General features: G+C 43.9%; 2 protein-coding genes across 5 annotated transcripts; both read left to right on the forward strand.

Moving 5' to 3' along the window:
• The first annotated feature begins 19,020 nt into the window (after positions 1 to 19,020).
• Positions 19,021 to 42,112, forward strand: LOC136153635 (glycine receptor subunit alpha-4). The gene is made up of 9 exons (XM_065915638.1): positions 19,021 to 19,091; positions 23,304 to 23,434; positions 23,699 to 23,766; positions 24,417 to 24,640; positions 24,767 to 24,849; positions 26,866 to 27,006; positions 29,888 to 30,102; positions 35,569 to 35,718; positions 41,822 to 42,112. The coding sequence occupies exons 1-9, from the start codon at positions 19,021 to 19,023 to the stop codon at positions 42,110 to 42,112; spliced, it is 1,374 nt and encodes a 457-aa protein (XP_065771710.1).
• A 17,294-nt stretch (positions 42,113 to 59,406) lies between these two features.
• MORF4L2 (mortality factor 4 like 2) lies at positions 59,407 to 71,601 on the forward strand. Of its 4 annotated transcripts, none has more exons than XM_065914963.1 (5): positions 59,407 to 59,513; positions 62,249 to 62,334; positions 62,988 to 63,056; positions 68,576 to 68,675; positions 70,058 to 71,601. In XM_065914963.1, the coding sequence occupies exon 5, from the start codon at positions 70,082 to 70,084 to the stop codon at positions 70,943 to 70,945; it is 864 nt and encodes a 287-aa protein (XP_065771035.1). In that variant the 5' UTR covers positions 59,407 to 59,513; positions 62,249 to 62,334; positions 62,988 to 63,056; positions 68,576 to 68,675; positions 70,058 to 70,081; the 3' UTR covers positions 70,946 to 71,601. The 4 variants fall into 4 exon arrangements, with proteins under 4 accessions (XP_065771035.1, XP_065771037.1, XP_065771034.1 ...); XM_065914962.1 differs by lacking the exon at positions 59,407 to 59,513 and adding an exon at positions 60,669 to 60,825; XM_065914965.1 differs by lacking the exon at positions 62,988 to 63,056.
• The last annotated feature ends 328 nt before the right edge of the window (positions 71,602 to 71,929 follow it).

The raw sequence follows: 71,929 nt of genomic DNA on the forward strand, positions 1-71,929 counted from the left end.
TTCTCCTACTGCAAATGAAACTGGGTACTCTTTCCTCCTTAAAAATACTACCTTCCTTCCTCTGTATGTGCTCATGGGTCTGGTACCATCTGCACACTCTTTCCATTCCCTTAGTGAGGCACTGAGTCCCAAAATCTGGAAAAAATTATCATCTTCACTTTAGCCTCAACCTCCAAGACCTCAATACCTTAGACTTATTAATTTCTGAGTCAAGGAGGAGTCTTGCTTTCACTCATTCACTCACTCATCTGCCATTTTTTTTTAATCGCTAGACTAACGTCCTTGAAGGCAGGGGCTATGTCTGATTTTGCTCACTAGACTGCTCCAGTGCCTGCTTGGCGTGCAGTCGGTACTCAGTAAAGATTTTTTTGACTGAAGCCTTTTATGTGCATAATCTCAGAGTCTGTTGATGATTGAAAACAACAGTAACACCTAAAGCTTCCATTTATTGAACAACTACTATGTGCCAAGGCCTGTGCTAAGTACTTCAGATACACATTCTAATTTAATGTTTGAGTGATAGAAACTGTTATTCAATTCCATTCCACAGAAGAGAATAATGAGACTCAAGGACTTTAATTTTTTCCAACTCATGTGGTTAATAAATAAGTGGCAAACCCAAGTCCTTTGGACTCCAAAGCCTGCCTCCCTATACCGGTGTTAAGGAAGTGCAGCTGAGATTAAGGTTACTATCTGGTCCCCAAAATGCCAGTTAACTTTTCACAGAGAGATCCTTGGCCACATACTTTATTCCCAACACTGGCAAACCAGTTTGTCTGAAGCAGCCCAAGAGAGACAGTGTGTGGTGTGTTATATATGCCTTTCTACTTGCCAATATCCCTTACTCAAGTACAAAAAGTTTTGTACAAAAGTTTATACAAAAGTTTTACCGAACACTTTTTCCCCCTCCCTCCAATCAGAAGAGGGAGTTCAATTACTGTCCCTTCATTTACAGATAAGGACCCTGAGGCTCAAAAGAAGTGATACAAATTGCCTAAGTTCACAGAGCCAAGAAGTAGTAGAGCTGCAGCTAAAATTCACTCTTTACTGTCTCTAAAAATTCCCCAAGTATATGTATGGCTGAGTCCCTTTGCCGTCCACCTGAGACTATCACAACATTGCCAATTGGCTATATGCTTAATGTGTTTAGTCGCTCAGTCATATCAGACTCTGCCGTCCCATGGACTGTATTCCGCCAGACTCCTCTGTCTATGGGATTTCCCAGGCAAGAATACTGGAGTGGGTTGCCATGCTCTCCTCCAGGAGATCTTCCCAACCCTGGGATGGAACCCACGTCTCCTGTAGTTTCCTGCACTGCAGGCGGATTCTTTATTTGCTGAGCATCAGGGAAGCCCATACTCCATACAAAATTAAAAGTTTAAAAAACATAAAAAAATTTTTTAAAAATCTGGGAGCATAAGCCACTGGGTCTCCTTCACATGCAAAGCATTGGCTATCTTGCTTTGTGGCATATGCCAATTCCCACTGAAAAAATGCTGACTTCTACTAAGACAAAGACAGTCTAGGGGGCCAGTGCTGCATCCTAAATTGCCAACTGGGGAGAAACTTGGCATCTCTCATGCGCAGTCAAAAGTAGAAACCCATTACCCTGCAGGAAAATCTTTTGATGTCTCCTCTTCAAAGGTGCTGTCTAAGAATTAGCCTCCTTCCCCCGCCCCGCCATCCCCCAAACAAGGCAGGGATATGTGCTCAGATGCAGTGCAAGCTGGCAAGGGCTTCTGCGAGGTTTTTGTTTGTTTGTTTTCCCCTGACACCTAAATGAGGACCAGGAATTCATGTCACTTCTTCCCTCCATCTGTCCTCTTTCCCCTCTGAGAACTCTTAATCATTTTTAAAGCCCAATGAATAAAGAAAACAGGCCACACACACACACCCTAGAGATTACAGCACTGCTCTCTAAAAGTAGGCCTTGGTCATAAAGAGAACACTGCTGGATGGGGCAAAAGCCAACAGATTAGTGGGGATTTGCACCAGCCTAAGTAGACTTAACTCCTAAGTGGCAAAGTGGCTTGAACATAGATCTGTCCGAATTCTGTTAGTGGCTTCCATACAGGATTCTTTCTCCTCCTCCTCCTCCTCCTCCTCCTCCTCCTCCTCTCCTGTATGACTGTCACCCCACCCCCATCCCTCCCATAAGATGCTGTCCTTCTCTGCCTCTCCCACTGTCAAGTGACTGAAAGAATAACATTTCCTGAGCTTCCTTCACTGAATTATTCATCTTTGCTGCCTGGGCATGACAAAACTTCTCATTAAAAGCCCTGGGTGGGGGTGAACCCCTCCCCCATCTCAGCCTGCACAGCTAACAGGAGAAAGAGCCAAAGGGAGGAAGAGACATGGTGAGTGGAGTGGGAGTTCCCCCCCACAAAGGGCCTGTAGACAGAGTCCATGAGACCCGGGAACTCAAGAAGGTGATGGACACAGGCAGGCTCCTGACTCCAGGGTGACCAGCATGCTAGTCTGGGCCATTATCCTTCTTGAAAGCTTTGGACAAACACAGAAAGCCTGAGCCCACCATGCCTCTCAGTCTAAGAATGTCCAAGTGTTGTAGGAAGGGAGACCCCCTTCCAGGGCCCGAAGTTGGGCTCTTGTCTTACACTCAGAAAAGAATTGTCCAAGGAGACACGTGCTGACAAAGCAAGAGATTTTATTGGGAAGGGCACCCAGGTGGAGAGCAGGAGGGTAAAGGAACCCAGGAGAACTGCTCTGCCGCGTGGCTCGCAGTCTTGGGTTTTATGGTGATGGGATTAGTTTCTGGGTGGTCTTTGGCCAATCATTCTAATTCAGAGTCTTTTCTGGTGGCACATGCATCGCTCAGCCAAGGTGGATGCTAGCAAGAGGGATTCTGGGAAGTGGACGGACAGGCAGAGTCTCCCCTCGACCTTTCCCGAACTCTTCCGGCTGGTGGTGGCTTATTAGTTCCGTATTCCTTATCAGGATCTCCTGCCATAAAACAACTCATGCAAATGGTTACTATGGTGGCTGGCCAGGGTGGACGGTTTCAATCAGTGTGCTTCCCCTAACACAAGTGCTGAGCAGTCAAAGAAATAGTCATGACACTGAGGAGAACTCACCCCTGTCTCTGCCATCAGGACTCAGTAAAGTAGGACAAGTTATCCATCCCGATTGTACCTAGAGGGACAGAGCCATGCAGGGAAGAGAGTGGAGTGGGGACAGGAGACCTAATTTCTGGTTCCAGCTCTGCCATTAGCCAGCTGTGTGACCCTGGGCACACCCCTTGGCTTTTCTGTGTCTGACTTTTCACTTGTACAAGGGAGGAAGCACATACAGTGCGGTGATTCAGGGCATGGGCTCTGGAGCCAGGCTGCCCTGGTTCACATCTCAGCTCTGTGTATGTGACAGTGACAAATCCGTTTAGCGTGACAAAGCCTCAGTCCTCTTATCTGTAAAATGGGGAAAACAAATAGTGCCTGCCTCAAAAGATTGCTGCAAACTGTACAGCAGCCAGCATACAGCCTTGAGAGACACTCAGAAATGGTTGCTACATGCATCTCATCGCAGATCCTTGTTCTCCAGAGTCTGGTCTGTTCAAGTCACTGGGACCTGGCTCTTCATTCCAGAGGGAACATATCATTCTGGTGGTGAGGAGACGTGGCTTGCAGGTGGCCTGGGCCAGCCCTTCAGAAAAAGATGGAGGCACATCAATGTGATGTTCTGCAAACCTTCGTGTGGCCCTCTTCATTTTGAGGCATCCTGGGGAACCCTGCAGTGGAGACCAGTGCTCCCAGGCTTCCAGGACATTTGCCCATGACTCTGCATAGGATAGAGTAAGGGCTGTGAAGGAGGAAAAATAATTTCCTCTCTATCCTTCTAAATCTTGACTGAAGCCCCCAGCCCTGTAATAAAAGACAGATTAACAGGAGAAAAACATACAGACTCTTAGTAACCTATGTACCTCTTGCATTCATGGGAGAGACCCAGGAAAATTAAGTGACTCCCCAAAATGGTCTAAGCCTCCAACAATATACTATCACCAGCTAAAAACAAAAGAAGATGATGAGGGAGTGAGGGAGAGCCAGTGATGGAAGGTTTTCAGGAAAAGCTCAGGGAACAAGAGTAAGATTGTCATGCATATTTAACAATTGCTGTCTTCTCCACTGATAAGAGTTCCTTGAGATTAAGTCATCCTTCTCTTCCTGGTCCAGCAAGGGAGACTCCCTTATAAATGGAGATTTCCGTTATAAGTGTAAATGTTTCTTACAACATAGTAACTTCTGCTAGGTTTCCAGAGCTTTTCTAGCTCTGCTGTTCCTTAAGAATAACCAGCCTAAGATAATCCTTATGCCAAAGAGATAAATTTTGAGGTAGTGAATTCTGCCCATGCTCTGTGCCTACTCCCGGGGAGCCACAGCCGGGGAGGCCAGGGCCAGGGCAAGAGGTCAGCAAATCCAGGCCTCTCCTCCCCTGGCCTCTGGGTACTCAGCCAACCAACCAAAAATGTGTGGCTTACCTTGGCCTCTTACCCCAGACCTGGCTGCCTTGGCTTTGGTTTGCTTTCCATGATTTGCTTTCTGATTCTGCCAAGATTTGGGAACCTACAGAGAAAGGGCCTGTGCTTTAAGCCATTAATGGTGTTATGAGCAATCTGGCCAATAGAGCAGCCAGGACTGGCCCCACAGAGGTTTACCACTCAGCACTGTTGTCCAAGCTGGGGCTGCCACCAGTGCCTCCCCATTCATCCACCCATCCATCCATCCTTCCACCCATCCATCCATGCATCTACCCATCCTTCCATCCACCCAACCACCCATCCATGTACCCATTCATCCTTCCATCCACCCACCCCTCATCCACCCAGCCACCCATTCACCCATCTATCCTTCTAGGTGCCCATCCATCCTTCCATCCACCCATCCATCCATCCATCCTTCCATCCACCCACCTGTCTACCCATTCACCCACCCATCTATCCATCTACCCACCTATCCATACACCCATCCACTCATCCATCTACTCATCCTTCCACCCACCCACCCATCCATCCATCCATCCATCCATCCATCCATCCTTCAGTCTCTCTACCCAACCTTCCATCCACCCACCCATCCATTCATCCATCCTTCCCTCTACTCACCTATCTACCCATCTACCCACTCATCTAACTTTGCCCATCTATTCATCCATCCATCCACCTATCCATCCATGTACCCATCCATCCTTCAATTCACCACTCACCCATCCACCCATTCATCCACCCATCTATCTAACCATCCACTTATCTATTCATCCATGCATCCATCCACCCATCCACCCATCCATCCACCCATCCACTCACCCATCCACACATCTATCCATCTATCCATGTATCCATCCATCCATGCATTTATCTCCAAATATTTAGCTGCCACTTATTCTGTGCCTGGCCCTGTACCAGATTCTGTCGGGACTCAGAAATGAGAACAACACAGGCTTGGACCTAAGGGAGGTCGCAGTCTATTCAGGGGAGGAGCTTTATGAACAGCTGCACACATGGATGTGAGATTACAAATTGTGAGAAACAGAAAGAAATAGAGAGAGGTGTTATGAATGCCTGTAAGAGTAGGAAGCCAGGAAAGAAGTCCAAAGAGGTGATGTTTAGGCCTGACTCCAAGGGAGAGAAGGCACCAGGCTGAGGGGAGAGGATGCAGGAGGGCCAAGTTGTGTTCCTGCCCTGGGCCAGGGTGTTTCCAAGCCCTTTGCCTTGGTGGGTCAGGCTCTGGGTCAGAAGGATGCCCATTGACTTTCACTTGACAAACAAACTCTCTGACTGCTACCACTAAGGCTTTTCAACACCGAGCCCTCAGACCATGGGCCTCAGAGTCTGAGAGAAAACTTGTATATAGGTATGTGCCTGGGCTGCACAGTCCACAGAGACCTGAATTTAGCAGGTTATGGTGGGCTCAGGTATTTGCATTTTTAATAAGGTCTCCAGGTGGTTCTAAGTATATTGGACTTGGAGAATCTCTTTACATTCTAGAGCATGGGGAAGATGGTTTGGTGCAAAAGCAAAATTATTGGATTATTGTCCATATTTATGAGCCTGAGTTAAAAGTGACTCTCTCAAAAGCCTTCTACGGTCCCTGCCAGGCTCTAAAGGCTGCCTTTATCTTGGACTTTCTGAATGGGCTTTTTCTTAGGGCTCCCACATCTCCCAGTTTACTGGGACTCACCTTGTTATATAATTGAAAGTTCCACGTGCCAGGAAATCCCTGTCAGCAAACCAGGGTAGTTGGTCACCTTATTTTCTTAAAGAAAAGCCCTCCTAGATTTACCTTGGAAAAGAAGGAGTCCCTAGAATAAGATATCCCCCCATATCTGGCCAAAGTGCTCCCTAACCTGCTAAACCTGCCTTCTTATCTCTCTGCAAAGAGCCGCACAGCATACTTCTCCCTCCATTCCCCAGCGTACACTCTCACTCCTTTTTTCTTCTAGACAAGTATCATTTCCAAAAGAAGGAATGACAAGCCAGCAGGTCTCACAGCATATCCAAAGTTTTGGAGATGGAAATACCAAAGCTGCACCGAAGGCTAAGCCCTGGACTTAGAATCTAGAGCAGAAAGAAGCTATCAGCTGCCAGATTCACAGAGTAATAGAAAAGAAGACGTATAGCATTACCATGGTAACTAGCCTCCAAAAGCCCCCAGCACCTGCTCCTTTCTATACAAGATTTCCCCAAACAGGAATATTTCTTACTTCCTTGTTTTTCTTTTCAATAAAGATGTTAATTTTATTTCCCCTCATTTGTGTTTAATGTTCCAGTAGCAAGTTAGCTTCTCCCTGGCTCTCCAGCACCTCCCTGTCTCTCCCGAACCTTTTCTTCTCCTCTCTCACCAGCTTCCCTTCCCCTCCTGTCTATATTTTCTGATTTATTCTGTCTGTCCTCACAACTTCCTGTGCCCCCACCTCCAAGGAATATTTCTAACCTAAGCCCTCATCCAGAATATTTTATCAGCTGCAGTTCTAACTCCCTAGCAAGCACTAGTCTTTGCTCTGGATGAGGGCTGGATTGTACTCCCTCCAAAGCCCACCTACTCTGTTCTGGTACCCCCAGCTGAAGGGGCACAGTGCAGCAAAACCATTTCAGCCCACAGAGCAAATGAAGGAACAAAAGGGCTCCAGGGCCAAGAATAATAATAGCTTACCTAGTGCTACCTATGTGTCTGGCTCTTGGCTAGAGTCTATTATAACATTTAATCTTCATGACAACCCTGATGGCACAGGTTTTGTTTATTATCTCACTTATCAGATGAGGAAACAGAGGTTTAGACTGGTTAAGTCACTTGTAGAGGGTCACACAGCTAGTAAGTGATAGAACTAGGACTTAAACCTAGTCAGTCAGGTGGCGCTACTGGTAAAGAACCCGGCTGCCAATGCAGGAGACATAAGAGACATGGGTTCCATCCCGGGTCAGGAAGATCCCTAGAGGAGGGCATGGCAACCCACTCCAGTATTCTTGCCTGGAGAATCCCCATGGGCAGAGGAGCCTGGCAGGCTACAGTCCATAGAGTCGCACAGAGTCGGACACAACTGAAGAGGCTTAGCATGCATGCAGTCTAATGCCAAATAGCTGCTCCTTTCACAATGACCTTCAGAAACTGTTTGGGGAAGAAGATTCTGTCCTGATTCACTGAATGGGGATAGGAATCCAGGTATGCCCTCTAATCAGCATTATTTGGAGGGAGTGGTCAATAAAAAGGTCCTGGGTAACAGTACCTGCTTCCTTGAATCTGCTTAGATCCAAGGGAGCAGTGTGGCAGAAAGTGAAATGGAGCAGGATCCTATGGTCTTTGACACCCATACCCCCACCATGACCTCTGCCTGCTTTTTGTCTGTGTAAAACTTCTGTCAAAGAATAAGTTTAATCACAGAGGTGAGAAGTGTGGAAACAAAGGAAAACAGTCAAAGGAAACTAAATAATAGTTATGTAATCATTAAGCATAGTCAAGGATATAGTTCTTTCTCAAGGGCTATAGATAATATTCTGAGCCACATCCTGTGAGCTGTTTTACAGATACTGAAACCCCACGTAGAGAAGTTAAATACATGATGACCAGACTGTACCCAGGACATGAGCTGCCACAATTCTGAGAACAGGTCTCAAAGAAATGGGAACAAATGGACCCTGGAACTAAAAATGAACTGTACCTAAAACAGTCAAGATGATGTTCATCAGACTACTGATGACCAATTTGAAGATGACCATCAGAGCTGTGCTGTTTCTGCATGCAGCACCCTGGGGAGGGGGGATCAGCCTTTGGACAAATGTCTGCCACCCTCCCCCCATCCAGTCGTGGAGTTGCCAGCATCTGAAATAAAGCAAACTTTCCTTTCCACCAGCCTGTCCTGTTTATTGGCCTTTGAGCGATGAGCAGCCAGACCCCACACACTTTTGGTAACAAAAGGACAAAAAGGGAGTTGAGTAACACTTTTTTCATTCATCCAACACATTTAGCTAATATTTCCCATGAACCAGGCTCTACTCAGTCTATCCATAGGCCTCTGTATTGTTGTGGAAAGACTGTCTGGTGCTAGGAGCTCTGTGGATGAAGCCTGGCTCTCCACTTGTCATCTCTGAGCCTGTTTCTGGGAATAATAATACTTGTGAGCTAACAAAAATTATGGCTTTGTAAGTGTCTGACACAAGAGCAGTCAACCTTGTATAGGCAAAATCACTTCTACATGGGAAAGTTCCACTGAAACAAAGGGAGATGGTACTGAATTCTACCACAGATGGGATGGGTCCAGGGATGCTGGATATGTGCTAAGTCACTTCAGTAGTGTTCAACTCTGTGTGACCCCATGGACTCTAACCCTCCAGGCTCCTCTGTCCATGGGATTCTCCAGGCAAGAATACTGGAGTGGGTTGCCATGCCCTCATCCAGGGGATCTTCTAATCCAGGGATCGAACCCACATCTTTTACATCTCCAGCATTTGCAGATAGGTTCTTTACCACCAGCACCACCTGGGAAGCCCAAAAGAAGATTCTGGGACCCCTACCAACTCTCTCAGGAGTGGACACTCTCAAAGCAAGGATCCCCAAGGCTGCCCATGGTATCACCTATTTGCATCTTGGAGTGCACAGCTTCCCCTTTCTAGATCCTGTGGTTGAAGAAGAGACCCAAGCCTTTGTAGAACACAGCGTTTTGATCCGACACCAATCTTCTACAGTTATGAGGTCTCTGTATAAAGATGCTGCTAAGGCAACATTATTTTTATCATTATCATTATTAGAGTGGGACCTTGTGTGCCCAGGCTTGCAAGGGAAGCTGACCCTATAGAACAGGGATTAAAGAAATGCTTTGGGTAAGGGGGGAGCAGGATACCAAGAAATTCTAAGGAAACCAAATCATTTTGTTTCACTCTCTTTCTCTCTCCTCTTTTCTTCTCTCATTTCTTACCTCATTCCTGTATTTTTGTTTGTTTGTTTGTTTGGAAGAGAATGAGTTACTGAGTAAACAGTGGAAGAAGCTCGGGTGTGCATAATTTAGCTGACTTGTGGCTTAATTAAAGGGACTTCCTTGACCCTGCTGCTGAGCCTTTACAGCAGAGTAGCAACTCAGGAAGACATCTTGCCTTGGCCTGTGCTTGGTCAGGACAACTCGTGGCTACGGGGTACAGGGAAGAGGGTAGGTGTACACACGTGTGCCTTGTGGAGAGGGCCAGGGGAAAACATCAGAAAGCACAGAGCACAGAGCAGAGAAATGGTCTGGGTTTCCATTAGAAGGCAAGAATGTGTTGGTGAGCAACTCTCTGGAGCCAGAGTTTCTGAAATAGACTCCAAGCTCTAAACCAAATAGCTGGTTGGGCCAACCTTCCACACAAAGATGATAGAGGCAACTTTAGAGTCAACTAGGGGATTCCAAGGTGGCACTAGTGGTAAAGAACCTGTCTGCCAATGCAGGAGACAAAAGTGGCATGAATTTAATCCCTGGGTCAGTAAGATCCCCTGGAGGAGGGCATGGCAACCCATTCCAATATTCTTGCCTGGAGAATGCCAAGGACAGAGGAGCCTGGTGGGCTACAGTCCATGGGGTCACAAAGAGTCTGACATAACTGAGCAACTGAATACACACACACACACACACACACACACACACACACACACACACACATGTTAATTGCACCATGATTCATCTGGTGGATAAAAATCTCCACTTACTAGGGTGGAGGCAACTTCACCACTAACCACAGCAAAGTTTGATTTGGACAGAAGTATTGATCGTGGACTGTACCTTAATGTTCTAAGGATCTAGTTTGTTCTCATTTGACTAGAGCAGTCAGTTGGGGGAAAGCATGCTTGACTTTGACTCTTGGCTTTGTGGCCAACTTGTTTGACCTTTGAGGGGGAAAAAAGGCCTATTCCACAGCCAAGCTCACCAGAATTTAGGCTGGAGAAAGTGCAATTTCTTCCTTCAAAAGCCTCCAGAGTGGCCATTGATTCACAGAAAGGCAGGATGTTGTCCTTTCTCCACTCTGCACTCACCCCCTGAAAACGGGGATCTGCATGGCAGAACCAAGAACCATGATGAATCAATGATTCTTTACTTCTTATTCCCCCTTTCTTAAAATGAAGAGGCCTACCCTAATCCTCACTTGGGATCAGTGGACTTCAGTTGATCTCTGCAAGACACTCTGAACTCACAGGTAGGTAGAGATCTGAGTAAGTACAGAGCAGTGGATAGGCCAGAGTCTGAATATAGAATTGGACATGAGACAGACATCTAAACATTTCCTGGACACTAACTGCAAAAGGAAGCCTAGTTTCATCTCTGTTTTAGTCTATCTTATTGGTTGGCTTGAGTTTTACCAACTTGTAAAGCTTATATCTTTATGTTTGAAAACTGGAAGTGGGATGAGAGTAGAAGTACAGTGAAGACATGAACTGTGTTGTGGGTCTTTATTTTCCCATCTGTAGCATGGATCTAGGAAGAAGTAATCATAGCATATCAAATTGAAACAAAGAGTTAAAGACAGGGAAATGTCTCTAATAATAGTTATGAATCTCACCAACTTGTAACAAAAAATTCTTCTCTGCCTCTGACAAGTTGCAAGCTCTTTGAATGCCAGAAATTTCTCTACAGAGTAACTAGAATTCCTTTACAGTCTCCATGGAGATCAGAGAATCGTCTCAGAGTAAAGGGATGAGGAGGGCCCTTTGGCATCATTAGAGTCTATGGTGGACTCAGTTTCGCCACAGGCACTGGCCTTCTTAGCACTGATTAACAGCTTCTCCAGGATTTGTTCTATGATGTGAGGAGTATCTTGTTAGTTTCACTTTATCTGGTAATATTCTTACTGCTTGCTTGAGTTTGGATGGAATCTAAGCCACCAAGAGAGCCACTTCAAATTCTCTCCCTCTGGTAGCTCAGAATGAGCTGAGCTCCCCTGCCTGTGCTTCCAGTTTCCTCCTAGATGCTTCTCTGAAGAGTGAAAATATTTGTCCTTACTCAGTGGGCCTTCTAAACAGTCCTCATGTACTCTATTCTACCATTTCATAGACCTGGTTCTGCACATGGAAAATAAGTTGGTCTCCCAAATGTTTTTGCTTAAGGTAATGCAACTGAGCAGACTTCCCTGGCTCCGTGCCACTGCTTGCCTGAAAATGTCAAGACTTCAGCATCCTATTTGTCTCTCCTGAAACCAGACCATAATTGAGGTTGGTTGTACTGGGTTTGCAGTTGTGAAACAGCACCTGCCTTTGACTCAGCAGCGGGCACACCACTGTGGAAAGTGAGGGGATTATAGAACACGTGGGATGGTAGAAAGGTAATGTGAAGGTTACAGAAAGAAACTGACAATGGGCAGGAAAAAGAAGTCAGAGTTCTCAAAGCCATGCTCTCTCGGTGTTGGAAGATGATGTTGCTGACCATGCAGGAGAGGGTGACAGCAAAAGCTGGTATGTGTGACCTGCTGAGGTTTGTTCTCTGATTAGCAGCTCGGGTGACTCTTTGCAAGCACCTGTCATTGATTAGGACCTGTCGCTTTGGGCCATATGCTGCCTAACTTTCACAAAAATGAATTAACCCACTCTATAAACAGAGAATTGGTTCAATTTGGCAACTTACCAAGGGATTCCAATTTTTCTGTGTAAGTGACTGTGGTGAAAAGGGCTTCATTAGTGCCGTATATGAGGAAACCAGAGTCACAAATCAAAGAACAAGATGCACTTGCACTCAGGAAGAAAAGGACTACTCACCACACCCCAACTTCATCACACTCCATGGACACTTTTGGATGATAATTGCTGGAAGCAAGGCATCGTCTTCAGACTATGAAGAAGTGCTCTGTGTGTGCATACATAGACGTGTGTCTATTCAGATGATGAAGACTACAAGAGTGTGCAATTCAACTAGTATATATTTTCTAATGTAAAATTATAGTTTTTGTCATATAAAATTGGCTAATCTAACTCTAACTATGTGCTTAGTGTCATTAATGCAAGTTCTGCATGTTTCTATGTACAGTCAGTAGTTAAATTCTTCCTTACTCCAGTGTCCAGTATCCTGTTGCAGCAGACATTGAATTTATTCATGGGAAAATCAAAAAACAAAAATTACTGGAGGACAGACAGAAAGACAAACTGAAAGAAAGAAAAAAGCAAAGACAGATGAGAGAGAGAGAGGAAGAGAGCAGAGAGAGAGAGACAGAATGAAGATTGAGTAATTGAAGACAACTTAGAGAAGCACAACAGCAACAGTGCTAAGAGTGCTGTTAATCCCCCTAAATATCCTAGTGAGGAAAGTGCTTATTAGCAGTCACAGACAAATATGTATGCACCACCAGAGTTATTCAAATTGACCCAGACATGTATATTTTGTTTAGGGTTGGATTATTGGGGGGAAAGCTTCTTAGGAGGGTGTCTAGCAGGTGATGATCTGTTGTGATGTGACTAGCAGACAGATTCTGGAATACATGGAAATGAAACTCATTCCTGTCTGCTGAAAAGTCATCTCTCTTTTGTTCATTTTACTTATTTTTAATTGAAGGATAATTGCTTTACAATATTGTGTTGGTTTCTGCCACACATCAACATGAGTCAGTCAGTCTCTCTTCTTTGTAAACTTGAAGTATAGTTGATTTATATCATGTTAGTTTCAGGTATACAGTACAGTGATTCATATGTATATATACATATGGAGGCTTCCCCGGTGACTCAGCAGTAAAGAATCCACCTGCAATGCAGAAAACACAGGAGACACAGGTTTGATCCCTGGGTCAGGAAGATCCCATGGAGGAGGGCACGGCAACCCACTCCAGTATTCTTGCCTGGAGAATTCCATGGACAGAGAAGCCTGGCAGGCTACAGTCCATGGGATCACACAGTGTCAGACACGACTGAAGTGACTTGGCACGCATGCACACACATATATATGAAGATGTATAGATACATTCCTTCTTAGATTCTTTCCCCTTATAGATTACTACAAAATATTGGGTATAGTTCCCTATGCTATACAGTATGTCCTTGTTGGTTTTCTATTTTCTTTGGTTATCTATTTTATACATAGTAGTGTATATATGTTAATCCCAAACTCCTAATTTACCTAATTTACTCCTCCCTCTACCCCATTTCCCTTGTAGTAATCATAAATTTGTTTTCTATGTCTGTTTTTATTTTGTAAATAAGTAAATAGACATCTCTTTTTTTTCTAGGTCATATAATAAATGCTCAGTTCAAATGCTTCAAGAGGTTCTCAAGCCCTAGGTAGGGCACTGCTGATAACCCATGCACAGAATCTTCTTCAGGAAGCAATTACATCATTACCCTACTGGAAGGTAAGCTACACAGGGGCATGGACCTCGTTGGCTTTGTTCACTGTTGTATCTACAACACCTAGTATCTGGCATTTGATGCATGCTCAATAAATATTGAAGTGCTTGCGTGATTGGTGGGAACACAATCCATACCACGCAGCAAGTGTTTATTCATCTTTCCAGGTTCTGTGGCTTTTATGTCATATAAGGGCTTCATCTTTTACACATCATGGATGATCACAATCCCCAAATGAGTGAAATAAGATTTTTATGAACATGATCACCAGCAAATAACCAATTTACTTTTGAAAAGAGGTGTGACATGGTCCTATTATCCTTGAAAAAGAACGTTCAAGAGCCAAGAGACAAAGAGAGTCAATGGCAAGCTCTGGGGAAACCTTAATGCAACTCTCCTGCACGCCTATGAATTGTTCTCAAGTGACCAGTGGGATGAATAATGATGCTGAGAGTCCAGCAGGGGAAAATGGTGCCTATCAGGATGCTAGTCAATACACTGTCCCTGCCTGGAGCCCCATTTCTCTGTTGTTCCTTAGATACTGAACAGAGAGCTACTGACAGAGGTAGGGCCATTGTTCACTATGCTATCCTGGGGCTGATTCCTCTTGTCGCTGAGGACTGAGAGGAGCTCAGTCATTCCCTCCACAGGTTCCCCCAAGTTCAGATACCCCAGGCTTTGTCTGCAAAGCCTGTGCCAGAAATATAAAATAAGGAAAGCTAATCTTGTAAATACTGGACTTAAACCAATCACTCTCCAAAGTCTTAGGAGAAGAGCACTGAACACATCTAATACATCTGTTCTTTTGTTCTTTCTTCTTCCTTCCTCCAGCTGAATTGAGGCCTGCGAAACTCCCATCACCATTACTCACACACACTATGCCTATCTCCTTGAGTCGGAAGGGTGTGAAGGTTTCCTGCCTCAGCTGGCAGCGCTCCCTCAGCACCCAAAGTTGAGGCCCTACTTTTGAGTAAAGACCACTTCAGTAAGTGGGATAGGTGGTGGGATGGGCAAGTTGGATCCAGCAAGGGGTGTCAAATGACTCTCCAACTCTGTTATATCCTTTGATGTAGAAAATGACCCTGAAAAGAAAAACTCATACACAGCAATAAGATGCAACCTTGCTTCTTGGAGAACCAACCGAAATGCCCCGGTCCTTGTCAGCAGATTTTTAAAAAGACGTCTGACTTTTATTTCACATATGCCCCCAACTTCTTACCCTAATACTTCTTAAAATTAGCTAATGCTTTGAGAGTTTCCTCAGACTGGGGGCACGGTCTAACTTTTGAAGTACCCCACAGGCCACTTTCTACTTCAGTAAGTGGGATAGGTGGTGGTATGGGCAAGTTGGGTCCAGGAAGGGATGCCAAATGACTCTCCAACTCTGCCCCCAAAATTAAGCCCTAGAAGTCATTGAATTCATCAAATGATACCCATCCACACACAGACATGCAGTTCCTCAGACTGAGATTTCAGAAGCATGCTTGTCAAAAGGGCACAATTGTAAATTTCCTTGCATCAGGCTTAAACGTGACAGACTCTTTCCCAGAATGAAACATTTATTAAAAGCATGTGCTTAATTCATTTTTAGCAGCTCAGTAGTTTTTCAGGATGAAATAAGTATCTTTCATTCTGGAAAACATTTGTCTATTGTAGCTTCTACCCCATCTCCAGGCTGCCATCCAGTCAGTTCTCATGGCCAGTGGGGCTGCCAGATGCAAAACAGGAAAAAGGGCAATACATTCTGGAACATGCAGATTCATGTACACCATAGTTTGATAATAACAAAAGAGGAAGTTTAGGGGGCAAGGCTGGACACATCTTTGTGCCCCTCCCACATTAGAAAATGCTGAGGCCATCTTCAGAAAGTGTGGCTTCCTATTAGTAGAGGGAACTCTTGGATGGGCAGGCTTTCCAGGGTGCACAGTGGTAAAGAATCCACGTGCCGATGCAAGAGACACAAGAGATGTGGGTTTGATCCCCGGGTTGGGACGATCCCCTAGATTCTTGCCTGGAGAATCCCATGGACAGAGGAGCCTGGCAGGCTATAGACCGTGAGGTTGCAAAGAGTCGGACACAACAGCACACATACACACACTCTTGGATGGGCATCTCCCCTGCTTCTTGTCACCTCTTAGGAGTAGCTTATCCAGTTCTTTGCCTCCCTGGCCTCCCTTCTTCTCCCAGAGAGTCAGCTTTCAGCACCCTTGGAAAGCCGTATCCCTTCAACATGCCAGCTAGACCCTTGGTCATGGCTGTAAGCTCTCATGAGAAAGAATCTTTCCTCCCCAGAAGCTGACCTCACTGTGTTCTTGGCACTCAGGGATCCCACGGGACACACAGGGGCCGAGACCCAAGACAATGGACCAGTGGACCAGTCCCCAGGGGCCTGTGCCTTCCATTAGCCAAGAATCCCAGATGACTGAGAGTGAGGCCACAGGACTAAGGGGCAAGAGAAGGAAAACTGCTTTATCATTTCCCTTTATTACTATTACCTCATGCCAGCCCTCTCTCTGTGTGTCAGGATTATCATTCTCATTTGACAGAGAAAGAGACAGAGGCATCAGCTTGGGGAAGTGTCTCTGGGTGCTTTGGGATGCCTCTTCACAAAGCTTCTCTAGTGACCTGGGATGCCCCTTGCTCTGGACTGGGCCCTGGGGACTGGATGGATCACGTGGCTCTGCCCTCAGGAAGCTCATGGGGTGTATAGTGGGGAAAGAGTCAAGTAAGCGGGTGGCTGTAACCAAGTGTGATGGATGCCATGAATGGGAAGGCAAGGGTCCTGTGGGAACACATTGGAGGGTCTCCTAACCCAGACCCATGGGGTGACAGGAGCAGTCCACGAAGTCTTCCTTGAGAGGGTGACAGCAAAACTTAGTCCAGAAGAATAAGAGTGGAGGGAAGAGGGCTCTGGCAGACGAACAATTTGTGAAACAACCTGAATGCTAGAGAGACAAGGGAACTCTTGGTGCAGCATTGGCAGAGAAGCAGAGGGACCAGGTCATGCCACTCCCTGAACTTCAGCTTGGGAACAGTTGAGGCAGGGGAAATGACATGATCAGGCTTGTCAGAGGGAGTGAGTTAAACAAAGAATCAAGTGCTTCTGCTTCCCATTCCCCCTTAGCATCCTAGCGTGGAGCTCGGCCCTGAGAGGTGCTGTAAGGCTTGGTTCCCAGCCAAGGACTGGGGGTTGTGATGCTTAGAGAAATCAAGGTGGGAGGGTAAGCAGGTGAAAGAGCCACTAAAGATGTTTTTAGGAAAATTAATACTTTGCATTTTGTATTTACTGGCCATATAGGCATGTTTGGAGGCTTATAATGTCTCCAGTCCCAATTCCAAAAGCCCAGCTCCCCCATCAACATTTCAGTGTGTAATTTACAATCCTCTTCTTTCCTTTTCATTGGTGGTTTAAAATTCCTCTTCTTTAATAATAACACAGCCACAAAGGAGATGCAGCACAAGTTCTACTCATTGTGGCCTTGTCTTTAATCTCTCTAAATAGCTGATGGATCCCTTAGAAGAGCTCGCAGTCTCCACACATCCCTCTCTGGTGGGGCTCAGGTATTGACTCTAAGAAAGTGGCACCCACCTCGCCCCCCCACCCAGCACACCCTCAAGAACTCAGAAGAGCTGTTGTGAGAGTTTCCACTGAAGAAAACATGAAAACATTTGGCTTCTCATGGCCACAGCTTAAAAGGAGAGAGTGAGAAAATGGAGATAATGGGAAGTTGAGATAGAAAACAAATGGGGATGGAGAGAAAGTGAGGGTGAAAGAAGGGGGGAGACAGACCTAGAAGGTGAGACACAGAAAAGAAACAGTGAGGTAGATGGAGAGAGTATAGATGAAGGAAAGCTTCAGAAAGAGAGGGAGGAAGAAAGTAGAGAAAAGCGAGAGAGAAAGGGATAGTGGGTGAGGCACTCAGAGATGTCCTAGACCAGAGCGGTTCAGGTGGTGCTGAGCAAGTTTGGGGAAGGGTTGACAGGAAAAGAGTTGTTCAAGCAGTTGTACTCTGTAAGCAAATGAGAAGCAAGGAGGGGTGGGTGGTCCACCCTCCCCAGCTCTCCCCTCCATCCTAAGCTTTGGGGTTGTCAGGTCATTGCTCTTGGTTCCTTTGACTCTTCCAAAGCTCACAAAGCCTGCTCTATGCCAGGCTTGCCCTGCCCCAGCTTCTGCCCTATTCCTTCTCACAGCCTAGCCAGTCTGGGGAAAGGGGGGTTCCAGAAAGCTACAGAGAGCCCCCAAGCTCAGCAGAGATGACCTGAGGGAGGTAAGTAGGCAGGAGAGAGGATGTGCAACTATAAGGATGAAGGAGATGGAGCAAGTAGGCAAATAGACAGACTGACTGATAGGCAGGCAGACATAGGAAGAAGACTCCCAAATTCCTGTGCATCATTCATCTCCCTGTCTTATATCCAGACAGTTGAGGAAAAGCTGCCCCTGCCCTCCCCCTCCTCCTTCTTTCCTCCTCTCAGCCCTGAAACTGTCACCTGGAGAATACCCAGTGGCTCTGCCTAAACCCTCTCAGGTCGGTCGTTTCTCCCCCTTACAAAAATCATTAAGACTTTAGAGTTTGTCCCCCGCTTGGCTCCAGGCTAAAAGGGAAACTGCTGGGGAGGTGGGGGAAGCCAGGCAGCTTGCAGGCACTCCTCCAGCCAGAGAGTTAGAAGCTGGACAGAGCACCTCCGGCCCCTCTCCAGGCTGCAGCGGCAGCCCAAGCTCCTCCCCAGCACACAACACACTCGGGCTCGCTCCAAACCCGACTCCAGCTGCCGGCGCCTGTGCCTTTAAATTGCTGCTTTCTGGAGGGTGCATCTCAGGGGGAGGTGGGAGGGAGGGAAACATCTTCATACAGTCTCCCTCCCCCCTCTCCTCCAAGACTCTCCGGGGTTTAGAGAGTGATTGCTTCCCAAAAAGAATCTCCTTCAGCAACCCGGCAGGCAGGCAGGCTGAGGCCCTCCGGAGCCCCAGGCGAGCTCGAGCAGGAGCCAGTGGGGTTATCTGTGTCAGGATCACTTCCAGGGGAATAGTTCTGGCCCCCTGACTGAGAGGGACGGGGCAAAGAAGAGAGAAGAGGGGAGGGAGCACGCCAGTCCTAGCCCGGACCCCTCAGGTTCCCTTCGAGAGCTGCCCGAGCAGGAAGAAGGATCTGTACTTTCGGCGTTCCTGCCCAGGGTATCCCCTCTCACCTTGGCAGCCAGGCTGAGAAAAGGACTCCAGGGTCCCCACAGGATGACAACTCTCAATCCAGCAACCCTCTCTTTCCTTCTCCTCTGGACCCTGCCAGGGCAGGTCCTCCTCAGGTGAGCTGAGTGGGGGTGAGAAGGAGATGCATGCAAACACGGGCTGGGGAGGGGGGCAACTGGGGCTCTGGCAGAGTTTCCTTGAAGTTTGCCAAAAGCCCACGGATAGGATGGCTCCAGAAGCGGACTCACCCATCTCCACTGAGATCCCAGGAGCCTTTCGTGAAGGATGTCAAAGCCCCAGAGGTGATGGGAAGGCTTCTGCATGGGTAAGAGCTTCCTGGGTCAGGGTAGGGGCTAGGGAGTGAGCCCCTGAACAGAAGCCATCTGTCCTGCCCTCCGACCCTATCTCCCTCCCAACTTGACCACATGCTCCTCAGATCCTTAAAAATAACACCAACCTCTGCCAGCTGCTCACCCAAAAGGTTACAACGAGCCAGGATTTTCCCCAAACCACATTAGGATAAAGCCGGGCTGATCAAAGCTGGGCCCTCTGCACTCTCCCTACCCTGCCCAAGGGACACCTGGCTGCTCCCTGGAGTGGTACTATGTGACCATGATTTCCTGGGCTTTGGGGGCTGGGGGGAAGTCTAGGTGGACAGGGGATGCTGGAGGAAAGATGGCTGTGCCCTGGGCTGCACTGGTCAGAAGAGTGCCTCCCAAGGTGGAGGTGGGTGAGTGCCACCGCAATATCATCCTCCTCTTCATTCAGGGAGCACCCCAGGATTGCTTGCCCCTGAGGAGCCTCCTTCTCATGTGCTGGCAGACACATGAGTGGGCAGGCAGGCAGGGATTCAGTGGCATTGGCAGGGAGCAAATAAACTTCTTCAGAGTGAAAAGGAGCCCAAAGTAGTATAGCAATGGCATCTCAACTGGAGCTGATATGAGGATGCAGGCAGAAGGGGACACCCAACTGGCATTTGCTGGCCCTGGTGCAGGGGAAATTATACCAAGGCCCAGGCTTTGATGGCAGCAAAGCCCTCTTGGTGATTAGAGCAAAGTGAGCCCTTAGGAAGCCTTGAGTTCAAGTCCTTCATTGAACTTATGGAAACTGAGGCCTAGAGAGGGCAGGTGACCTGACTAAGGTCACTCAGGCACCCAATAACAGAATTGGCGTTCTCCCCTCTACCCCATCCAAGGGCCTTCCATGAGAAAGATTTCCAGCTCTGGAACCTCCTGAGTCCTACCGGTGTTTAGAACTTTCCAGGAGTGAATGGGAGAAAGGAGAGTCTACACACTGTGACTCTGCTCTCTGGTCCACAAATGAGGTAGCCTTGGAAAAGATGGGCTGCCACGGGGGTTGGAGCCCAAGACAGCTGAGTTCACAGCCAGTCCCAGGGTCCTGGGGCTGGGGCCAGTGGGAGAGATGACATGAGAGTGGAGCTGAGGACGGTGGCAAGGGTCTGGCTGCTCCACACTCAGGTCCACATGGCCTCCCTGGGGGCGGGGGGCAGACAGCACGTGGCCAGCAGCAGCACCTGGCCAGTGTGGACGTCCCATGGTGAAGCCACGGACGACTTCTGCTTGCACCAGCGCCTCCTTGGATTTTCAGAGCATGCTTAAGCCACCTGCTCTGGCAACCCCTGCTCAGGGCCAAGGTGGCCTCTGTTCCCAGGGTAAGAGCTTCCTCTTGCTCTTGGGATCCGAAAATGTAGGACTCTAGGGGTCAGAGTGAGGCTGCCACTGACCTTCCCCAACTCTGGTTCCTCGGCAGCCTGCCTGGGGCTGCTCATATCTCAATACTGTAGTAGATAGACTTAGTTTTGTTTTAATTAATTAATTTATTTTAACTGGAGGATAATTACTTTACAATATTGTGATAGTTTTTGCCATACATCAACATGAATCAACCATAAGTATACATGTGTCCCCTCCCTCCTAAACACCCTCTCACCTCCCTCCCCACCCCACACCTTCAGGTTGTCACAGAACACCAGCTTTGGGTTCTGTGTCATGTATCAAACTCCCACTGGTTATTTTACATATGGTAATATATATGTTTCAATACTATTCCCTCAAATCATCCCACCCTCTCCTTCTCCCACTGAGTCCAAAAGTCTGTTCTTTACCTCTGTGGATAGGCTTAGTTTTGAAGTCAAGAGCTCTGGGTGGGAATCTTGGCTTTACCATTTAGAAACTGTATGATCATGAACAAATTGCTCCTTCTTGCACTCCTCACCTATAAAAGGAGGATAATAATGGTACTTATTGAGAGGACTGATATGAGAACTCTGATAAAGTGTTTAGCGTGGTGCCTCAGCTACTTTTATTACTGTATCAATCACTGGCAGGTACATAGATTTACTGGGAAAGAGGAGCACACTGGCTCAAAGGAGACTCAGACCCAGGAGAGCAGTCACCTCACATCCCAGCACAGGGGAGCTGGCTCTAGTGATGACGGCAGGATGGAGCAGGAGGCACAGGGCCCAGCCAGGAGTCTAGCTTCAGCTCCACCCCTGCCCTCAAGCCCTTGCTGAATTCCTGGTCCCTGGTCTAGCTATTGGCTGGTAAGCAGACAAGCAGGCATATGGGAGAAACTTTGCTCCCCTTAGAAGAAAACCTGTCGGGGGAGAAGAGGGCTGGCCTCTAGGCTAGGCCAAAGCACCCTGGCCCCTTCCTTGAAATGAAGTTCTTAGGGAGATAAGATGGGAGTTGACCTTCGCAGCATGGCTTCTTTACTGGGAGTCTTTCCTTTGCTCCTAGAGCCCTGCTTTTTCCTGCCTATGTTATTGCGAAGGCAAGTTCATCTGCCTGCAGCCGACTGAACCGAGGTCCAGCTCAGAATGTAGCTTCTTGCTGGAGCAGAAGCCAAACTGCCCTCTCCAGAAGCTGAGTCCTAGCCCCTGAGAGATCAGCATGAAGGCCAAACAAATGAAACCAACTCTTAGGGATGTCACTTGCCCTTGAGCCCTTTCCATCCTTGGCTCGGCCAGATGTACAAAGTGTTGCCGCAGCCACATTAATTCTGTCATTCATGTTTGAATGTGTTCAAGACACTGTCAGAAAGAGAATGCTGGATAAGGCCTCAGCTGTGAGACTTTGGGCAAGTCATTCTTCTCTTGGTTAGTTAGTTGATTGATCTATCTATCTATCCATCTATCTATTATTTATGTATTAGATTCCATGTTTATATCTGAGATCATACAGCATTTGTCTCCATCTGACTTATTTGACTTAGCATAATGCTTTCCAAGTCTGTCCATGTTGCTGCAAATGGCAGAATTTTCCTTCTTTTTTATGACTGAGTAATATTCCACTGTGTGTGTGTATGTATATATCACATTTTCTTTATTCATTCATCTGTTGATGGACACTTGGGTGCAAAGAATGCTGCTATGAACATGGGAGAGGTGCAAATATCTCTTTAACACAGTAATTTTGTTTCCTTAGGGAAAAATACCCAAAGGTAGAATTGCTGGATCATATGATAGTTCTACTTTTAATATTTTGAGGAAACTCCATACTGTTTTTCACAGTGGCTGCACTGATTTACAGTCCCACAGATCACTCCTTCTTTGGAAGGAGTTTTCTCACTTGTAAAATGGATGTAACAGTTTTTGCCCCCATCACATGAGCGTTGTGAGAGCAAAAAGATCTAATATATGTGAAAGCAATTGTCTAGGACTGACTAGTGAGCTGTTGTGTTGGCTTACGGCTGTTTCTGTTCTTCTCATTTGCAAGTGGACATGCAGAAACCCATCTCCTAATCTCCTCACTGATATGGAGACCAGCCAAAGAGGGGTGGGAACAGGAAAGTGAAGGATCTGTAATAAAGGTAGAATATAACTGATCTCCAGCTTCTTAGGTGGTGCTGGTGGTAAATAACCTGCCTGCCAATGCAGGAGACATAAGAGATGTGGGTTCAGTCCCTGGGTCAGGAAGATCCCCTGGAGGAGGGCAGGGCAACCCACTCCAGTTTTCTTGCCTAGAGAATCCCATGGACAGAGGAGCCTGGCAGACTACAGTCTGTGTGTGCTCAGTCATGTCCAACTCTTTGCAACCCCATGGACCATAGCCCACCAGTCTCCTCTGTTAATGGGATTTTCCTGGCAAGAATACTAGAATGGATTGCCATGCCCTCCTCCAGGGGATCTTCCCGACCCAGGGATCAAACCCACGTCTTCTGCATTGCAAGTGGATTCTTTTACTGCTTAGCCACCAGAGAAGCCCCAGGCTAGAGTCCATGGGGTCACAGAGTTGGACACAATGGAAGCAACTTAGCATGTATGCACACACAACTGATCTCAGTGATTAACTCTCTCTCCTGTCCAGGGTGGCCTTGGCAAAAGAAGAAGTCAAACCTGGGACCAAGGGGTCCCAGCCCATGTCCCCCTCTGATTTCCTGGACAAGCTTATGGGAAGAACATCTGGGTATGATGCCAGGATTCGGCCTAATTTTAAAGGTAAGAAGTATTCATCCTACAAACCCTCCCCCTCCCCACTCACTTTGGGGACACTGAGCCACCCCCATTGCCTACCTTAGAGCCAGGAGGCTGGGGAACTCACAGCTCGGAAGGAGCATCCCCACCCCATCACCCTGGGTCTATGTGCCAGGCACTGCCTTCTCCCAGCATGGCCCTGGCCTCCAGCTCAGAGAGGCAGTCTTGGAATCTTCTCCCAGATTCCTGGAATGCTCTACCAATATGGCTGTGTTTTGCTACCCTTAGGCCCACCTGTGAATGTGACCTGCAATATCTTCATCAACAGTTTTGGCTCCATCACTGAGACTACCATGGTAAAGCATCTCCGTGCCCCCCACTTCCTCTGTAGTGTGAATAGGAAAAGCCCACCAGATAGCAAGCCAGTCTTTCCTCTGCCATCCTCTCCCTGTTTCAGGATCATGGCTAAAGCCATGGGATGTCCAAAGGTGGTCACTAGGAGTTTATCTTTCCCCAGCCCAGGGTTTTTGTGGCTAAAGGCAAACTAATCTAAGCAGCAGATGGTCGAATTTGGAAAATAGCTTGATGACTAGCACAGGCTTTTAATCAGAAAAGCCTGCATTCAATCTCAGACTCTACCATCTAATAGTTGTATGACTTTAGGCAGTTTTACTTAAACCTCTCTTTGTCTCAGTTTCCTCATCTGTAAAATGGGAATCATAACAGCACTCTCCTCTCAGGGTTGAGGTGAGATTTAAATAAGATGATGCATATGAAGAAAGCACTTAGCAAAGACTCAGGCACATAGTAAGAGCTTAATAATTGCCTTTTCCCTTCCCATCTTTGCCATATCAGGCCAAGGCAGACTCCTTCTCCAGTGGAAAATGCCCACTGCCCCTGAGATGTGTTCCCAGCATTTTCCTCCTCATGGCCCTCCTGTCCAGGTAGGCTTGCTAGTCCCTACAATAACACTGCCTCTTATGGGCCCATCTCTGCCCTCTCCCAGGACTACCGGGTGAATGTCTTCTTGCGACAGCAGTGGAACGACCCACGCCTAGCCTACCGAGAATATCCTGATGACTCGCTGGACCTCGATCCCTCCATGCTGGACTTGATCTGGAAGCCAGACCTGTTCTTTGCCAATGAGAAAGGGGCCAATTTCCACGAGGTGACCACAGACAACAAGTTGCTGCGCATCTTCAAGAATGGAAACGTGCTCTACAGCATCAGGTGCAGCTGGTAGATGACCAGGAGAACTCGGGGCAAGGGGCAGAGGCTGAGGGCTGGGGGGAAGGTCCCTGTGCTGTGCTGAGTCCCACTCAGCCAGCCTGGCTTCTTTCTTCCTGTCCCTGCCAGGCTGACTCTCATTTTGTCCTGCCCGATGGACCTCAAGAACTTCCCCATGGACATCCAGACCTGCACGATGCAGCTGGAGAGCTGTAAGTGTCCCTAGAAAGTCACAGAGCGATGCCTGAGATCCCAACTAGGCAACCCCATGCTGTGATATTCCAGACAGGAGAAGGGCAGCCCAGAGTGGTGACAGACTTCCCCAAGCATACATAGTCAGCTCTTGGCCCAGGTAAGACTAGAAGCCAGAGTTCCTGAACACCCAGTCTAATGTGCTTTTCCATTCCCTCGCTATTTGCAGGGAATAAGGTACCAACCTTATATACCAGTGTGCTTGGGCTGGATGTGGAGGGCCATTTGAGGAGTACCTCCTGTGTCCAGAGATATGTTCCCTCTCACAGTGCCTGCAGTAATTCTATCTTTACTTCCTTTGAGTTAACATAGTCAAGATGCCTATGCAAATCCAGAGTTAGCAGGGATGGGCAGTCTTTGAACCCTGATTCTTTGTGAACATAGGCAATTTTTTTTATTGAAGTATAGTTGATTTGGACTTCCCTGGTAGCTCAGCTGGTAAAGGGTCCACCTGTAATGCAGGAGACCCCGATTCAATTCCTGGGTTGGGAAGATCCCCTGGAAAAGGGATAGGCTAGCCCAGTATTCTTGGGCTTCCCTGGTGGCTCAGACAATAAAGAATCCACCTGCAATGCAGGAGATCTGAGTTTGATCCCTGGGTTGGAAAGATCCCCTGGCAGAGGACATGGCAACCCACTCCAGTATACTTGCCTGGAGAATGGACAGAGGAGCCTGGTGGGCTACAGTCCATGGGGTTGCAGAGAGTCGGACACAACCGAGCAACTAAGCACAGCACAGCACATAGTTGATTTACAATGTTTTGTTAGTTTCAGGTGTACAGCAAAGTGATTCCATTATATATGTATTATTTTCCAGATTCTTTTCCATGATAGGTTATTAAAAGATATTGAATATATTTACCTGTGCTATCCAGTAGGCCTTTGTTGTTTATCTATTTTACATATAGCAGTGTGTACAGATTACTTTTATAGAGAGGTGAGAGAGGACAGTTCTAAGCATAGGACAGTGCCAAGAGTACCAAGGTCAGCCAAAGGCTACCAAGGGCATGGGGTGACAGCCTGCAGGGGCTGTCCCAAGTACAGAGAAGCTAAAGGATGACAAGGCTGGACATCGCCCATGTCCATTTCTTTTCCATTTCCTGGGCAAGTGAGACTGCGAGATCAGGAGTTATGCATTTGATCCTCAGAAAAGTCTTGTCAATCTGTTTCTAACATATAACAATAGTGATGGATAGAATTTGTCCTATGTGGTCCGCTTTTTAGAGTTCATAAACCACCTTCACGTCCAAGTCCTCATTACCTTCTCTGAAATGTAAGTGGAATATTTTAGAGAAGAGGAAGTGACTTGCCTAAAGTCACAAAGCTACTCTGGGCCAAGGCCCTACACTGAACATCTGTGAGCCTTGGTGTTTCTGCTCCCATTTCTACCCAACATGTGAATATAGTCATCTATGTGGCAAGAGCCTTCACGAAATTCATGAGCAACTTGGCACTTTTGATGTTAGCTCTCACTTTGCCCCAATTCAGGGCCCTGGCTAGGAGTCTGTGGTATGCACATTGGCCCATGCATGGCTGGCAGGGTATAAATAGCTCTCTCCTCTCTGGAGTGAGGTGGCAGAAGCCCCAGCTCCAAGGCTGGCTCAGCTCAAGGTATGTGGTCAGTACACATGCTTACTCCCCTGGGTTTGAGATGGGGCAGGAGGTTCCCAGCTGGGTTCCTTGACATCTTTCCAAGCCTTTTGATGTGCTTTCTAGGTCTGCCAGAATAATTTCTCTTTGGGACTTTCTAATGCTTGAGAAGAGGAATCTGAAATCTTTCTGATTTACCCACTTAGGCTGGGCACATGAAGCAATTGATCAAGCACCCTCTTCAGAACGGTTTTTTTTCCCCAGATGAGCATGATAAACCTACTAAAACCCAGGCCTTATTTTTCATCTGTTATTTCCTGCCAGTTCTAACCCTGTCCCAACCAACACCCACACTCTGCAGCCCTCTGCCATCTCTTTCACTTTCAGTTGGCTACACCATGAATGACCTCATGTTTGAGTGGCTGGAAGATGCTCCTGCTGTCCAAGTGGCGGAGGGGTTGACTCTGCCTCAGTTTATCTTGCGGGATGAGAAGGATCTAGGCTATTGTACCAAGCACTACAACACAGGTAAAAAACCTAGGATCTTACTGGCTGTGGGCTGCATGAAGGGCCTCCAGATGGGAGGGAAAGGGGCAAAGCAGCTGGCCTCTATTGAAGGTCCAATCTGTGCCCGATGGCGTGTGAAGTTTCTTATATGTTTTATCTCATTTTGGTAGCGGTGATCAGCCCCATTTCTCAGAAAGAAAAGACTGAGGTTCTAAGAAATTGAACCAGTTATCCAAGTCCCACAGTTAGTAAATGACTGATTTCAAATTCAAAGCCCATGTTCCACCACCAAAGCCCATATTCTTGTCCCTATCACATGCTGCAGAACAAATGAGCCTGTGTCAGTGAGTGGCAGGAGTGTTCCACCTGTCCTGGGGCCAACTTCATGTGGAAAGTGAGGAATTTCTACATCTGGGAGTATTAAATGACTACATTGAACCAGGAGAGAACAGAATTCAGGGCACAAGCTGGTTTACTGTCCACACCCACTGCCACTGTCTCCAGTGCCCAAGTCTCATGAATTGACTTGGTTTCCCAGGTGTGAAAACTGGGTCGGGAAATGAAGAGTGGCTGCTTTTCCAGCTTGAGCACCTTCCTTTTGCAGCTTCCCTAATCGCTGCAGGTTCCTCATTTCCACTGACCGTTTGGCTGTTGTGAAGAGCTATGACGCTGAGATAGGGGCCACAACCTGAAGAAGGGAGATCCTGGGTTCCTTCAATGGTGTGCTGATATGCTTTGGATGCAAGCCTATGAATATGTGTTTGTGTATATGGGGGTGCAAGTAGTTGGGGAGAGGAATGAGTCCGTGAACTTAGAAAATGCTGGTGGGAGTGGAAATTGGTGTAAACTTTTTCAGGAAAAAAAAACTGGCAATTTGTATATAGACTGATAGTTTTCAAACTTTGGTGTGCATCATATTTCCCTGGGGAGCCTGTTAAAATATTGATTCCTAGGTTCTACCTCTAAGAGATTCTGATTACATGTGCTTTGAGTGATGCCCAGAAATCTGCATTTGAACACAAATCCTGAGGATTCTGATGCAGGTGGTCCAGGGTACACACTGAGAAACTTTAGTCTGGAATCTAAATTTTTTCCCTACCTGTTGATCCAGGAATTCCACTCCTTGGAATTTATTTTAAGGAAATATTCCAAAAAATCATATTGACTTTAGACCCCAAGAGGGCTCCTGGGTCACTGTTTATACTAGCAAAAACTCAGAACTGCTCTTAATATCTACTGATAGGGCAGAAGTTAAATAAATTACATAGCATATCTGCTTGCTGGGATAATATCCAGAGGTTTAAAAGGATGCTTGCAAGGCACTTATATCAACATTGGAAAATACAAGTGGAAAAGGTTAAGATTCAAAGTTGTATACACAGAATGATTTTATTGTGGTGAAAGAAACAAACCAAAAGCATTTGTTTAAAGATCCTGGAAGGGAAAAAAAAATCCTGGAAGGAAATAGCACCAAGTGTTTCTGAAGCAGTGTGAGAAGAGCAAGAACTTTGGAATCAGATAGAGCTGAGTTTGAATTCTGGCCACACTATTTACTAGTTGGGAACACTCAAGAAACATAACTTAATCTCTTTGAACTTCATTATCCCTACCTGTAAAATGGGAAATAATAATTTTACCTGCCCCAAAGAGTTGTTATGGGGTTTAAATGAGATAAACTATATAAAGTCAGGGCACTTAGTAGGGACTTGATAAATGTTAGTTTATGAATATTATTATTCCCTCTCTACCTTTCACATTTTTTCTATGCTAAACAAGTGTTAATTATGTCATGGAAAACAAAACCACTATCATCGGAAAGAAAATATGAATACCAAAAACACTTCATGGCTAGAAGCCTGGAGTGGGATGAAGTGAGATGGACTCAGGCAACAGTGGGAGATCACAGCATCACACACATGACAAAGTCTTAGTCATTGATGAAATCACTAACCTTGAGGAATCAGACAGGCCTGCTAAGAGCAAGACTGGGCCACAATAAAAGAAAAATATACACATTCCCTGCTTTTTGCCTTGGTTATCCTAAGCATCTACTACCAGGGGAAGCTCTGAGCTAGTGTTTTCTTAGCCTTGGGGCGTGGGAAGCAGGGTAAAGTGAAGGTGACTGGCAGAGGAGGAGAGTATTGGTACATGTGCCCAGGGCCAACACGCTTTTTGTTGGTGGAATAGAACACTGCTGCCCAATGCTATCTGGGGACTCGCTGCCCACCATCCAGAGCTGGTCTCTTTTGGACATTGTCTCCAGATATTTGCTATCCAGCTCTTCTTACTTGCTTAAGACACAGGCAGTGTTTATCTCAGTGAATCATTGCTGGAGAGCTTCAGGGGTCCCAGCAAATACCAGCAAGAATGCTGAGATTGGAGTGGAGTCTAGGCTCATCGCTTTGTTAATCATAAGAACAGTACCAGCTGCCTAAGGGTTCAACACCTCAAATGCGTCATCTAACTTAATTCCTACAATTGCCCAGTGATGGAATGGATTTTGTTGGTATTCTAGTTTATAAACAAGGAAACTGAAGCTTTAAAAGCTTCGGTGTTTCACCTGAGGTCACACAGTTAGTGGACGGAAGCTCAGGAGTCAAATCCATCCAGCCTGGTTTTGGAGCCCTCCCACTCTTAATCCTCTTTCAGTACTGTCATGGGAAGGCCTTCTGCTGGCAACTAAAGTGCTTGGAGCAAGAGGTAAGGTCCCTGTTGGCTACTCTGAGAGCTTCATCAAAACATATATCTGGTACTCCCTGGGATCATTTTGAAAGGCTCAATTATTGACCAGCTTAGGTGCCCAGAGGCTGGCCCACAGAGATAGGGCTGCCCAACTCCTGCCTCTCAGTTTCAGCTGCTGGCTGGAGACCTGCGGCCTGACACCTCACCTCTTTCCTTGCAGGGAAATTCACCTGCATCGAGGTAAAGTTTCACCTGGAACGACAGATGGGCTACTATCTGATTCAGATGTATATCCCCAGCCTACTCATCGTCATCCTGTCCTGGGTCTCCTTCTGGATCAACATGGATGCTGCCCCTGCCCGAGTGGGCCTAGGCATCACCACTGTGCTCACCATGACAACTCAGAGCTCTGGCTCCCGGGCCTCTTTGCCTAAGGTGAAGAGACATGCCAGGGACCTTGCTTCCCACAGAGCTCCCCATTTACCATTCATTCCCCCATTCCTCCCACTGACTATTTTCCTTGGATTTAAAGTAGAGAAGAGCCATCAAGCAAGAGCAGGTGTCCTGCATTCTCTTCCCCTGGAACACACTACTAATAACATTAAAAACAGTGTGGAGACTGGGGTTGCAGATGCTGTCTGGGTAGGGAATGAGTAGACAGTGCTGACTTTGACTTTCATCAGGAAATACTAGCATGTCCAAGATCAAAAGACCCTCAGCTAGTAGAACGCCCCATTGCCTCATGGCACAGATGAGGGTATTACAGCCCAGAGAGATAGAATGACTTTCTCAAGGTCATGCTTCACAAGGAATAATCAAAGAAATACAAGGATTTTAAACTGACGTCTGTCTCTCGCTATGTCAGAAATCAGATACTATCACAAAGAGCTCTAGAGACTATGTCCCTTCTTTGGGGGCGAGAAAACTTTGAGGCAGCAAATAGCAATTAAAGTCAGTGGACTCAGATTTTCTAGGGCCAGGTGATATTTTGATTACACAGAGAGATTTATGCTGATGGGACTGAACCCAGGTTTTCCCTGCCTCATGTCTTAATGTACAGAATTTAGAGGTCATCACCTCAATGTCCTTAAAGTCAGCAAGGCTCTGAGACGATCAGGGAGCAAGCTAATTCATTCATTCAGTAAATATTTATTGAGCACATGCTGTGTACCAGGTACTGTACTATGCCATGGAGAAATAATGGAAAGCAAAAACAACACAGTTTTTACGGCTCTTATAGTGAATATATTCCCTCTTGCTCTGTTTTGTTGGAAACCAGGCCCTGTGATCTCATATCTCCCAGTGTTTATTCCTAAGAAGACTTTTACTGGGGACTTAAACAGGGGGTGATCTGGATACTCAGACTGAATTTACAAATTTCCTATATACTGGGGTGGTGGGGCAATAGTTGTTAAGAGTAGGAGATTAGAGACAGGAATTTTTTTTTTTTTTTTTGAGATAGGTAGATTTTTATTGAAGTCCCAGCCTCATCATTTACTAATGGTGATCTCAGGTAAAGTCCTGCTCAGTCTCCTCACCTGTAACATGGGAATATTACCTCTTCCATAGGGTTATTGCAAGAAATATATAAGATAATGTATTAACACAGAGAATGGTGTTTGGCACATAAAAACCACTCAATAATTGTTAGTTATTGTTATAATTATCAGGGGTCTAGGTGGAAAGGACTGGGTAGTGGACCTAGGCCTAAAGCAGCTGGTAGTACTCTCAATTATTTTTGAATCACCAGGAAACCTTTGAGATGATCCTAAGTTCCTCTAGGGACAGACAGTGACAAAGCTGAAATTAGGATCGTGTCACATGGAAAGTTGTCAGAGATAATTTCCTATACAAGCTTACCTCATTTTATTGCACTTCATTTTATTGTGCTTTGCAGATCTGCTTTTTTTCCCACAAATTGAAGGTTTGTGGCAACCCTGAGTTGTCAGATAATGGCTAGCATCTTTTTAGCAATAAAGTATTTTTAAATTAAGATATACATATAGTTTTTTTAGACATAATGCTATTGCACACTTACTAGACTACAGTGTATTTTAAATGTAACTTTTACAAGCACTGGGAAACCAAAAGATTTGTGCGATTTGCTTTATTGTAGTGATCTGGAATCAAACCCACAACATCTCTGAGGTAGGCCTGTAAATGTGTTTTCTAAATGACAAGCATATTGAAGAGGCTCTGAGAGGCAGACTGGGCTTAGGTGAAGGCTACAGGGCCAAGTGAGGCTGTAGTAATGGCCTTGCATGAAGACCAGAGGAAGAAAAGTAGTTCAGACCTAAGAACCCTTGCCCTAGTTTATTGCTGCTGCCATACAAGGAAATTCTCCTCTAACTCAGGGAGATGCTTCAGTTTATGCCTTATTCTTGCTGAGAGAACTCCTTTCTCCAGTCCCCTCCTGTGAGCAAACACCATCCATCTGCTCCCGGAAATCATTCTGTTTTCTCACAAAGAAAGAATGGACTTTACTGGAGGATTGTTTGGTTTTCTTTGGTTTGGGGGAGGGGTGTGGTATTTGGTACCTTCTCATCAGATTTTGATGACCTTTTCTTTATATATAGATAGATAGATAGATTTACAATGTTGTGCCAATCTCCGCTGTACAGCAAAGTGACTAGGTTATACATATATAGACATTCTTTTTTATATTCTTTTCCATTATGGTTTATCACAGGATATTAAATATAGTTCCCTGTGCTATACAGTAGGATCTTGTTCTTTATCCATGCTATATATACCCGTTTGTATCCACTAATCCCAAACTCCCAGTCCTTCCCTACCCCACCACCTCCCTTTTGGCAATAATAAGTCTGTTCTCTATGTTGATGACCTTTTCTTGGCCTCATTGGCCAATAGCAAAATACGCAGGCATAGACCCTGAACTAAAAATTTCATTGGCCAGCCCCATAGAGCAAGGGACTAAGTCAGAGAGCTTCTGCTCACTCTTGAGTTTGTGCAACTTTAGATTTCATGGGAGCCCCAAGGAAAAATATGAGACCAGATCAGGGGCTTTTGAAAGCCAACAGCAATCTCACCCCCAATACTATTCTAGTGTGCAGGATGAGAGCAGCTGAGGCTCACTTTGTAAGGGAACTCAACTGGGATGGCCACTTCCCATGCTACTGGAAGTTGCTCTTTCTTTGCCTTTATGAGGGCTAGGGCTCCTAAAGGTACCCATCATTGTTTCTTTGCCAGGTTCTTGATCTATACAACTTCCAGTTGGTTCAGTGTATAATGGAGGGTTAAATGGAAGTTCCTACTAGAGACTGACAGATTAGACCTAAAGTTGCAGCAGGGAGGAGAGACCCAATTCTTTCAAAATCCTGTCATCTAAATGGCCCACAGCTCTTGGGGCAGGTAGTAACAAAGAAGGCTAAGAGGGCAAACAGAACCAATAGAGACAAATACACCACCCACCTATTCATTAATTCAAAAGATACTATGTGCCAGGCTCTTAGCTAGGCACTGGAGCAAACATGATAGAAATAGTCCTTGCCACTGAAGAGCTTACAATCTAGTGAAGGAAAGAGCCAGGTATATTTGATGGATGCTCAGGTGTAGGTAACCTGGGCACATCCAGTAGGGGCAATCAACCCAGACTGGGATGATTAGGGAAGACTTCTTAGAGGATATGGTATCTAAAGTAGACATTTAAGTAAAGATCATCAAGGTGAAGGAGAGATACACACAAAGAGATGATCCCCTTGGGAGACAACTGAAATTGATCAGCAAGGCAGGGTCATAGATTGCAAGGGACAAGGTATAGCTGAAAGAAGTAGGCAGGAGCTAGGTGTCATGCTGAGGGGAGCACTGCCTGTATCAGAAAGATAGTGGAGAACCACTAAAGGGTTGTAAGCAGAGGAATGATATGATCAAACTTACATTTTGAAAACAATATTATGGCTGTTGTTTGAAGAACAGATTGGAAATGGCCAGCAGAGATGCAGGGAGATTGTTTAGGAAGCTGTTGCAATCCTTCAGATGAGCCAGGATAGTGAGTGGATGATTTCCAGAGATATTTAAGGTGCATTGTTGACACTTATTGTTAACAAGACTTTCTTCCTGCTTTTTAAGGTGTTCTTTTTCTTTTGATGGTCCAAAGCCCTTCGTGGACCTCCCCTGTCATTACCTCATTGTGGTTTTTCCTAGCACTTTCTTAACATCCCTGGGGGCACAGTGGGACTGGGAGATGGTAAATGAAATAGGAGGCCCTCTTTGTAGGTGGCAAAGTGGAAACACCAAGGGATGCTTAATCAGGGTTGCCTAGCAACCCACCACTATCATCTCAATAGAATTACCCTAAAAGAAATAGAGCAGAGTTTCTCCATCTTAGCACTATAATCATTTTGGGTGAGATCATTTTTCTTTGTTGTGTGGGTTGGCAGGGGGAGGGGTGGTGTCCTGTGCACTGTAGGATATTAGCAGCATCCCTGGCCTCTAGAAGACAGTTGCCAGCACCATCCTAAAACTGTGTGACCAAAAATGTCTCCAGACATTTTGAAATGCCCCTGGTAGGGGGAGGGGTGGGGAAATGGGTGTGGGGGTCAGCCCTGATTAAGAGCTGTTGAGGTGGAAGTTTTCTCTTGTGAGACATGCTCCTTACCAGGAGTGTGCAGCATCCTCAGTGTCCAACATAGCAGAGGCTAGTGAAAGAAGTTGCCTATTATAAATCCTACTCCTGCTGGGGAACCCCATAAGGTGAGCTTAGCCACTCAAAACTTTGTAAGAAGGTGATCTGATTGAGGAAGTGGAAGGACTTCATAAACCTGAATTCTGCCCTCTGGTCCCCTCTGGTCCCCTCTGCCCTCTGGTCCCCTCTGGTCCCACCCAGCCACAATCCTGTTTCAAGAGAAGTGAGCATTTAATCTTCACAAAGGAAATGGGAGAGAAAAGTACAGTTATCTCTCAAGTGGCCCTGGGGGATTGCTTCCAGGATTCCTTGCAGATACCCAAAGCAACAGATGCTCAAGTCCCTTATGTTTCCCCTGTATCCTCAAATGCAGAACCCATGGATACAGAGGGCTGTTGGTACCTGAAAGCTACCAAGGCAGGTAGTAGAGGAGACCACTAGAGACTGGATAGGCAGAAGCCAGCATTCTTGAAATGACAGAAACATCCATAGCAGGGGGTGGATGGTGCACCCCATTGGGATCCCTACCCTGTCCTGCTCTTCATTGTGAGAGATGAGGCCCCTGCTCTCCACTCATTTCAAATCCTCACCAGGGTCTCTTGCAAAGAATGGCAGGGAAAAATCATAGGGTCAAAGGAAGTATAGACATGGAGGAAGGAAAGGAGGGAACTCATAGTCTGGTATTGAGACTGCAACCTAGGTAATTCGCAGCATCGCTGAATTGATGCCCAGAATCTCTAAGCCCTAGTGCCATCTTCTCACTGGGTAATCTTGGCTGACTTTTCCCTTCTAGACCTCGAATGTCCTCATATGTCTCACTTGGGAATAACACACCCTGCCCAATTACCACCACAGCTGTGTTACCCTAGAAGAGAACAGAAGGAAAAGAAATCCAGCATTCATATTCATTGCTTTTTATTCAAAGAAAAGAATCAGAAGAGGATAAGAATTAAAAGGATAATACAAAGCACAAGTTCAAAAAGGAGAAAGAAAGGAAGGAAAAGAAGTATAGGGAGGAAAAGTAGATGGAAGTGGAGGGTGAAGAGGGCAGAGGGGTGAAGCAGATCAGTCAAGTCTGATCTTTTTGACATAGTCCTTCAGATAATGGGACATATCAAGGAAAGCTTCTTTAAACACGAGAAGAAATTCAGGATAAAGCTGCAGAATAGCAGGCAGTTGATGCAGGCTGGTAATCCACGGCAGAGGCCATGAAAGAACTTGAGGAAGGTTGACTCTTCCATTGATGGATGTTGCAGGTGTCCTATGTGAAGGCAATCGACATCTGGATGGCCGTGTGCCTGCTCTTTGTGTTCGCTGCCCTGCTGGAGTATGCTGCTGTCAATTTTGTCTCTCGTCAGCATAAGGAATTCATTCGACTTCGAAGAAGGCAGAGGCGCCACCGCATGGTGAGCATAACTAGGGAGGAGCCCACTTCCTTTCTCCTTTGGACTCCTTCCTTTCTACTACTCCTCCCACAAATCAAGACTCAATCTAGACTGCAAGGACTAGACAGGCAGTCAGGAACCCTGGATTCTAGTCCTAGGCTGGTCACAAATAAGCTAAGTACTTCTACCTTTTTGATTCCATTTCTTTATCTGTCCAATGGGACATTCATTCCTGTAGGGCAGTCTAACAGAGTAAATTAACAGCATGGGAAGATTCCCCTGCATAGTAAGCACTGCAAATATATTAGCCAATATTAGAACCTTATCGACTGACTTACCACGAGATTGCTTTGAGAATTAGTAGTGGTTGCTCCTGACTCTCCTCCCACCAGAAGGAAGGTACCCCAGGTTGTCGTATACTGATTGGTGGTTAAGAATTCAAGTCAGGCATTGGTGCCTTTCTAGAGGAGCATTATAAAAGGATCCCCATAACTAGCTGGAATTGAAACACTACCACTTGCATCTTCTGGCTCTTTCATTTCTTCGCCTTGGTCTCCACTGGGTGCATCAGATTTTTTAGGAATGAGTTGTTATTTTCTCTCATTCTTGTTTGTGATCACCTGGGGAAGCAAAGTAGGGATCTTGTCCTCATGACAACAGAGGCAGTGCATCCTCCCCTCCCCCCCCCCCCCCCCCCCCCGCTCCCTGCCACCCCATTGCCCAGATGATAGGTGCTAGGTACACTGTCATAACAACAGTGCCTGGGCCACTGTCACAGAAGGAAGTGCCCAATTATGAGCAAAACTAAAAGCCTTTGCTGAGCTACATAAGGGGCACTTAATCATCAGACACACAAAATTCTGGCCTATCCTGAGCTCCAACTCCCTGTTTACTGCTTAATCTGGAGGCACTAAAGCACATATGATCTCTGGATGGGGAAAGAAAACAATGATCTATCTAAGAAAACTGGCTCTAGCTTGTTGGGGCCACTCTAACACTAAGGTTCTTCTCTCTTCCTAACAGCCCCACCTCCCATTTCAGCTGCTCCTGGAGTACCCTTACAATATGTCTGCACTAAATATATCTCAAAAGCTACCTCCGGGATTTCATGTTCCTTGCTAAGGTCCCTTTCTGCTGAGGGCAGGGTTCCTGTCTCATCTAGTGGTTGGTCGGAATTCATCCATTTTTTCCCGGCTTCAGTCCTTGAGTTGCGGTCTGGGAAACACGCCCTCTAGTGGAGTGATCCACAACTGTACCTCCTTGAGTAGGACCTATCAAAAGTCCTAAAAGCCTTTCCTATCCTAGGCAGAGGCTCAGGAGAACATATGGACTTGGCAGAAGGGCAAGAAAAGTAGGTGCACCCTTTTGTAAGTTAACTGCTCCCACCTCTTTAGCTGTGTCAAACCTGCCCACAGGTACCCAAATCTTATCTTTATAAGGGTTTTAATCTTGGTGCCTTCTCCATGCTTACCTTAGAAAATAACAGTCTGCCAACCCGTTCCAGACTTCTTTTCGCAGCTAAATTGCCTCTACAGGTGTCCTGGTAACAAAAGACTGCTGTGGTTGCTGTAGAGCTACTCCAGGGTGACAGTTGTCCCACCTCCTTCCCTGCACCTCTCCAACCTCCAACTCCCCACAGCCTATCTCCTCCTGGTCATATACCAGGTGATCCTGACCTCATAATGAATCCTGTCATAATCAGTGCTCAATTATTACATAGTTATAACAGCAGCCTGGGCCCTGCTTAGGCACCTGGATCCTGCCTTAAAGTGGCCCAGGCTTTTGATTAATGTAGATAAAACCTTAAAACCATTAACTGTATCATTAGTTCTGTCCCTTTTTGAGTTTCCTACAGTCATTGCTATCCCAGAAGTAATGTAGCTGAATTCTGGAGGTCACTGAGCAGGCTGAAAAAGTTGATACAGGGTTGATTCATTTTTAGAACCTCTCTCTGGACCCTGCTATTCCAGCTAGAGAAGCGATTTTCAGTCTGAGAGGAGCCCTCTTAAGGGAGAGAGAGACTCCATATGATTTTCAAGGATTCCTTAGCCAAGAGCAAGTTAGGAGTATTCTAGAAGTCAGTCAGCTGTTCACCAAGCTCCAGACTTCATCCTGTTCTTCTCAAATCCCAAATCTCAACCATCCATTTGCACTTTGTAGTGGTCTCCTTCCATGTCACAGTCTAAGATAGCTAATTTTTTTTTCCTAGACATTTCTGCTTTGTCTTCCTAGCTAGTCTAGAAGCCTCACAGAGAAGGGTCTGTTTCTCATTTTTTATAACCTCATCAGGCCCTGGCACTAGGTTCTGGACACAGCAGCCACAGAAACCAATCTACCAATCTTTGCAGACTTATCGGCAAGGACTCTCTTTCAAGATAGACAGAGGAAAAAGCCTTACCATTATCAACAGAATAGCTTGAGAAATGGAAGAAATTTAAAATACTGCCCAGTCCTCTCAGGAACTTGGTCCGAAAACCCTGCTTGCCTCTTTCCATTTCCCAGGACCCTTTCCCATTCTCCAATCGCCTCTCTTCACTTCAATATACATCACTCAATATCAATCCATCCTTCCCATCTTCATACCTCATCTCCCACACTGTGCATTCCCATCCCCACTTGATTTTGGAATATCTTTCCTCTCTAGTTCCCCAGCCTTCATCCCCTATAGATATCTGCCACAAAAATGCTCCATTTCAACAGCCATGGAAGCCACAGGAATGCTTAGTGTGCTTAGTCATGTCCAACTCTGCAACTCTGTAGACTGTAGCCTGCCAGGCTCTTCTGTCTGTGGGATTTCCCAGGCAAGAATACTGGAGTGGGTTGCCGTTTCCTTCTCCAGGGGGATCTTTCTGACCCAGGAATCCAACCATGTCTCTTGTGTCTCCTGCCCTGGGAGGCAGATTCTTTACCACTAGAACCACCTGGAAAGCATGAAAGCCACAAAGTGGAGTTTAGCTCTCCAACACACACACACACACACACACACCTCTGAATTTGGCCTAAATAAGCAGTACCCAAATTCAGGACCCTCACCCTTTAATTTTAGTCCAGTCATCTTTGCTACCCCAACTACAAGTGGTACAATATGTTTAAAAAAATTTTTTTAAGAGCCCAGGATGACATACTATTGGCCGTGTTTTTTCTCTCCTGTGGGAAACAGCTTTTTCCAACTTGAAGAATAGTTCCAAATAATTCTGTTTAGGTTTACTGTGACTGGAGAAAAGGGAAAATAATTAGATATACAGAAACAGAAATAGCAAAAGTTGGATTTAACTTTCTCTTTCAGAGCTTTTTGCAAACAAATATATTCCATGCTTGTATCCTCTAGCTATATACCTACAGAGATTAGGATGAGCAATGGGGAACAGGGAGTCTGAGGGACTCTGAACTAGAAAGCAAAAGAAAACTTCATTTTATTTACTCCCTCATTTTTCACTTCAGTTCAGTTGTTCAGTCATGTCTAACTCTTTGCGATCCCATGGACTGCAGCACACTAGGCTTCCCTGTCCATCACCAACTCCTGGAGCTTACTCAAAGTCATGTCCATTGAGTCAGTGATGCCATCCAACCATCTCATCCTCTGTTGTCTCCCTCTCCTCCTGCCTTCAATCTTTCCCAGCATCAGGGTCTTTTCCAAGGAGTCAGTTCGTTGCATCAGGTGGCCAAAGTATTGGAATTTCAGCTTTAGCATCAGTCCTTCCAATGAATATTCTGGACTGATTTCCTTTAGGATTGACTGGTTTGATCTCCTTGCAGTTCAAGGGACATTTTTCACTTACTTGGGAGTTATTTTGTTTACCTCTGGTTCTCAATCTGTAAAATGGATCCAGCACAACCTGTCATGAAGAAACAGTGTGAAAATGAACTACAGAATACAGGTGAGGTGAGCCAAGGCCTATGGTGACAGGTTGTATAAATAACTTAGACAACAGAGCTGAGGTCTCCCTATCACAACTCAGGGTCAAAGCATCACCACAAGGGTGAATTGCCTCTGGCCTACACAGGTACAGGGCTTCTCTGATGGCTCAGGGGTAAAGAATCCACCTGCTATGCAGTAGTCACAGGAAACGCGGGTTCAAGCCCTGGGTAGAGAAGATCCCCTGGAGAAGGGAATGGCTACCCACTCCAGTATTCTTACCTAGAGAATCCCAGGGACAGAGGAGCCTGGTGGGCTACAGTCCATAGCGTTGCAAAGAGTCAGGAATGACGGAACTGACTTAACATGCATGCACACATGTACAACTCTCTTCACAGAGGCTGGCAAAATCAAGGACTGGGTAGCAAGGCTCTCTGGTGGGCAGACTTAGCTTTCCCTATGCCAAGGATGCCATTCTTTCTAAGGGGCCTCAGGCCATTGTGCAGGAGTGGGGCAAGAAACAGTCATTTTTTCTGCCAGGCACTCTGTAGCTAAGATTCTCTTCTGAGTAGACTCTTCAGTTTGAGATCCTGAGAGGATGCTGGCTTCATGAGAACAAAGCCATTCCCTGTCCTGTATTCCACATGTGGCTCATCAGTCCATTCATTCATTCAGCTAATGTCTACTGGGTGCCTATCAGATGCCAGCTCTGTGCTAGGCACTGGGGACACAGCGGTGAGCCAGACTGACGTCCTTTCCCACGTATGAGCCTACAGCAGATAGAGAAAGAGATAGGATCTGTTGACAAATCTCTGACCTGAGCTTGTCCACCTCTGATGCCCAGTGACAGGCTAGACCTTCTAGTGCTCTCATAATCAAGGATTAATGAGACCAACCACACCAATATCTCACTGACAAAGCCACTTTTAAATGGGTTACTATAATTATAGAGGTCCCATGATAAAGATCCTATGATGTCCTTCTAACTGCATGGCATGTGTAAAATCTACTTTATCTACATTTTATGTATATCTGTCACATCCATTCAATACATGTGCCTTATTCTGTTTAGTACTGAAAGTCCTAAGTATCAGGAAGACCTCAGTTCTGGGCAAACTGAGAAGATAGTTGGTACCATCCCACAAGAGGTTATTTCTTACATAGCTGAAGCTTTTACTGCTATAAACATTGATACTTTAAAAAATTATAATCATCTTTGAATGAAGTATTCCTAGGTTGTGGTATATACTTACCTGTCCTATGTCTAATTTCCAGGTTGTGAACCACCACTTGTGATGGCAGTGTGTCCTTTAGAAGGAGACAAAATGGGGCAGGTTGCGGTTGTATAGAAATCAACAATAAATAGGCTCTGAGTTAGGCCCTGAAAGACTCTTATATGAGTAAAGTTCTATTGATCACTTGGGGGCTTTGGTTCTCTCTCTTTTTCCTCTCTTTCTCTCTCTCCATCTCTCTATAGGTCTCTATCCACGTATCTTTCTGGCCTTACCTCCTGACTCCCAGCTGTGTTGTAGTTACTTAAGGTTGTCAGTTGTCATTTTTATTGGACAAATGAACTTTGTATAGTCTGCTACATTACTTAATGCTTAGATAAAATTTACCTCTTCAGTGTTAAAGTGTTCATCAGAATTCATGTACTGCACATGAATGGAATGTGTATTGGGTAATAAATGTTACCCTAGAAGCATACACATCTGCAAGAGCGTAATCAGCTTTATCCTAATTCGGATAACCCACTAGGTTATTTAAAACTTTTGGAATTTTCAGATATAAACATTTTTTTAAAGATACTTTGTACAAGGAGAAATAATTCTGCAGCTTTTGGAAGTCATTAAAGTCAAGTTTCCAAGTCTAACTATCTCAGCTGTGCTTTCTAAAGGTTTCATTGTTCTGTTTATTCGGTTTATTACCAGTCAGAGATAACTTGACATTGAGATGTGCCTCTCACAGTAAGTTGGCACTTTCCTGGGTTTTAGATGGCTCTAAATGATGCTATGCATTTTACAAAGGCAGTTCAAGGCTTATCTGCAAATGGAATCATAAACATAGACCATACATACCACGTATAGCTGCTTAGCTTACATCTATCTCGTGAATAGTTTTGTGACCGTAAAAAAGCATGCAATGAGCCTGTGTACCCACCTACCCTGTCTGCATAGCATCGCCTGAGATATTTGTGTGGTGTGGTCTCTATTCTTCTACTTTAGAACTGCGACCTCAAATTCTGCCTTTTCTTCCATGTAATTCCAGGAGGAAGATATCATCCATGAAAGTCGCTTTTATTTCCGTGGCTATGGCCTGGGCCACTGCCTGCAGGCAAGGGATGGAGGTCCAATGGAAGGTTCTGGCATTTATAGCCCCCAACCTCCAGCCCCACTTCTAAGGGAAGGAGAAACCATGCGAAAACTCTACGTGGACCAGGCCAAGAGGATTGACACCATTTCCCGAGCTGTCTTCCCTTTCACTTTCCTCATCTTCAACATCTTCTACTGGGTTGTCTATAAAGTGCTACGGTCAGAAGATATCCACCAGGCACTATGAATAGGAGCTTAAGAGTCCAGTTGTTGGCTTCCTGCTTTCTCCTTGTGGGCTTTCCCTCTCCAGTAGATTCCATCAAGGACTTGGACAGCTCCTTCCTGATCTCGCACTCAGAACTTCAACAGCCAATCCCAAAGCTATGTGGAGCTACAATGCATGGTGCCAATGGTGGCTGTACTTAGAAAGATGGCTCACCTATCTTCATCCAGATTTTCTCCATACTATTCCATTTCTCATGAAAGTAAGGTTTGGCTGTGTTCTTGTGGCCAGGATAACCCTGACTGGAGCTTCTCTGTTTTTCAGTTCTCTGGTAGAGGATATTCAGAACACTGCTACTAGATTCTGGCATTTATCATTCTTAACCTGCACCAATCTTTCCCCTGCCACCTCCTACCCAGAGTCTGACCTTTACCATGCCCTCTGTCCGTCTAACCATGGGTCAAACAGGAAACTTTCCCATCCACAAGTGCTGCCCTGTGTGACTTAGTCAGATTTCCTTGACCCTGGGAGGAAGACAAGGGGACAGACTCCCCACTACTCAGTGAGATTGAACAGTCATCGGCTACACTGGGGTAAGGCGTTGCTATACAACCCAACAGAGAGGTTTTCAAGTTTCCTTGGAACCTCAACACTGTTAAAATGGGGTCAGGAATCTTAGACTCTCAGAAAGATCACCTTTCCAGATCAACCCAAATTTCCTGACCTCAGAAATATTTGTTGTATTCCCTAACTAGCTAGCATCATGGCAGGGTGTGTTTGACTGCTGTGGAATGAAAAAGAGAAAGATGCTTAGTCTTTAAGAAAGTTACTTGATGCTATAAAGCTTTCAAGAAAAGTGAGCCTAAGGTGGTAGGGCCGAGGAGGATTAGAATACAGAAACTATCCTCAGAGAGTCTTCTGTTGCCTGCACTTTTGTTTCTTCTTTTCTCTAAAATCTCTGTATTTCCCAGGACCTCTCATTTCCAACTTGCTCCTTCACCTCCTTTTAGTGAGCAAATAATAATGCCATGCAACCTTACCCAGGATAAAGCGGCCTACGAGGCTCCTGGGAAGGAACTAGGTATATAGAGGATCCCTATACTGGACAAACATTGACTTGGCCAAGCTCAGGATGGAGTTGTCAAAGTTAGAAAACCATAATTTGGACGTACTTCTTAATGCTTCTCATTTCCCTTCTCTTTCCACAGTGAGGAGGTGGAGCAGTCAGTTGAAGCTTCCAAAAAATATCAGAATAGAGAGAGTGTGTCAGGCCTGACACTGGGACATGGGGAAGCATGGGTCTGGTACTCTGAGTCCTTTGAAATGATCCAACTGGGAAGAACTGTAAAAGGGAAGATTAAAGTGCAGGGCTAAACAGCTGGAAGACAGAAGTGATCAAACAATCTCTTAAACATCTTGTCTTTTTTTTCTGGATCTAGAATAATTAACTATGGAAGTTCAGTCTCTCTCTCTCTGTTTCTCCCCTGCCTCATATCTTCCTCCCTCCCCTTCGCTCCCTCCTTTTCTCCCTTCCTCAGAAACAGGTGTTCAAAATTGAAAGTCAATAAATCCAATGACCAAAGCAGATCCTACAGACAAACCAAGAGCTCAGCTTTCTTTCCCCCTTTTTCCTATTGAGCTTGTCTGCCCTTTGCTCCTTGTGGAGATATTCCTCTTGTCTCTTGGCTTTGTGGTGAGCATTCTGGACTGACCAGGGTAGTTGGACCAGAAATTAATCTTATTGAAAATATTATTTATGGTGGCCAAGGCGATTCCAAACTAAAGGACTGGCTTAAGAAAGGAGATTAAATTGAGGGGGCAGAGAATTCCTATTTTCCCATTTCTGCCCAGGTAGTGCCAATCAATGAGCGGCCACAAGCAATACCCCTTTGAAAGGAGCAGAGAGTATCTCTTTGATACTCTCCATGGTCAGGCTGGGGTGTCAGGCTACTGCAGCCCGAAGGCGGGGGTAGTGGGGGGTGGACTATGGAGATGAGCCTATTGCACAGAGCTCTACTTGTTATAGATCTTGTCCAGATGGGCCAACTGCACAAATCCGCCCTGTTGGAAGTCTCAAGAACAATGCCCTGGAGACAGCTACAGCACTGAGCAATAGAGCCTGCCCAACTGGGACTCAGCTCAGGGCATCAGCTGGTGCTGGGAGCCAAAGAAGCCAAAGTACCAACCAACATAATAGCCCAAAGGAGTTCACAAAGCTGCTCAGAGGCAATGCCAGGTGGAAGGTACTGTCCCTCCCCATCGGAGCTGGCAAGTGGAGAAAGGAGACACAGGGTGTCAGAATCAGGTGCAAATGGCTTTCATTTTCCTCACCCTTCCTACACAAATATGGGGGCGAGGGGGGTGCTGGGTCTCACTGGGTCTGACACCTAGTAATCCATTCAGTCGTAGAATTCTTGAACTTTGACCCTTCATACAGTGAATTGGCAGGAGACAATAATGAGACTCATTTGGAGGTCACTTCTATCTACCCTCATTCTTACAATACTCACTGCTAGAGATCCACACTAGTTTCTGCCTGGATCATGTATGAAATAACTTTTAGTTTTAAAACAGCATATTTTCTAAAGGGGAACAAACTTCCTACATAAATAAAGTGTTTTGTGTTTTCATTAATTCATTGTTAATATTTAATGTCAGTTAAATATTTTATACATATATTTTTCCAGAAAAAGGCTATATTTTTCCTGTTGTTATTAAGGCTGTCAGCACCTTCCTCTTTTCTTCAGTTTGGTCTGCTCTTTGAAAAGCCAGTGGTCTGTTTTCCTCTTTCCCCTCAATCCACTAGCAAGTAGGATCTCTTGCTATTCCAAATTTCAGTCATATATATTTTTAAAATTTTCTTTGTGGAAGAAAGGTTGCTGTTGCTGTTTCAGTTGCTAAGTAGTGTCCAACTTTTTGCGACCCCATAGACTGTAGCCCACCACGCTCCTCTGTCCATGGGATTTCCCAGAAAAGAATATTGAAGTGGGTTGCCATTTCCTTCTCCAGGGGGATCTTCCTGTCCCAGGGATTGAATTCGCATCTCCTGCTTGGCAGGCAGATTTTTTTTTTTTTTTTTTTTTACCACTGAGCCACCTGGGAAGCTCAGGAAGAAAAGAAGTGAATAAAATGTATTCCTTTCACTTTTTATCATAAGCCTTTACCCCACCTGTCACCAAAGAATTGACACACTTCTAGATGAAATGTTGACTCTTAACATTATTTTCCCTTTTCACTGAGTCATGCAACTATTCCAACTTTAACCAGAACATATTGCCTCCTGGGAATCTTTATATGTGTCCCCATTTGCCTCTCCATTCTCAGTTGACTATTATTAATGTTGCAATTATTACTAATATCTTGTCATTTTGGGCTATCAAAATCTTAAATTCAAATTCACTGTGTTGGGATTAAAGATCTTCGTAGGTTGCTTTGCTGATGAATAATCAGGCAAACATAGAAACCACCAAGGGATTTGGAACCCAGATAGTATTATCCCTTGCTCAATGGAAGAGATGTAGAATAAGCTCTGTGAGGACATGTTTTACGACTATTTAACCCACACAGACTCTGGTACATAGGAAGATTCAGTATGTATATGTTGAATGAAAGCATGACTTCTCATGTGGTCTATTATATACCACATTTCTATCGATTTGCTTTCCATTAACCTATTGATTACAGAAAAATACACTTGGAAGGGAACTTATAAAATCAGATAAAAAATCACCAGCCCAGGTGGGATGCATGAGACAAGTGCTCGGGCCTGGTGCACTGGGAGGACCCAGAGGAGTCGGGTGGAGAGGGAGGTGGGAGGGGGGATCGGGATGGGGAATACGTGTAACTCTATGGCTGATTCGTGTCAATGTATGACAAAACCCACTGAAATGTTGTGAAGTGATTAGCCTCCAACTAATAAAAAAAAATTTTTTTAATTAAAAAAAATAAATAAAATCAGATAAAATTTATACACACACACGGGCATGCACACATACATACTCAAACTGGTCCTTTGGTATAACGGAACCTAAGTACAGAAGACATCAAAACCTGGTAAATGGCATTACTGAAGAAAGAATGATAATGATCTGATTAAACATTACTAACATGCCAAATAAGAAGATTAGTATTAAGCTATGTTTCAAAAACCAAGCATGAAATGAAAACTCTGTCAGTGATTAGTGAGTATAGGAGCAGGGATTCTGGCAGTACAACCATCTGCCTCTCCCTATTCAACATGCTGTTTCTACTGGAGAGCCAGTCATCCTTGAAGGGATAGCAATTAGCCTCTTCTTCCCAGCCTCATACTCACTTCATTATACATCTAGGATAGATGTACATCTAGGATAGAGTTAGCAATCTACTAACTTGGACTGGTGGCATCAGAACAGCTTGTTATCAAATCTTAGGCCAGGAGAAGGAAGGCCATCTGAACCAGAGGCTTTCTTGCTCACAGAACATTCTCTTCACGGAAGAACAAAGTACAGCTCCTATCATAAAGTCACCTGAAAACTCACTTGAGAGTCACTTGAAAGTCACTTGAGAACTCAGCTATTGCTGCCCCACCTGAGTTGCTCTGCCTTTCTCAGTCTCTTCTTTCACCATGAGGCTTTCTGCAAATGCCCTGGCTACATCATACTGTGTTGTGCATTACCAAGGAAGTACATGCTCTCGCTATCAGCTCCCTGGAATAAGGGCAATTTTTACTATTAAGTTCACGGAAAATGTTGCCTTACAGAGCTGGATCTAGAGAAATGTACACATAGTCTCTATTTTCATAGCTTCCATTCACGACAGTGTAGTGATTAAGAGCATGGTTTTGGTACCAGACAGAGCCAGGGCTTGAATTACAACTCACTAAATATGAGTTCTTGGGACAAATGACTTCATCTCCCTTGGCATCCCTCATAACTCTGTAAAGCATCTGCCTGCAATGCAGGAGACCCGGGTTCAGTCCCTGGGTTGTGAAGATCCTCTGGAGAAGGAAATGGCAACCCATTCCAGCATTCTTGCCTGGAGAATCCCAAGGACAGAGGAGCCTGGCAGGCTACAGTCCATGGGGTCGCAAGAGTCAGACATGACTTAGCGACTAAACCACCACCCTAGGAATCAGTTTCCTCCTCTAAGGAGTCATTTGAAGGCTCTGAAATATCCAGCACACAACAACTATGCAGCCTTGAGAAAATCATTGAATCTTTCTCTGATTCAAATATTCACATCTGTTCAATGAACATGATAACAGTACCTACCTCATAGGGTTGTCACTGGGTTGTCATAGGTTGTCACTGGGTTCTTCCTGCTGGCATATACAAAGCTTATAACACATGTAACCATGGCAAATGACTGGATCTCTCTGAATCTTAGGTTTTTCAGAGAGAGAGAGAGAAGGAGAAGGGGAGGAGGAGTAAGATGGAAGGGAGAGAGGGAGAGGGCAGAGAGGGAATGTCTCTCTCATTCAAAATTAAAAATAAAAGTAAAAGCTACCCTCCATTTGACCCTGAAGTTGTCTCTAGCTATTAATTTATTGCCCTCTTTCCATTCATCATCAAGTTTACTAAAGGGATGTCATTATTAAATGTTTGCACACATCACAACTACCATTACTCTTCAACACACTGCAATCTAGTCTCTGCCTTCTCCCCCCTCACTCTACCTCAGGTTCGTCATACCACCTCCCTATTTGCCATCTCAAGTCAACACTTCTCTATCCTAATCTTTCATAACTTCCTGTAACATCTAACAGAGCTGTCACACCTTCTTTGAAATTCTCTTCTCCCTTGGCTTTCATTTTCCTGTTTCATCTCTTGGCCCTCCAGTAATTACTTCTTGCTGTTCTCATTCTCTAATATTTCATCTTTGGCTTTCAACCCCTCCTCACTGCACACCTACTGCTTGGCTGTTCTCAACTATTTCCAGGCTGTGATAACTTAAATGCTGATGATTCTCAAATTTCTACCTTCTGTTCCGAATCTCCACAGCTTTAGTCCTATTTTCCAATTTTATGTTGAACATTTTGAGCTGGGTGCCCATAAGGACCTCAAACTCAGTAAGTCAAGAGCCAAGCAATTCACAATCTCCTTCAAATTTCCTCCTCCATTCTTCCCAATCTTTGTGAGTGGCACTTGCCTACCCAGTCACCTAAGCCAGAAACTTGGGAGTGAGCCTTGACAACTTCTTCCACAACCCTCAGATCAAATTAATCAAGTACTGCTGAGTCCACCTTTCAAATATTTCTGAAATCTGTCCCTCTTTCTCCAACCTCCCTGGTCTCATTGGCTCAGTTTTTGATTCCATTATGATTTCCTATACTTTTCACACTAGTGTCCATTTGACCTTTCTAAACCAGAAATCTTTGAGAAACACTTTCTTGCTCTTCATTCTTCAATAGCTCCCTATTATCTTCACAAAAGAGACCACATTCCTTAAATTGACCTCCAAGAGATTTTCTGCTGCAGCCCCTGCCAGTGCCTCCAGCTTCTTTCCACATTACTCTCCTTGCTCCCCTAAATGCATGCTGCATTTGAACAAGCTGATTCACCCACAGATCCCTGAACCCAATAACTCATCCTGTCTAATGTTCTGTGCCTTTGTATATGCTGTTCCCTAGCCTTTAAATGCCCTATTCTGACCTCTTCCATCTGAGGTAGTCCCACTCATCTGCCAAGACTCTAACCAGATATCATATTTTCTGTGAAACCTTCTCAAACCCATGTTACCCCAACACCCAGATTTGGGTTCTCCAATAATGCATTGTATATAGCTCTATGTGTACTTGGAAGATTACATAGTGGATTTTTTTATGGTCTGTTTCCCTCATGATTATATGAGTTTGAAGTCAAGGGTTACAATGTATTTTTCAACGCCTTATACCAAGCTCACAGCATGAAATGAAGGTGTTTGCTAGATAATTTTTAAAGTAGTGAGCACTTAAATTTAAAAAAATTTTTTAAATGTTTAAAATTTTCAATCACTCAAGTGCAACATTAGTTTCCACCAACTATACTTACTTTGCAGGGGTTGTGTCACGAGGGACTATACAATCAAGGTAAAAAGCATCCTTGCAATCTTTTCCTTTGTGAAACACTTAAGTGGCATGTCATCCTTAAAGCAAAGCTTTTAGGTAAAATAACTATGCAGTCATGCAAGAGATGAGGCAATGAAGCTTGGAGAGGCCAAGTGACTTGCCCAAGTCTGTTAATGAGTTAGTAACAGGGCCAAAACCAAAACCTTATTTTTCAGTTTAATGTCTTATTTACTGGGCAAGGAACTTTTAAAGTCAGCTTCAAGGAGTCACAGAACAGGCAATCACCTTCCCCAATCCACTCACATACACACAATATGCACATTTCAGTCAGAGTAACTTTACTTTCAGCTGAAACATTTATTACACCATAATACTCATTTGGGATAAGAGTGGTTGGGGGGGGGGCAGGGAGAGTTGCTTTTAAATTTTTGAAAAAACCTGCATTTTCTACAAATTTCAGAGGTAATTTATTTAACAGGTCAATGGGTGTTACAACTGTGTTAGTTGGACACTAGTATAGAAAGACCTTGTGTTTTAAAAAATAAGCCAAAATGAAGGGCAGTCATGACAAAGGAAACTGACAATTGAGCATCTTTCTGACTTTAAGCTCCTCTTCAAATTATCAACCTACAGAAGTCATGAGTTCTTATCTGCCTGCCTCCCCTTACACTTTCTAACAATGCCTTGTCGACTGATCTGTTTTATCAGTCGTCAATTTAATACTAATCCTTAACTACTTCAGGCAGTGAGAAACATTGTTATAAAGACAGCCTTGACTATCAAGAGGGCAAGAATGCTTGGGACCTTTGGTCACAGCAACACATTTGCTATATTGACTGCATTTACTGCTATCCCCACACAAAGAAAGAAAAAATTGGCTCTTCTAGAGAACTAATCTCTCATGGGATTTCCCATAATGCAACTGGGTCAACGGATCACAATGTCTTATAATTCTAGATCCTGGCATAAGAGAGCTAGAAGGGCCTTCCTGGGCCATTTTGTCTTCATCTGCTCACCAGACAACATCAGATTACACTGAAGGTCTAATAGGGCAAAGTCCAGGCTGTAAGTGTAACTCCTCCCCTGCTTTCTTTTGAAATTAGTTTGAAGCTATTAAGGAAAAGAATGGAATAGAAAGGGAGGGTCCAAAATGTGTCATAATTTATTAGCTTCAGAGACTCTCTTCTGAAACTGCTCTGACAAGTTGACTACAGGAAGTTCAAGACCAAAGAGAATCTGTAGCTGAGGAAACTCCCTGTGAGACCATTCAGTCCCCAACCTCTGCCATGTTAATCTGTTTAGATGTCCAAAGTCCCAACAGAAAGAGAATAGCAGAAATCTTGCCAACAGTTAGGATAGTACAGGTGTAAATGGTGCTGCCATGATCCAAATTCTACAAACTCAGGGTGTCCTTCTCTTTGTGAACTTATCTGTGAAGCCCTTAGTCTTATACTTCTCCTACCCTTTCCCTAATGGAAACATTACCTGTTATCACCATTTGATTAGCCTAAGCTTCAGGTTGGTCCTTTATGGAAGGACATAATGTGATTTCTCACTAATATATCATTATCCTTCTTTGAAATATACTCCATTAATTTTGGAGTTAACCTTTCTTGCCCCATCTCTTAGAATTTCAAATTCCAGGTGTATGAACCCTCTTCACACAAGGCCACCTAACAGAGTAGAGCCATGAGCTATGGAAATTAATCTCATTCATGTCTATCTGCTACTTAAGTATTTCTCTCTTCCTAATATCCCAGTGGTAGATTCATTTTCAGAGTAAAGGATTCAAGGGAGAGAGAAAGGGTAAAAACTAATGACTATATCTTCCAGGCTTCACTGGTACCATGTTTGATGTTATCCTTCAGTCAAGAGAAAACTAGTTAGGACTGTAGCTACAAAACAGTAGCTTTGCTTCCCTTTACGCTCCCTTGGAGTGGGGCCAGGGGTAGGGGTGCACTGTCTCTCTGACATCCCCATCTGCTATCTTCCTAACCACCTGAGAACCAAATTTAAGATAAAAGACATCATCCCCTCGCATTAACATCTACTCCTGGATGAAGGTAGGGGCTTTATGATGGTCTTTGGAAGGTTTCTTGGAGCCACATGTTTGTTTCAACTCCCTTCAGGGGGCAGGCCAGCTTAATTTTTATTGGGAAAACTAATTGCCTTTCCTGTGATTCCACTCTGTTTCACCCAAGAGGTGTGCCTTGGAGGCCTGTTTGCCTTATGAGGCTCAGCCTCATAAAGTTCAAGAATGGCTACTGCCCGAATGCCCTTCCAGACATTCTTCACTCCGCTACTCAACCTCCTCCTTTAAGAATGAAAATCTAGTGTGGATTGACATCCATTCTTTGTGTCTCACTGAGTCCCCAGTTTTACAGAGGACCACACCCTGAGATTCAGGTCCTCTGTAGGCTCTTAGTGCCCTAAAAAAACTCCCAAATCGACCTCAAGTAAGGCAAAGTTCTTCACTAGATATTTGAAGCTATCAACTAAGTGATCATTATGAAGGATTCACTCAACTGGAACCTCATTAAGGTAGGAGAAATATGATCTTCATCTGTAGCTAAGAACACAGTGTTTGCAACAATGGAGATGGGCAATAAATGCCAGCCCAATCAACAAGTGCACATATGAAAGTAAGTACATTTGGCCCTACTGCCAAATCTCTCTGGTTGGAAGGACCAGTAAGTTTTCTTGTATTTTGGAGGAGAGAGTGGTGCGGGGGAGCAGGTAAGGAGGGAATATGAGTCCACAAGATAATTAGGAGTCTTGAGTTCAGGGTAAGCTGGGGTTGGAGTTCTCTGTATTGTTTGTTTGAACTGTTTTTTTTTTTTTTTTTTCCGAAAGTCAATGTTGGACTTCCCTGGTGGTCCAGTGGTTTAGACTCTGAGCTCCCAACATAGAGGGCACAGATTCGATCCCTGGTCAGATCCTGCATGCCACAGGGTGTGGCCTTAGAAAAATTCAGTGTTATCTAATGATTTCTTCATCCTATAATCAAAATCATTCCATAGATATGAAATAATCTCTTCAGTTGGCTTTTACCTACTAATATTGCCTCACTCCCCTTGGATTCATTCATCAACTTTTGTGGAACACCCACTACAATATGCCAGGTGCTATACTAACTACAAGGGCAACACAGTGAAGAAAAAACATGGCACCTGCCCTCAGAGGGCTTATACTCTGGTTGAGGAGACAAACTTGTACTAAGTTAGTGGAGAAGAATAAAATGGAGAAAGTGTGGATTATGGAAATATATAAGAGTGAGAACTGACCTGATTGTGGTAGAAGCTGGGGCAAGGGGTGTCATGGAATGCTTCCCTGAGATGGAGACACTTAAGATATGACCTGGGAGGAAAGTGAGAGGGAGGGAAGCAAGGGGGACATAAAGGGAGGCCAGAGAGAACAAAGAGAGTTTTTAAAAGGGAAGCAATGTAACAGATTGGCACTTTGCAAAGAACATTCTGAGTCGCAGTGTGGGGAACAAATTGCAGGGAGGAGAAGTAGGACACTACCTGAAGATGGTGGTGACTTATAAAGGGGGAAGTAGTAGGTCCTAGGAGAGCATAAAAAAAATCTCACTTCACCTGGTCCTAGAGTTTAAGTGACATTTCAAGTGAGACTTGAAGGCTGGGTTAGGCTGGAGGGGTTGAGGAGTTGAAGAGAGTCACTGGCACTGTAAGCTTCTGCTTTAGCCAAAGCAGGTCTCGTGATTGCTAATGCTTTGGTCTCAACCTGGAATGCCGAGTGCCAGTTCCTTCTAGTCAAATCCTGTATATCTTTCCAGGCCCTCTCAAATCCCACCTTCTCTGCTCACACCCAGATATGGCTTCTCTTGCTTCTAAATCCCTATGCCATGTTTGTCACTTGACATTTAAAGATCCACTATTTAACTTTACTTAACTTTACACATATCTACAAAGTCCTTGTAAGCTCCTGAAACTTATGAATAGTCTTCCATGACTTTGGCATCACCCAGCATACCTAGCACAGTGATGAGCACATAAGGTACTCAATGAATGAATGAATGAATGAATGAATGAATGAGGCACTAGCACCCCTACAGGGCTCCTTTAGTAATTCCCTAATATCTGTGAAGCTGATAAGGAAAAGGTCTTCTTTCCCTACAAGATTTCTGCTACTTGCATCCAAAGACCTAAGATTCGAGATCGACAGCTCCTTCCCACTGGTCACTGCTTCTCACTCCCCTTCCAATCCTGCCCCCTCTCCCACCACCACCACCTTCTATTGTTTCTTCTGTCTTCTGGTTGTCAGCCAGGATGAGAAAATGGCCTAGCTGTCCTCAGAGACTTACGCCAGCCTGGACTGCTCTGTGGTGCCATGAAGGGCCAGGACTTTTGTTTACAGCTGGGACCATGGCGAGGTGGTGAGCACAGCTGACAGCCCCACTCTGGAGCAAACATCAATCTTCCTCTGTCCTCTTAGCCAAGTTTCACAGACCAGCTCTATTGAAAACTGGCTGCACCCGCCTGGGTCTCACTGACATCCCACACACCACTCTGGCCTGGAAGCAGCTGGGTGAATCTCGGCTTTGTACCTTTTAGGCACTGCCCTTGCTCTCTTCTCTGACCCCAGCCTCTAATCATATTACCTCAACTTCAGGGCCTTGAAAGAACATGTACTCCCAGGCCCCCACACTCCAAACAAGGTCCCACCTCTCCAACCAAATACTCTGACTCCCATCAGTGTACCAACACCCTCATTGGCTCAGTCGAAGTTGAAACACAACAACAGCAAAAAGAACCAAACCACCCAGTTTTCAGTGTGTACTTCTATGGAGTCTGCCAAGTTTCCAAGTTGAGCCGACAAGGTTCCAGGCCCTTGGACATTCACATGCATGTGTGATCTTTGCCTGCAGACAGCTTTCCCACTTGTTTTAAAACCTGTAGATCATATAGGGCCTAGAGCCTTTACAGAATATCCTTTGAAAGCCTAAGTAAGGTCCTCTTTGCACCAAATTCTGTTTCTTGGCCTCCTCCTTTCCTAGCACCTTTGCCCTCTCCAGCACTCACCTGGGGTAAGAATGAAGCCCTATCTCTTGACCCCAGGTTCCCTTTGCCTGTGTTTCTCTGCCTACTGGCTAACAGTTTTGACCAATTAGCTGAGGCCCATTTCCTGGTTTTCACCCTCTCCGCATTTCCAAAGGTCCATGGGAGATGATTCACTCCTCTCATTTGCAGTGGCTCTTTATAGCAACATGTCTTCAGGGATCTGGCAAAGAGGGACTTCAGGCCAGATGAGACTCCCCTTCTAAAAGACCTTCTCAGGACTTCCAGCAGAGAGGTATTTTCAATCTAAAATAACTCCCTCCCCATTTTTCACATGGTGCCTTCCTACTAAAGGTTGTAATCCAATTATTACCTCAGTCATGTCTGATTCTTTGCAACCCTGTGAAAGGTAGCCCACCAGGCTCCTCTGTCCATGGGATTTCCCAGGCAAGAATACTGAAGTGGGTTGCCATTCCCTTCTCCAGGGGATCTTCCTGACCCAGGGATTGAATCAACATCTCCTGCATTGCAGGCAGATTCTTTACCACTGCACCATTGGAGAAGCCTATTATCCAAGCCCTTGGTTAACAGAAAAGAATCCCACAAGTATTCTCCTTCCCAGGACTGACAGAGCACTTTTTAATGTTTTCTTTTTCTTTTAAACTGTTTCATTGTAGAAACCGTCCCAAAAAACACCCAAAAGTAGTCTTTAAAATGACAGCTGAACTTTTCAAAAGGTATAGCTTTTATCATTCCCACTAAAATGAGGACTGTGGGTGCAGGTTATAAGCATGAACATAGCTATATTTGAAAAAGGACTCAAAGCATCCTCTCGAGTCAATGCCTGGATCATAGGACTCAGCATACATTGGTGGAAATCAGTCCTCACCTCTGTTGGTTGATGTGTACCACAGATAGGTTGACACGATCATTCCAACTGAAGTGTGTGGTTCACAAAAGCACACATTTTGGTGAATCACATGCTTAACTGTTGACTCAGGAAGGGGAAACCAAGAGATTATGGTGCAAGTCTGGCATCCGAAGGTCACTCAAGGACTACATTGATTAGATGCAAGTTCTCAATCATTTACAGTAACCTCTTTCTGCCACATTGATGGGTTAGTTGAAGCAGAGGGGGTGTTGATTATAGGAGAGGAGAGGTATTAGAAGAGAATAGATAACCCCCAAAAGGATAAAACTTTCCTATGACTAGCTCCATCATTGGCCCTGTCTGTCATGGGCTAGCAAACTAGACTGATCCAGACTAATTTGCCGAACTGGTTTTATGAAATCCCTATGGAACGAGGTAGGTATAAATAGATAGAAAAAACATTGTTATTAAAGAAACACCATTTTGCTTAGCCTTGAAATATTAGGGTTTTTTTTAACCTTTAAATTATTCGTAAAACAACAACAACAACAACACCCAGTAAGCCCCATGTGCCTAGCCACTCAATTGTGTCCAACCTCTTGCAACCCCATGGACTGTAGCCTGCCAGGCTCCTCTGTCCATGGGAATCCTCCAGGGAAGAATACTGGAGTTGGTTGCCATGCCCTCCTCCAAGGATCTTCCCAAACCAGGGCTTGAAGCCAGGTCTTCCACATTGCAGGTGAATTCTTTACCATCTGAGCCACCAGAACCCAGTAAGCTAGTCAGAACCAAATGAAAAAATACCAAATTAACCTTAGAATGGAGCAATTTCATCTACTACCCAGAAGCCATGGGAAGATACTGGTGTCCCTCTTTATATTCCAGAAGAGACTGACCACTACCTTCCAGACCTAGGAAGAGACCTAGGTTCTTCCAGACCTAGGCTAAGAGATTAGCCAAAGGGTAAGACAAGGAAGGCCAACAGATACCTTTGGGCAGGGCAGGTCCCACCCTGCACAAGGGTACCCAACTGAGAGGGAGAAAATGGAGGCTGAAATTCATTCTTCAACTGCCCTAGTGGCCTCCAACATCCCTGAGAAAGAAAAACATTTTTCTAATTGTTCCTCTAGTGTGGCTACTTCTCTGCAATTTTTCTGCCCCCAGGCGGTGCATGTTTCTAATTAGTACAAAGGCATCATATGAGCAAATAGTAGCCTTAAAAATTAACTTAGAGATCTTAGAGCCATCAGGTGTTGTGAAGGCTGCAACCATAAATAACCTTTGTCTGACCTTGGGCCTTGAAACCAAACATTGACTGAAGCTATCTTTCCCTTCCTGTTAACGCAGATTGTGAAGACAGTAATTCAGCTGTAAAATGAAAAGGAAGAAGAGTAACTCGCACTTGCTGAAAATCTGAAAATCTATTAAGAGTCAAGAATCTGCTGAAGCTTCATCCCACTAGTAAGTGGAAGGGGCAGGAGACAATTCACCTTTGAGTGGGTACCATGACTTAACAGGAAAAAACACGGGTTTTGGAGTCACAAGAGACAACTCTGAATCTTTGCCCTGCTGTTTACTAGTTGGCAACTTGAAGTGAATATTTAACTTCTCTGAGCTTCAGTGAGGAGTCACAAAGATAATAGATGTAAAGAGCTGAGGATAAAGCTGCCTGGAACATATAAGGCATTCAGCTCCTATGTCTTTTTCTGCTACCACCTTGACTCCAAAGTTAATTCACATTATTCACATTATTGGCCTTTAGGACCTCATTCAATAGAGCATAAGGATGAGTCTGTGCTGTGCTGCTATGCTCAGTCATGTCTGACTCTTTGTGACCCCAGGGGCTGTAGTCTGCTAGGCTCTTCCGTCCATGGGATTTCCCAGGCAAGAATACATGGAGTGGGTTGCCATTTCCTCTGCCAAGGTATCTTCCAGACTCAGGGATCGAACCAACATCTCCTGCAATGTCAGGCAGATTCTTTACCACTGAGCCACCTGGGAAGCCCCCAAGAATGGGTCTACCAGACAGAATATTGAAATGAGAGTCAGGAGACATCAGTCCCAATGCCAGACACATCCCTTGATGTGCACTGGGTAAGTTACTCCCCTCTCCTGATCCCATCAATAAAACAAGAGAACACATCTAGCTCTGCTGCTGAAAGGCAAGAGCAGAAGAAATTACTTTTCTTGAGCACCTGCCATGATATACACGCCAAGTTAGGCCCTTTTGCATCCCTTATATACATATGCTAAATCAGCACTGTCCCATAAAACTTTCTGATGTTGGGAATGTTCTGTATCTGACAATATCTAATTTGGTACTAACATTAGCCATAAGTATCTACTGAGCCCTTGAAATGTGGATAGTGCAACTAAGGAACTAAATTTTTTATTTTATTTAAATTTAACTAATTCAAATTTAAATACCCATGTATTTAGACAGTGGTTACTGTATTAGATACTGCAGCCCTAAGATAATGAAGCAGGAATATTTGTTCCCATTTACTATATGTTGAAACTGGGGCTTAGAAAAATTTAAGAATTTGCTGAAAGTAACATAAATAGTAAATAAACCAGATTCAAAACCAAGCAGTAGAAAGTTTAGCAGCTTAGTACTGTTAGATACACTAGGAATTACTTAGGCTCCACTATTCACAAGTTATATAACCAAAGAGAAATAATTACAGTCTCTAGAACTCACTTTCATCACTTATAAAATATGGATAATCATCACCTAATTTATAGGCTTATTGTTGAGATTAATAGGTTAGAGCTACATAGAGTGTGACTTTCAGCAACTGTGTTTCTTCACCACCCTTTTACCTCAGCTCCACACAGAAGAGGTTTAGACATAAACTAAAAAAAATAACTGTAAGGTAGAGGGGGCATTTGGGAAACATAAAAGCAAGAAAGGAAACACTTATGAGCTTTCATATGTTATCTTTTATAGAATGGAGTTGAGGGAAGGTATGAAATCATCAAACTACTTCCACCTATTTGGTTTGCTTCCCTGCCCTATTCTTGATACTCCAGTCAATGTTAGCCAAGGCAGGGAACAAGGTATATATAATGTATTTTGAGGCCCAGAAAGACAAGATAATGCAGCTGAACAACACAGCACTGTCAAGGGCATGGGCTCAAAGGGCAGGTAAAGTTCAATTCTGATTACCAAACTTTTGTATGCACAAAATAATAGACACCACTTCACAACAGTCTTTCATCTGTGAAACGGGACATGCAGGGTGTCTCAATAAAAGATATACGTTTATTATTTTGCTTTACATTCCGTAGCACCCTCTAGTGGAATGTACAAAAATAAGCATTATATTTCTGCCCTCCAAAGCACACTTCTAAGTGTGCATTGGAATCACCAGAACAGTTTGTTATAACACAGACAGCCAAACCCTACCAACTACTAGAATTTCTGATTAGTTCGGAGGTGAGAATCTAAATTTCTGACAATTCCCCAACAGGTGATGCTATTGGTGTGTCTGGAAAACACTTTGAGAACCTCTGCTCTAAATCCCGCCCCTCCCCAATGCATGCACGTGTGTGCCCAAAAACACACATATGCACACGCACAAACTTACAGAATCTATAACTGAAATAAGTATAACTTGTGTTGTTTGATTTTATTAATATGCCTCTAACAAGGATTTTGTGAAAAATTAAAGAATATCATGTGATATATGACACAACATCTGAAATATAGAAAGCATGCAAAAAAACTGAGGATCACAGAACATATATCCCAGGTTCTCAGAACTAGTAACTGGTGGAATCGGGTTTAAAATTAGGCCTTTAATTAGGCCTCTAAACTCCAAAAACATAATAAAGTTTAACAGTACTACTACAGAAGACAGGGTGAAAACAAACAGATCTAATCATAATTTCAAAAGTAAAAGAAGATCAGTTTTCAATTCCAGGGTCCAAGTACAGTAAAGACAAATGTCTGTACTGACTAGACAACTACCTGTGTTTTCCTTGCAGCAGGGCAGGGGTCGGGGTGAGGTGGTAAAGCGGGGCAGGTGGCGGCATTTGAAAAGATTCTAAGCCCACAGAAAGGGTTAGAATTTTCATATCTTCATCGGCAACAGTGCCTGGGGTCATTCATCAATTCTAACTGTCTCACCCCAAAAACAGGCAAGAAGAAAGAGATGGGAGGGGGGAATTTTTTTTAAGGAGGAAAGAAGTAAAGAAAGGAGGTAAAACATTTGAATAGAGCCCTACCTGGTAGGGCTATTAAGAAGTTAATTTTATTTTTCTCGAGAAATGAAAGATATATATGATCTTTATAGATTGGAAAGTTCAGCAAATCAGAAGGAAAAAAAAAAAAAAGGATTGGGGAAATCCCATAATTCCAGGGACCAAACAGCCAATTCTTTGCTGGAATTTGGCGGCATCTAGTGGCAAACTCAAAAGGTATAAACCTCACACAGAGAACTTTCTGGAAAATTAAAGTGAGTGCATACTTGTGTTAAGAGCACTCTGCCTGGAAATCAGAACAAGCAGGTAAGAGAGCCTCAGCCCCCACAGAAATTCGGAGTCCCTAGTGGAGGGGAAGTCTGTCATATACAGATATTCTCACCAAAAAATTGTGCCAGAATTGGACGCAACTTGGGGGTGGGGGAGGGACGGGGGAAGGAGCCAGGGTTGGGGGAAGAAAGCTATAAGGGGACAGCAAAGCTGCTTTTTGGAACTGCTAATAAGCGAATGGGGGATTTGGTTGTTAACTGCTGCTGGGCGTCGGCATAGAACGGGATTTTTGATTCGGAGATAGACGTGGGAAGAAAGTGTATTTTTAGGGTTTAAAATTAAATCGATAGGGGAGACTGAAGTTATTCTAGCGAAAACCTTTTATCTCAGTGATGGTCGCCATGAATTAATTGCTTAATTTTCCTTTTCATAAGAATAATTTTCAAACATAAAGCAGAAAAAGGATCCGCAGAGAACGCGCACGCACCCGCCCCAGAACACACACCAGCCCCGACGCTAGGGGCGCACGCCTGCGCACACCAGCCACCTCCAGCGCCACGAGGCCTGGCGTTCGCGCACACACCAACGCCAAGGCCACGCGGGCTCGCTTGCGCACAGCAGCCCTGACACCGCGCGCCCTCAGTACTCTTCACCCCCAACTCGCACACCCATCAAAACCCCCAGTCAGCTTTTATTCTTTTTTTTCTTTTTTCCTCCAGGAGTTGCGCAAGAGGTTCGGGGGCGTGGCCGCAGATTTGAGCTAGCGCTTCCCCACTCGCGGGCACCTTAGCTCATTTCCGCCCATCCTGTTTCCGCACGCCACGTAGGCACTTCCTTTCCCAGTGCGGGGGGGGAACCCACAATGCCTCCCTGCAGGAAAAAAAAAAAAAAAAGAAAGAAACCTCTGGGCAGGGGAACTCTGGGTCGTGAAAGTGGGCCACGTGAACACTCTGCCCTATAGACTTATGACCCAACCGCTGTCGCGCTTTTGGAGGGCGGGCTAAAAACTTAAGAGGGCGAACGTCATTGGTCAGAGCCCTCACTAAAGGAGGAAGGTGATTGGTTTCCTTCAAGCCTTAACGGTGAAGAAGCAGGTTGCTAGCACCCGCCTTTACTGCGGCGGAGTGTCATTACTGACGTGGTGACCTTTATCCAATCATTTGGTTATAGAACATTCTAAAACTTAGATGAGACGATTGTGATTGGCTGTAGCACATAAGCCCGCCTCCAGGGTGACGTGTCTGCCTATGGATATCAGTTGCCAGAGAAACCTGGCTTTACTATGGCGGTTGGAGAGACGGCAGTGATCACACGTCGTCTGTTGGAAAGAACTGGATCCTCGTTTCAGGTTTCGGGGTGGGGGTGGGGAGAAAGGGTTGACGATTTCCTCTTATCGTCGCGTATACAGACAAGATTAATTAATGGCTTTACGATCGGGCAGAACTAGATTCGAATTCCTACTCGCCAACGCCCAGCTTGGGCTGGCTGTTCTTTCTGTGTCTCGGTTTCCATGTTTGTAAAATGGTGATAATAATAGTATCTGCCTCAGAGACTTTCGCCTCAGAGACTTTTGCCTCAGAGGCATGTGCTGTATATTAGAGCGTATAATATACGACTGCTAGGTAATGTAATACGTATAATAACTTAATACGCAGCGTGGTTCCAGAAGATGTTAGCTATTACTGTGGAGAGAAAAACCCGCGTAATAAACTGAGAAGAAACGTAAAATTATGTAAAGTCGTTCCTTACGGTGCTTTTCCTATCACCTCCTTCCGTAAAAGAAATCGAGATACAAAAGAGACGTATCAGTCTTTACCAATGAAATAATTTATTTGGCAGTTACCTCAAGATAGCGGGGATTGGAATTTTCCGTATTGAAAAGTTAAAAAAAAAAAAAAGCGCGGGGGTGGGGAGAAACGGAGAACGAGGAATGAGAGCTAGCTGGAGATGAACCACATGCGATGAGTAGGCCTTATTTGAATCCTGATTCGGGGACACCAACTGTAAAAAAAAAAATACTTAAAGATGCATCAGGAAATTTTAAAGACGGATTCGATATTTGATTTTTCTTAAGGAATTAATGACGATGTTTTAGACGCTATAATGATATTGTGGCTATGTTTTCAAATTGCTTGTAGCTTATAGAAATAATATACGAAAATACGAATTAAACAGTAAAAGCATTCAGGCTGGCTTCAAAATACCTTGATGTCTAGGATTTGCTTCAGAATTAGCTCTGCGGTAAGGGGAAGTGGCGAGGGGCATAGATAAAACAAAATTGGCACTAAATTAATCGTTTAAGCTGAGTGATGAGTGTATGGGATTCCTTGTGGTGTTCTGTCTTCCTTGGTATATGTTTGAATTTTTCCATAATAAAATACAGAAAGTCAGCTATTCAGTGCTCTTGAGAAAAACAAGAGTGTGGGGGGGGGGGCGAGCAGTGGGTGGGGTTACAGATAAAACAAGATGGCCTTCAGTTGGTTGAACCTGGATGATAGATTCGCAGAGGTTTATATTATTCCCCTACATTTTTATCCATTTGAAATTATCCTTAATAAAACTTAGAAAAAAGCAGAAACAGATTATCAGAAATCATGGTAAATGTACAATAAGGTATATTTGAAAATGTAGCCACAAGAAAGGGGAAAAACATATGTTTTTTATCAGCTTTGGTGTCCTTTGTGTATGTTAAAATGCATTGATGGAAAACAAAACGTTCATCTCATATCTTTATTTTATGTCCTTTGCTGTCCCCTTGTTTGACCTCCTAGACTACCATCAGAAAAGCTAAGTTTGCTGTGTAGTGAGGATCAGCTCTGATCCTGATTGCAGAACATCCCTCATTACAGAATCTTGGGTAAGTGCCTCCCTTCTCCTGGCCTCAGTTCTCAAACAAGATAATTCCACATAACCTTCCTAACTGTCTAGGAATATTTTGAGGATTAATAAGGGCCTGTCGAGGAAAGCACTCTACATTCTAAGAATGGAAGGATGGAGCTAAGTCCATCTGTGCTTTCAGTATAGAAAGTGCCTAAACATCAGTGGGCCCTGTAATCTTATATTCCTTGGTAAAGGATACTTTCTAATTGATCCCCTACAGTTAGAGCCATACATCTATATATTTTTTTAAGTTGGTGGCATTTCATATGCAGCATAATTTAGTGGTCAAGAGCAAATACTGCCTGAATTTAAATCCTGGTTCTGCCACTTACTGTAGGATCCTGGGCAGAATACTTACTCACTTTGTCTGTAAAGTTTCTCATCTGTAAAATAAAGATAATAATGGTTCCTACTTCATTGGATTATTGAGGAAATTACATGTAAATTGTTTGGCACATATAAGTAGTTGATTTAATTAATCATTGTGACTATTAGTCCCTCTGGTACATCCTGTTTTACACACTTGTCCATGTGCACACACGCACACACGTGCTAATAAAAGCAATAGATACCTTTTTGGAGTTGTTAATAATAATAATAATACTGTTGGTTTCTCTCCTGATTTTCCAGAAGCAGCGGTTACTACTAGAACTGAATTCTGAAATTATAACTTCTGACTTATCCTAACACTCTAGAAAGGTATTGAGTATGTTGATCACACTTATTTATAAGGGAATTTCTAAGAACTGTAATTTTAACTAGCGAATCAAAACCATATTCAGTCTGCTAACAGGTTTTATATTATTCCTCTTTTGTCTCAGACTCAAAAAATAATGTTTTTTGAAATGTTCCAAGATCCAGAATTGATATAAATGTAACTGACATGGTGTATATGCATTTAAAGATTTATTCCAACAAACCATTGGATTTGTTCACATTCATTTCTGACACAGTCATACACAAAAATGTCAGTAAATGGAGTCTGTATTCCTGAATAGCCCATCATTTGCATGAGGAGATGAAAGAAGGTTTTTCAGTCTCCTGACAGCTTTATTTTCCCATGGAGTCACTATATTTTCTTTTCTACTTTTTTTCTCCTTCTGAAAGCTAAGTTGCAGAGGAGGGCACACTGCCCTGGTGGGAAAGATGCAATAAATTGGAAGGTGGAGGGCACAGAATCCCTTATGGGAGGCTAATTGGAGAATGATTAAAGGTTAAAGAGAGAGAGGTGGACTGTTAGGCCAGTAGCAGCCCAGAGAACGCAAGGGTCAAGGTAACCTGAAGGAGCCTCAAGGAGGAAAAGGACCTTGACCTGGGCCTCTGAGGATGGACAGAATCTATAAGGGGAGAAGGAAAGCAGTCCCAATGGTATGCATACAAAGTATATGATATACAATGCTTAAGTCCAGCTGTATGTTAGAACCATGAATAAGAATGGATCAGAAAATCAGGATTTTAAATATGCATATTTTAGTGTAAATCTTTAGTCACTTAATTGATATGTGAATCAGTCTCATAATATAAAAAGCTAAAATATTACAGAGTAGGCCCAGGTTTCCTTTTCTCACGCCCCCATTTCTCTTACTCTCCCTAGAGTTAACCACTATATTATCAGTTCTATTTCCTTCTAGATCTCTAAATTATATACCTGTTTAAAAATGTATATGGATATATATGTATATATATATATAAAATATTGTTTGGTGTTTTCTTTTACATAAATATGATATCATATTATAGATATTGTTTTACAACTTGCCTGGGATGTCTTCATGTCCATTATAGAGTTGTTTGATTCCATTCACAGTGGCATTCCTTTAACTAGTATGATAGTCCATATAAAGGGTAAACCATGTTTTGTTTTGCCAAATCACTATTAATAGTCCTCCAGGTTGACTCCAGTGATTTTCTGTTTCATTTATACTGCACCAAACATCCTTGGAACCCCTGTACAAGTGTTAATTCCAGGGCAATATTTATGTCTTTAAATTATGATGATTAAACCAGTGTTGATACTGGTGGGAGAAGAGACATCATTATGACAGACTAGATGACCTAGAAACAGTGCTACCTTTAAAAATGGAATAATCAAAAATCATTGGAAACTACCTTTAAAGACCTGTATAATTTAGAATGTTATAAATCAATTCAAATCAGTGGGGAAAGGATAGGCTCTATTAATTAGAAAAAATTAGGCATAATATTTGGAAGAAACTATAAAATACTGAGAGATAATACAGGAAGTCATTTAGAATATTGATTTGGGAGTATTTTCCCCAGGCATGACATGCCAGAGTCCACAAAGGGAAAAGTTGACACATTTGTGTTTTTATACACACACAGTGACCCACTTAGAAGAAGAATGACAGTTTGGAAAAAATATTACTAACATACAAAAAAACCCAGTGTTTAATTATTAGAAGTCAATAAAAGGCAAAACATATTAGAAACGGGGACAAAATATGAGACAGATATGTACAAATATCTGAACATATGTTCAATATCACACAAATTCAAATAAAAATACCTTCCTACATACGAGATTCCTTCCCCTCTTTTTTTTTTTCCAAGAAGATGTTTATCCAGTGTTGCTGAAGTTGTGGGTGAATAAACCTAACATTTTTGCTGGGAGTACAAATTAAAACAGTTCTTCACAAGGTATATTTACCTCTTAAGTCATCAAAGTTGTAAATAAGCAAATCCTTTGAGCAATTGAGAATGCCCTTCTGAATACTTAGTTAATACGCTAATATATCTGTACACTGATATCTATTAACATTTCTGTAATAATGAAGTGTTGGAAACAGCCTAAATGTTACATTTATATGGGACTGGCTAAATTATACTATGTGGAGATTGTAGAATGATGTGGATGTTAAAAAGAATGAGCTAAGTATGTGGCCATAGATGCCTGTGATTAAGTGAGAAAACGTGAGGGGCAATATGTGTCTCACCTTTGTCAAGACAAAGTGAATCCATGATACATGATCCCAGTATGTATGTAACAGACACATTTAGTTTCAAAAGTAGGTTTCTGTGTAAATGTGTACATAAAAACATTTGAAGACATATTCTGAGATCAGGGAAGGGAGGTGGTAAGAGGATGCCCATATCTTTATATATTTTTGGTGTTTATAATTATGTAATAGTTTTACTCAAATGCTACCACAAAATGAATTACTTGGGAATATAGATTTTCAGCTCACAACTTAAATAGTTTTTGGGTGGGTTGAGGAATTAATATATTAAAAAATCCATTAAAATGTCATCGATTTTTAAGCTTAATGGAAAAACCACATATTTTATCATATACATCTTTAAAATCTCATAGACACTATAAACTGGAGGAAATATTTGCCCAGATGTGACAGTTGATAAGCAACTGTAAAAAACTCTTTTAAGAACCAACTCAAAATGAATAGAGGACATGTAAAATATAACTGGCCAGGAAACACATTTTTTAAAATACCAAGACAGCTAATAAAAGAAATACAAGCATCTGTTTTCCTTATCAGGTTACAGTGCAGACCAGAGTTGTGAGATTGAAAATTGGTACAATTTGTGAGGGAAGTAATTTGGCAGCCTATTACCTTTTAACCTACTAAATCCACATCTGGGGGCAAAAAATCCTTTAATTACAGAATAAATTGAGGAGGAGGATCACTTTCCAGAAAGAGGGTGGTTAAATAAAGTATGCCCATTTGGTTTACTCTCATACAGCTCTCAAGATGTATGCATATTCCAGCCTTATTTACATGGGGAAATGATCCGTCAAAATAGCAAGGTTTTAAATATCTAAGATTTGATACCAGGATGAGGTTACCTTAAAGTATTTACACAGAAATGGAAGATAGAAAACTAAGGCAAACATACAAACATGTTTTCTCTGGCATACCCTAGAACTGACATGTAGGGAACAAGTGGGAAAATATTTGATGACCATCATTCTTAATTTGTGCTTCCATTTTCCCCATGTGTTGAATCATCTCCTCACTGATTCACTAATGTATACCCAGAAGGGACCTAAGTGCTGCTGCAGAAAGTGAGAGATACATATTACACAAAGCTTATGGCAAGTGGAGATACGTGGTGTAGTTCCATAAGCAGAACAGGTGAAACATTTAAGTAAATATTAAGTCATGGAGTACTGACAGCTCATATGGTATCAGAGATGGGGTTAGAGTAGTTAGGAAATTTAATGGGACTTTTCCTGGTAGTTAGATGAGGTAGATGAAGGGAGGAAGCATGATGCAAGTAACAAGTCAGTACACCAAGTCAGTAAACAAAATTAAACTCAGAAACTGGCAGATTCAGTTTAAAACAGCTCAAAGCAATGTGTAGTGCTAACATTTTTAATGAGGAATGTCCACAGCACGTATGTCACCAAGTGATGGAGTGATGTAAACTTCTAGCAAGGGAGGTGCAAAGTGCAGTGACCCTAATAATAAGTTTGTATTACAAGTAGGAGACAGACATCAAAAGGATGGTTTTTCCTCCCTTTGATATCTGGCTTCTGACTCCAGGTAGTAATAGTTACTTGATCTGTGGGATACTCAGGTGAAAATAAAGGTGCTGAGGCCATTCTAAGAAAGCCTGCTTCCTTGGCTTTATTCAGTCTGAGCACAAACCTGGGTATTTTCCTGTCTGATGTCAGACATTTCATTCAACTTTGGACTTGATATGAATAATAGAATTTGTAGAGAATGATGAAACTCACCCACTTAATGAAAACCACATATAAATCCTTATGGTTTTCTTTGCATAAATAAATGTAATCAATGCCAAGAATATACAGGAGGTTCAGCAGTCATTCTTAGGTTCCTCAGTAAGGAATTGCTGATGACCAGTGTGACGTCCAAAAGACTTCTCTGCAGCCTTGCTCCACTTCTGTGTGTTTTACATTCTGCTTGGCACTGGGCCATCTCGCTTTTTTTAGTTGTTATTTTAACTGTCCCCTTGTTTGTGGAAGCTCTGCCCATTATTTCTCAGGTTTTCTGAATATCACCTCTATTACTTAACTAAACTCTTATATCCTCACATACTGTGTCCCCTCTGTCCCCATTACAGTAAAATTTTTGTAAGAAACATTTTGTAAGCTTAGTTGCTTACGATGTAATATCATGAAACACTAACCACATCTCATCTTTCACAGGATGTGTCTATATATCCCTCTCAGCCAGAAGGTTCTGATTCGTACAGGGTCAGTGTCTGTATTCACAGATTTTGATGCTGAGGAGCACCTTTGCTCAGATTTCTGCTGAGAGCTTTGTGTTCTGTCAGAGGAAATCATATGCTTAGTGATAGCACCCAGGCCTCTTGCCAATAACTGACTTCCCTGATGCAGGGCTCTAGTTTTCTAGTGTTACTTACCTCATTTCCCCTTCAGGGATTCCCTGACACCTGCTCACATAATCTCAGGGGGTCTAGCAATTGGCAAAAGGGCTTTTTCTATGGGTTAAAATTGTGGTTACCAGAGAAACCTGGTTTCAGGCTTGTCCACCATCATATCTCGTTCTTTCCCAGAGGGTAGGCACTCTGGTTTTAATAGTCTGGTATTTATTCATCTAGATACTTTCTGATGTACTTTTATACACATCAGTTTAAAACACGGAAGTTGGACCTCACTGTTCATAAGAACTGTCTAAAACATGCCTATTTCTCCACTTGGGCTATTTTTGGGATCCTGTTGTACACATTATACATTATGCAACTTGCCTGTTTACCTAATAGTGTATAATTGAACATCATCCCACATCAGTACATGAATCTGCTTAATTCATTTGAATGTTCTTCCGTGGTGTGCATACATCATACTTTGTATTGTCATTTCCCTATTGAAGAATATTTAGGTGTTTCCAGTTCTTCAGTATTCCAAATACCACTGCAGTGAACATCCTTGTATCCTTATAAACATATGCAGATACTCCTGCAAGGTACTGTGTTGGCTGTTCAGCCACATCGTATTTATGAAATTCTTACCTAGGGGTAATTCGCCACACTCCATAGATGAAAGAGGCCAAGAAAGCTTAACATATCTTGCCCAGAGCCTCACAACTCATAAATGACAGCCTAACTGAAGTAGAACTATGTCTAACAGCAGAACCCATGTGTTTTCTCTGCTATCACAATTATAAACCACATGTTTTTAAGTTAGATTATTTTTTCTTTTTCCTGGATTTCACAAAAGGTCATTGTTGATGCCTACTTTCCCTTTCTAGGTTGTGTCTCTCACCTCATCTCCACGACCATCCCAGAAGATCTATAAGATTCCATCTGGGAAAACACTAGGAGTTCTTGGCAGGGAAAGAAGAGGATTGCGTAAGTCAAAGGACTTTGTTTAATCTGTCATTCAGTAAGAATCCCAGAACACTGTTGTTTTCATCTTTATCTCACTAACCCTCTCTGCTGCATTTTATAGTGTAAACCATCTTTTTCCATCTTGAAATTCTCAACTGTTTTGGATTCCAAAATAACATTGTCCTAATTCTCCTATGGCTGCTCTGACCATTTTTGCTTGGTTTTTTATTTTTTATTTTTTGTAGTCCTCTCTGCTCATCCCTTAAGTATCATTCTTTCTTAGGTTTGTCCAGAATTCTAGACTTGTTCAGTTCTTCCTCTATCCTCCATGAACGATTTCTATTCCTATCTATATGATGATTACACTCAGGTCTCCATTTCTGCTTCTGATCTCTCACCTAAGCGTTAAAGTCACATGTTTAACTGCATACCTCACACTTACTAGGTCTATACCAAACTTCTTTCCTCTGCAGTCTGTTTCCTCCTCTTCTAGATGCAGTCTTATTTGGTGATAATACTATGATCTAATCACCCATTCTCAAAACCCTGGCAGTCATCACTGACTTGATCCCTCACCAGTTATCACCTCCAACAAGCTATCGCTGAAAGTAGCATTAGGTACCATTTCTTGCTTGCTCCAAAAATATCCTGTGTTTATAACTAACACTATACTAACTTTGTTGTTTCATAATCATCACTTTAGATATTCGAATCCCTAGTACCTAGCATAATACCTGTTCCAAAGTACATAAGCAGTAATATATGAAGACTAACTTGAATGAATGAATTGACTTGTTTCCTATTTTATTACTAATTCCAAACTAACCATTAAAAATTAGTGCTTTTACTAATTCATTAATTACTCAGACCTAAAATTGTAGGGCCACCTTTGACTCATCTCTCTCCTTCATTTACCAAGTTCTATATTCACTTTCTCTTGACTGTCATCAGCCTAGTTCAGGCCTACCTGGACTTAGACAAAAACTTTTGCTGGTATGCATTTTGCTTCCAGGCAGCTAAATTAATCTTTCTTGTTTCTTTTGTCTTGTCATTTTTCCTGTTCAGAAATAACTGAATTTCACCTCCACTGCCTTTTGTAGTTTATTTCATTCTTTCTCTGAAATTATATTCCTACCTTTTGAGTGACATCAAAAACCTAATTTATGGGCAGGTCTGATGAATGATTGGGTAAGCTGAGAGTAGTGGGTGGGGGGTAGTGATTATCAAAAAGCGAGCGAAGAGGTAGTAAGTCACGAACAATTAATTGGTTGGCCCTGAAATAGGATTTGAAAGCCAGATTCCAAGAGAGTAGTGTGTGTTGTGCTTTAATAGGCCTTTAGGAAGCACTCTGTGTTCAAGGTCTCCATAGAAAACAACCAAATAAAATGCTTTATGTATTACAGTGGTTGGACTAAAAACAGGGTTGAATGAGTTCCAGAAAGCAGGGTTCTCAAACTCGTGGACACCAATCTGCCGAAGAAGACAATTTCAAAAAACCAACTAGAAGCAACATGCAAAGAAGTAAAATGAGAGGGACATCTGGAAAGAAGACAGCTGGTCCCCAGCAGAAGAATCTGGAAGCAGCACTCCCAGGCAGATGGGGGGGTCGCTCTGCTGAGAACCCTCCATCAGGATCGGTGAGGAAGACCAGAAAGAACAAACAGAAGACCCCTGGGAACGGAGATGGTGGCAGCACCAGCGAAGCACCCCAGCCACCTCGGAAGAAAAGGGCCCGGGCAGACCCCACAGTTGAAAGTGAGGATGCTTTTAAGAATAGAATGGAAGTTAAGGTGAAGATTCCAGAAGAATTAAAACCATGGCTTGTTGAGGACTGGGACTTAGTCACCAGGCAGAAGCAACTTTTCCAACTCCCAGCCAAGAAAAACGTGGATACTATTTTGGAAGAATACGCCAACTGCAAAAGATCACAAGGCAATGTTGACAACAAGGAGTATGCAGTTAATGAGGTGGTGGGAGGGATAAAAGAGTATTTCAACGTGATGTTGGGCACCCAGCTGCTCTACAAATTTGAGAGGCCCCAGTATGCTGAAATTCTCTTGGCTCACCCTGATGCGCCAATGTCCCAGGTTTATGGGGCACCACACCTCCTGAGATTATTTGTAAGAATTGGGGCAATGTTGGCATACACACCCCTTGATGAGAAGAGCCTTGCATTATTGTTGGGCTATTTGCATGATTTCCTGAAATACCTGGCAAAAAATGCTGCGTCTCTGTTCACTGCCAGTGATTATAAAGTGGCTTCTGCTGAGTACCACCGCAAAGCCCTGTGAGGGTCTGCTGACCACTCACTGTTACGTCTGGTATCTGTAAACGCTCTTTTTGTTCTTAGTCTTTTTCTTGTATAATTGATACTCTTTAAAATCGTTAATGTATAACAGGGCTTATGTTTCAGTTTGTTTTCTGTTTTCTCCTAAACAGAAAATAAAAGGAGTGTAAGCTCCTTTTCTCATTTCAAAGTTGCTACCAGTGTATGCAGTAATTAGACAAAGAAGAAACATTCAGTAGAACATTTTATTGCCTAGTTGACAACATTGCTTGAATGCTGGTGGTTCTATCCCTTTGACACTACACGATTTTCTAATATGTGTTAATGCTACGTGAAAAATGCCCTGATTCCTAGTGCCAAAGGTTCAACTTAATGTATATACCCGAAAAACCCATGCATTTGTGCTTTTTTTTATGGTGCTTGAAGTAAAACAGCCCATCCTCTGCAAGTCCATCTATGTTGTTCCTTAGGCATTCATTCTATCTTTGCTCAAGTTGTTGAAGGATGGTGGTTTGTTTCATGGTTTTTGTATTTGAGTCTAATGCACGTTCTAACATGATAGAGGCAATGCATTATTGTGTAGCCATGGTTTTCCGGAGAGGTTGATATTTTAGGAATCGTATTTCAGATCTTAAATAAAATTTGTTTCTAAATTTCAAAGCAAGCAATTTGCAGTGTGTCTTTAATGTTACTGAGCCTGAGAAGTCAGCAGGCTCAGGAAAGATCTAGGTGGTACTGAAGGAGAGAGTTTTGACTCCTAGTGAAAGAATTCCTTTTATTGTTGGGTATAGCAGCTGGGAGTGCACCCTGCCAGGTCAGCTCCCCTTCTCTCCCCTCTGTGTGACTGCTCAGGGTGGAATTGCTTTCTACTGATGCTTATAAGAGCAACTTTAGTTCCTGAGGCCCCTTGTCGCTATGAGTTGGGCTGGTATAATAGGATATTTAATGGGTACTGCAACACTCCTTTAAAGTTAGGCAGAGCTTTGCT

Source organism: Muntiacus reevesi, chromosome X (assembly GCF_963930625.1).
Source record: "Muntiacus reevesi chromosome X, mMunRee1.1, whole genome shotgun sequence".
NCBI classification, from domain to species: Eukaryota; Metazoa; Chordata; class Mammalia; order Artiodactyla; family Cervidae; genus Muntiacus; species Muntiacus reevesi.

Bases quoted from the DNA above. Each gene is read 5' to 3' on its own strand.
- LOC136153635 (XM_065915638.1), top strand. From the start codon at position 19,021: ATGACAACTCTCAATCCAGCAACCCTCTCTTTCCTTCTCCTCTGGACC. The intron at 24,850-26,865 runs GTAAGTGTCCCT...TTTCACTTTCAG, and splicing joins CACGATGCAGCTGGAGAGCT to TTGGCTACACCATGAATGAC. The intron at 30,103-35,568 runs GTGAAGAGACAT...TGGATGTTGCAG, and splicing joins CCCGGGCCTCTTTGCCTAAG to GTGTCCTATGTGAAGGCAAT.
- MORF4L2 (XM_065914963.1), top strand. From the start codon at position 70,082: ATGAGTTCCAGAAAGCAGGGTTCTCAAACTCGTGGACACCAATCTGCC.